This window comes from Salmo salar, chromosome ssa01 (genome assembly GCF_905237065.1).
Source record: "Salmo salar chromosome ssa01, Ssal_v3.1, whole genome shotgun sequence".
Taxonomy (NCBI): Eukaryota; Metazoa; Chordata; class Actinopteri; order Salmoniformes; family Salmonidae; genus Salmo; species Salmo salar.
The window spans coordinates 3075331-3147419 of record NC_059442.1 but is presented as its reverse complement, the minus strand read 5'-3'; the positions used below and the strand labels follow the sequence as shown (position 1 = coordinate 3147419).

The 72089-nt window shown below is 44.3% G+C and overlaps 2 protein-coding genes across 7 annotated transcripts in view; one reads left to right on the top strand and one right to left on the bottom strand.

Moving 5' to 3' along the window:
• LOC106569409 (vam6/Vps39-like protein) overlaps positions 1-4711 on the bottom strand; it is a 78965-nt gene extending 74254 nt beyond the window's left edge. Inside the window, exons 1-8 of one of the 3 annotated variants that reach the window (XM_045705726.1) lie at positions 4050-4711; positions 3517-3582; positions 3282-3346; positions 2874-2916; positions 2600-2694; positions 2323-2421; positions 597-689; positions 79-262 (exon numbers count right to left, since the gene is read on the bottom strand). In XM_045705726.1, the coding sequence (XP_045561682.1) occupies positions 79-262; positions 597-689; positions 2323-2421; positions 2600-2694; positions 2874-2916; positions 3282-3346; positions 3517-3582; positions 4050-4122 (718 nt within the window). In that variant the 5' untranslated portion in view covers positions 4123-4711. The other 2 variants (XM_045705752.1, XM_045705772.1) reach the window with 2 other exon arrangements.
• Positions 4712-17511: 12800 nt separating this feature from the next.
• LOC106568467 (calpain 3a, (p94)) lies at positions 17512-57050 on the top strand. 4 transcript variants are annotated; one of them, XM_045705588.1, is made up of 21 exons: positions 17512-17917; positions 19643-19712; positions 23570-23688; positions 24060-24193; positions 25772-25940; positions 30748-30831; positions 35334-35428; positions 36104-36181; positions 37217-37377; positions 38662-38831; positions 39113-39124; positions 39328-39536; positions 43190-43226; positions 43710-43841; positions 44872-44929; positions 45549-45622; positions 52187-52255; positions 52390-52468; positions 53264-53380; positions 53781-53839; positions 56962-57050. In XM_045705588.1, the coding sequence occupies exons 1-21, from the start codon at positions 17666-17668 to the stop codon at positions 56986-56988; spliced, it is 2205 nt and encodes a 734-aa protein (XP_045561544.1). In that variant the 5' UTR covers positions 17512-17665; the 3' UTR covers positions 56989-57050. The 4 variants fall into 4 exon arrangements, with proteins under 4 accessions (XP_045561544.1, XP_045561575.1, XP_013994673.1 ...); XM_045705619.1 differs by having other exon boundaries at positions 17513-17917; positions 45549-45613; XM_014139198.2 differs by having other exon boundaries at positions 17514-17917; positions 43710-43787.
• The last annotated feature ends 15039 nt before the right edge of the window (positions 57051-72089 follow it).

Below are 72089 nucleotides of genomic sequence, written 5' to 3'. Positions count from 1 at the left end.
ATACCAGAAAGGCAGGATATTAAATCTACATACTGCTGAGCCAGGGGGAAAGAAATTATAACAAGAAAATATTAGTACCCATATCAATGGGGATGTCAGTCCAGTTGAGGGCACACTTCTGAGTGCAGACCCCCTCCTCGTTGAGCACCACCGTGAGGTCATCCTGGCCCACCGCCACCTTCCCATCACCCAGGGGGACCACCAGGGGCTCTAGCTGCTTCCCCGTGGGGAAGAGCTCCTTGATGGATCCACGACCGTCCATCTGGAGGATAAAGAGACAGATGTCAGGGGAGAGGTCTGAGGAGACGGAGGAGAATAACACAACCCCGATCTCTTTCTCTCCGTTCCTGATTCGGAGCTGAAACAAATGACCAGGTGAAAAGCTGAACAGCCTAATTATAAGCTTCCACCATATTATTGTTAACTTGTCAAGTCTTCTCCAATCAGTGCAGATGAAGAGGGTAATTGAGAAAGAGGTCAAAGCCCCTATTCATAATAATAGCTCATATACATAATACATCCTATTAGAAGATGTCTTTCGACGGGTTCACATGAAATCCAAAACACAGCGTTTCCTGTTTTTGTGCCCCACTGACCCGGATGAGGTAGTAGTCTCTCTTGAAGCCAACACAGATGGAGTTCTGACACCAGGCCATGGACTTAGGGATGTCTGGAGCAGAAAAGTCCCCCTGACAGACAAAAAATAATAATAAAAAAAAACACTTATCAGGTTAATACTTATTGGTTAACAAAATCCTTCTAAATGTGACGTCTGCATTTTTTCCTCAATCGTTCCCATGTTCTCTGGTAAGAGTCTGTCCACGCCCAATCTGCCAGGGCACCGAGGCCATCTGCCAGGGCACCGAGGCCATTAACCAAAATAGCCAAATTAAATAGATTTGAAAAACACTAGCTATTCTGTTAAGAAACCCATAAGTGTATGTAAATGCCCATAAATAAAGATCCTGTCTAGCTCAGCAAGGTTGGATGGGGAGCGTCGCTGCAAGGTTGGATGGGGAGCGTCGCTGCAAGGTTGGATGGGGAGCGTCGCTGCAAGGTTGGATGGGGAGCGTCGCTGCAAGGTTGGATGGGGAGCGTCGCTGCAAGGTTGGATGGGGAGTGTCGCTGCAAGGTTGGATGGGGAGCGTCGATGCACAGCTATTTTGATGAAAACCTGCTCCAGAGCGCTCAGGACCTCAGACTGGGGGGCGAAGGTTCACCTTCCAACAGGACAACGACCCTAAGCACACAGCCAAGACAACGCAGGAGTGGCTTCAGGACAAGTCTCTGAATGTCCTTGAGTGGCCCAGCCAGAGCCCGGACTTGAACCCGATCGAACATTTCTGGAGAGACTTGAAAATAGCTGTGCAGCGACGCTCCCCATCCAACCTGACAGAGCTTGAGAGGATCTGCAGAGAAGAATGGGAGAAACTCCCCAAATACAGGTGTGCCAAGCTTGTAGCGTCATACCCAAGAAGACTAGAGGCTGTAATCGCTGCCAACGGTGCTTCAACAAAGTACTGATGATAAATGGTCTGAATACTTAAGTAAATGTGATATTTCAGTTTTTAAATTTGTAAACATTTCTAAAAACCTCTTTTTGCTTTGTCATTATGGGGTATTGTGTGTAGATTGATTAAAGGAAAAAAACAATTCAATCCATTTTAGAATAAGACTGTAGCGTAACAAAATGTGGAAATAGTCAAGGGGTCTGAATACTTTTCCGAATGCACTGTATATATAGTCGGAATTCGATAAAAAGGGTGGGTGCCATTGCATCCCAGATGTGTCGGTCTCCACTGGTAACTTACTTCAGAGCTGAGATGCCTGAGAAGGACTCGATCACGTGACGGCCATTGGCTAATAAGAATTGATATATCTGAGACAGCCATGTGAGTGAGTGGCGGCTTCGGAACAGGGCGATTGGCAGCCAGGAGAAGGGAATTATAATATTCAGCCAGACCACAAGGCAGGGATTTTTAGGGGGCGTTGCAGCCACACAAAGGGTGCATCAACGGCCATGGCTGTCGATGCCGCCGGGAAAATCTGAGGCCTGCCATCTTGTCTCCCTCTCTCACCTGTAAAGTCCCTGTCTCACCTGCAGCTCATAGAACTCCCCGTCTCACCTGCAGCTCATAGAACTCCCCGTCTCACCTGCAGCTCATAGAACTCCCCGTCTCACCTGCAGCTCATAGAACTCCCCGTCTCACCTGCAGCTCATAGAACTCCCCGTCTCACCTGCAGCTCATAGAACTCCCCGTCTCACCTGCAGCTCATAGAACTCCCCGTCTCACCTGCAGCTCATAGAACTCCCCGTCTCACCTGCAGCTCATAGAACTCCCTGTCCTTCCAGTAATACAGCTGAAGCTTCTTCTTCACTGCAACACACATCCTCAGCTGGGCCTCTCCTGTCGGGGACAGCTGCAGGAAGAAGCAGAAGAAGACTACATGTCCATTGTCACAGGGGGAATTTTTTTTATTTTGTGATACAATTTCACAGATCTTTACAGGAAATATCTTTACAAGAGCTACAGATAAATACAATGAACTGGTTCACATCGAGACATTTACAAACTATGTCACCAGAGCTGCATTTTACCTGCAAGTCACAGGCGAAGAGCGTTGCCCCTTTGGCCTTGGAGACCACAGTAATCTGCTGGAAGGTCAACAGATCATGAACATGGATGTTGTTCTCTGTAGAGGGAGAGAGGAACACACATGCAGACACACACGTACGCATGCACACAAGACACACACAAAAAAACAGACAATATTAAAAACAACCTTTGACTTATGGATTACTGAGATTAACCAACATCATGTTCATGTGAACAATATGGCCGTTTGTTTTGCTGAGGGAAAAAATGTTTTACCTAGTAGACTAATGAGGATCTTGTACTGTGACACAATGAAGAGCTGTGAGAAACAGAAGAAAAAAGACCACAGGTGAAAGTGAGATGGGGACAATGGTAACCTGAGTGAGTGTCAAGTCTGTTATGTCACCAACTCCTTGTCAGTCAGGGAGAGCAACGGAGTTGGCCATAGCACATCGCAGATCTGGAACAACAGTGTCTACTAGATTTGTTTCAATCTGTGGTACTTGTTTTTTTAAATTGTAATTCCTGTCACATCAACAGAATGTGAAGTGTGAGTACATTACGAGAGACAGTCACTGAAACGGGTCCTATTGGGACAGTGCCTTAGCCTGGAGAGGGGGGGAGAGAGAGAGAGAGAGAGAGAGAGAGAGAGAGAGACACACCCCTCCATCTTCATCTGCCTACCTGCTGGATCTTCTTGGAGAAGTTCTTGTTGGATTTCTCCAGAGTCACCTCAAACCTGTTGGTACCTATGAGAAAGATAGAGAGAGAGTGGATATGTTTCCTTGTTTAAGACACCCTGCTACAGGACGAGGTAATAACACAATGACAACGGAAACTATTGCTCACCGAAGCCAACTATACACACACACAAAAACACAGGACAGAGGCTGAAAGCAGAGGTCTCTCTCTCATTCACCTGCATCTTTTTTGATTCTGTAGAGCAGCAGATGGCCTGGTTTGGTCCCAACTAGAAGCCAGTCCTCTGTGACGTGATAGGAAATAGAAATAGGAAATAGAAATAGGTCCTCAGCATGGCCATGTCCCAAATGGCACCTATTTCCTTATGTGGTGTACTACTTTTAATAAGAACCCATATGGCTCCTGTTAAATACATAGGAATTAGGGTGTCATTTGGGACACAAACTATGAGGACATCAACTGGGAGCCATTATAATACAATGGTATTCATTCAATATAACTTGGTCTCTAATAAATCTCTCTGTCACCGACAGGGTTGCCCAACACTTTGTTTACAATTGTCTGTCACCTCAAAACTCATCAAACTATAAATTGGTTAGCTGGCCAAAGTTATCAGCTGGCTAACGTTAAATGGTAAACAAACCAGCCAAGCTAGCTAGAGTGTTCATGTCAACAAACAATAATGTGCTGTTAGCTAGATAGATAGCTAGCTAGATAGATAGCTAAAGTTAGCTAACAATATCAATTTACCCCAGGCCGCAAGACAGTCAATCTGAAGAGGCAGTTTCTCCAGGATTGGTACCGGTTCGTAAGCGTCATGCATTGTGGTGTTTTCCTGGTAACGGTTGGTAGAAACAGTCGTTTCGCTTTAGCTAGCTATGCTAATGTATACTAGCCAACAAGTATGACAACAAAACACTTTAACGCTGGGTAACGTTTTAAAAGGCACGGCTAAAATGTCATATCCCCCTCCCTCTCCCGACCAAACCCGTTTATTTAATCCGTATTGGTGACTTGAAGATAATTCCTGTCATTCGTTGAAGCCATTACAACCAAGCAAGTTACGTCCAATTCCTCTATCCAGCTAACTAGCGTTAACACACATGCTAACGAGCTAGCTAGCAAGCTAACTACATTATATAGCCATCATCCCATTGCTAGTCTTGACCGACAACACTTGATAAACTAGATTTTTGGGGGGGGCAAGAAAATCAGAAATGACTAGATAAATAATTTTCGTGCAAGTTGCTCTGTTTGCTAAATAAAAAAATAAAAATAATAATAATAATAAATAATAATAATAAATCTATCTATCTATCGATCTATCTGGCTGACTGGCTATCTGGCTGGCTATCTAGCTGGCTGGCTGGCTGACAGACTGGCTGGCTGACTGACTGGTTCCTCTCACGGTTGAACGTCGTCAGCCCCGGTCTGCTACAGACACATGACTGAAGTCAGTCCACTCACGAGGGAAGAATTAAAAACAAGACGCACATTCCCGATCCGCAAAGCACCGGGTGGAGGAGAGAATACCGTGCATTGATTGTAATGAAGCTTGGGTGAACAACAAGCAGGTCAATTTCATCTCAAATGAATACTATTTACTATGTTGTATTCATTTGTATAATTATGACAACGTGGGATTAATATAAATACACTTTAATAGCAGAATAAACAGCAAAAAAAGACATACAATAACCTGACAAATAAGAAACTACAATACGGACTCACCTTAATGTTGTCTTTATTTCCTGCTACAAAATCAAATCAAAACCTTGGCTGCAATGCATGACAATCTAACAATACAAAACCATGACAAAAATAAATGACTAGTCCTAGACTGGCCACATGTTGCAGTTGAATAAATGACTTGTCCAAAACCTAAAATTACCTTAGGTGGTGGCAGAATACTGTGGCAGAATGGAGTGGCAGAATACTGTGGCAGAATGGAGTGGCAGAATACTGTGGCGGAATAGAGAGGCAGAATACTGTGGCAGAATAGAGAGGCAGAATAGATTGGAAATAGTGGCAGAATAAATTGAACATATTGGCAGAATAGATTGGTAGAACAGAGAGGCAGAATAGATTGGCAGAATAGAGTGGCAGAATATAAAGGCAGAATAGAGAGGCAGAATAGAGAGGCAGAATAGAGTGGCAGAATAGAGATGCAGAATAGATTGGCAGAATAGAGTTGAAACAGTGGCAGAATAGAGTGGCAGAATAGATTGGCAGAATAGAGTTGAAACAGTGGCAGAATAGAGTGGAAACAGTGGCAGAATAGATTGGCAGAATACTGTACATACAGAATAGAATAAAAAATATAATTATAATGCATTCATAGCAAATATCAGACATACTGTACCTAGTGTGTGGTAATACTATTATAGCTAGGTGGCAGTGGCAGACAGGGCAGACCGACTCACTCCCTCTCTGGGCCAAGTGATTTAGGCCGTTTGAGTCCCAAATTGCACCCTACTCCCTATGTAGTGCACTACTTTTGACCAGGACCTATATGAAATAGGTTGCCATTTGGGACTTAGACCCTAGATTTATTAAACTGCAAATCTTCAACATTGTCAGAATTATAATATACGTAAAGTACTGTCAGTCCACTCATGGTCTATAGTAGTCCACTACCCTGGTCTATAGTAGTCCACTACCCTGGTCTATAGTAGTCCACTACCCTGGTCTACAGTAGTCCACTACCCTGGTCTATAGTAGTCCACTACCCTGGTCTATAGTAGTCCACTACCCTGGTCTATAGTAGTCCACTACCCTGGTCTATAGTAGTCCACTACCCTGGTCTATAGTAGTCCACTACCCTGGTCTATAGTAGTCCACTACCCTGGTCAACAGTAGTCCACTACCCTGGTCTATAGTAGTCCACTACCCTGGTCAACAGTAGTCCACTACCCTGGTCTATAGTAGTCCACTACCCTGGTCTATAGTAGTCCACTACCCTGGTCAACAGTAGTCCACTACCCTGGTCAACAGTAGTCCACTACCCTGGTCTATAGTAGTCCACTACCCTGGTCAACAGTAGTCCACTACCCTGGTCTATAATAGTCCACTACCCTGGTCAACAGTAGTCCACTACCCTGGTCTATAGTAGTCCACTACCCTGGTCAACAGTAGTCCACTACCCTGGTCAACAGTAGTCCACTACCCTGGTCAACAGTAGTCCACTACCCTGGTTTATAGTAGTCCACTACCCTGGTCTATAGTAGTCCACTACCCTGGTCTATAGTAGTCCACTACCCTGGTCTATAGTAGTCCACTACCCTGGTCAACAGTAGTCCACTACCCTGGTCTATAGTAGTCCACTACCCTGGTCTATAGTAGTCCACTACCCTGGTCTATAGTAGTCCACTACCCTGGTCAACAGTAGTCCACTACCCTGGTCTATAGTAGTCCACTACCCTGGTCAACAGTAGTCCACTACCCTGGTCTATAGTCGTCCACTACCCTATAGACCCTGGTCAACAGTAGTCCACTACCCTGGTCTATAGTAGTCCACTACCCTGGTCTATAGTAGTCCACTACCCTGGTCTATAGTAGTCCACTACCCTATAGACCCTGGTCAACAGTAGTCCACTACCCTGGTCTATAGTAGTCCACTACCCTGGTCTATAGTAGTCCACTACCCTATAGACCCTGGTCAACAGTAGTCCACTACCCTGGTCTATAGTAGTCCACTACCCTGGTCTATAGTAGTCCACTACCCTATAGACCCTGGTCAACAGTAGTCCACTACCCTATAGACCCTGGTCAACAGTAATCCACTACCCTATAGACCCTGGTCAACAGTAGTCCACTACCCTGGTCAACAGTAGTCCACTACCCTGGTCAACAGTAGTCCACTACCCTATAGACCCTGGTCAACAGTAGTCCACTACCCTATAGACCCTGGTCAACAGTAGTCCACTACCCTATAGACCCTGGTCAACAGTAGTCCACTACCCTGGTCAACAGTAGTCCACTACCCTGGTCTACAGTAGTCCACTACCCTATAGACCCTGGTCTACAGTAGTCCACTACCCTATAGACCCTGGTCAACAGTAGTCCACTACCCTGGTCAACAGTAGTCCACTACCCTGGTCAACAGTAGTCCACTACCCTGGTCAACAGTAATCCACTACCCTATAGACCCTGGTCAACAGTAGTCCACTACCCTGGTCAACAGTAGTCCACTACCCTGGTCTACAGTAGTCCACTACCCTATAGACCCTGGTCTACAGTAGTCCACTACCCTGGTCTACAGTAGTCCACTACCCTATAGACCCTGGTCTACAGTAGTCCACTACCCTATAGACCCTGGTCTACAGTAGTCCACTACCCTGGTCAACAGTAGTCCACTACCCTGGTCTACAGTAGTCCACTACCCTATAGACCCTGGTCAACAGTAGTCCACTACCCTATAGACCCTGGTCTACAGTAGTCCACTACCCTATAGACCCTGGTCTACAGTAGTCCACTACCCTATAGACCCTGGTCTACAATAGTCCACTACCCTATAGACCCTGGTCTACAGTAGTCCACTACCCTATAGACCCTGGTCTACAGTAGTCCACTACCCTGTACTGTAGCAGTGCTTCACTTGGATTTCTTTCTTTCCTACTCACACGTCAGCAGTAGTTGTGGGAATGTTCTCCTCGACCCAATTCAGGTCTTCACCCTGAGAACAAGTGGAAGACATTTATGTGTTTACATGTAAACAGCATCTTGTAAATTACGGACTCCTCTTTGAATCTGCGTTTTTCTTCAAAGCTCAGTTGTCCTGAGTCTGCACAACACTGCGAGGACCTTGGATCAAGGGAGACACTCAAGTACTTTAATACTATATCTCTTGACACATTGACGGAAATAGTCATGGCCTCTAAATCTTCAAGCTGCAAACTGGACCCTATTCCAACTAAACTAGTGAAAGAGCTGCTTCCTCTCTTGAAAAAGCCAAACCTTGACCCAGAAAATATTAAAAACTATCAGCAGTACTGCACCTGTCAACGACAAAAGTTGTTCTGCTTCCACGAGCACATCCAATACTAGCATCAGTAATTCTACATGTGTTGTTAGCCCAGCTAGCATGGACACTGACAGTTGTGAATCTGATGCAGCCGAAGAGCTACTGCCCCCCTTTACCCGGGAAAGCACCGAACAACGGACCGGGACGTTGGACCATCGAAGAGGTGCAATATGATGAGAACTACTTTGATTTGGTGTTCACTTATATTGGGAGTAGTGCCTTTCCTCAGACACAGTGTGTTATATGTGCTAAAGTACTATCTCACAACTCGATGAAACCTTCAATCTTCCACAGACATTTAGAAACAAAACATGGCAATTTGAAAAATAAGCCACTGGAGTTTGAACGAGAATTAAGACGACTTTCGAGTAGTAAGACATGTATAAAAGCAACAGATACCATTAATAAGAAGGGCTAGAAGCATCTTATATGATGAGCTACCGAGTGGCTGGGACAGGCAAAACCCCATACTATTGTGGAGGACTTAATTCTTCCTGCTGCTGTGGATATGGCTGGGACAAAGCTGGGGGAAAAGGCCCAAAACAGACAATGCCTTCATCAAACAACACTGTTTCACGACGCATCAGTGACATGGCAGGAGATGTTTTGAAACAATTACTGCTTCGCATACAAGCCAGTGAATTCTATGCGTTACAGCTGGATGAGTCAGAAGTGGCGGGCGTGGCACAGCTCCTGGTATATGTCTGTTATGTTTATGGGGGGTCAATTAAGGAAGACATCCTCTTCTGAAAACCACTGGAAACCAGGACAAGAGGAGAGGATATTTTTAAAGTATTGGACAGCTTTGTGACATTGAATGGACTTTGGTGGTCAAGATGAGTTGGTATCTGTACTGATGGCGCAAAAGCCACGACAGGGAGCCATAGTGGAGTTGTAACGCGCGAGCAAGCAGTTGCTCCCGACACCACTTGGGTCCACTGCAGCATCCACCGAGAGGCTCTTGCTGCCAAGGGAATGCCTAACAGCTTGAAAGACGTTTTGAACACTACAGTAAAAATGGTTAACTTTGTTAAAGCAAGGCCCCTATACTCTCGTGTATTTTCTGCATTATGCAATGATATGGGCAGCGACCATGTAACGCTTTTACAACATACAGAAGTGCTTTGGTTGTCAAGGGGCAAAGTATTGACACGTTTTTTAAAACTGAGAGACGAGATAAAATTTTTCTTTACTGACCATAATTTTCACTTGTTTGACCGCTTGCATGATGACGAGTTTCTCACACTACTGGCCTATCTGGGTGATGTTTTTTCTTGCCTGAAGGATCTGAATATAGGATTACAGGGACTCTCCACAACCATATTCAATGTGCGGGACAAAATTGAGGCTATGATTAAGAAGTTGGAGCTCTTCTCTGTCTGCATTAACAAGGACAACACACAGGTCTTTCCATCATTGTATGAGTTTTTGTGCAACGAACAAATGTCAAGTGTGATATAGCGAAGCACCTGAGGGAGTTGGGTGCGCAATTATGCAGGTACTTTACCAAAACGAGTAACACAAACAACTGGATTCATTATCGCTTTCATGCCCTGCCTCCAGTCCACTTACCAATATCTGAACAAGAGAGCCTCATCAAAATTGCAACAAGCAGTTCTATGAAAATGTAATTTAATCAGAAGCCACTGCCAGATTTCTGTATTGGGAGGAGCTCAGAGTATCCTGCCTTGTCGCGCTGTTAAGACACTGATGCCCTTTGCAACCATGTACCTATGTGAGAGTGGATTCTCGGCCCTCACTAGCATGAAAACTAAATACAGGCACAGACGGTGTGTGGAAAATGATTTAAGACTGAGACTCTCTCCAATACAACCCAACATTGCAGTTATGTGCATCCTTTCAAGCACACCCTTCTCATTAACCTGTGGTGAGTTATTCACCATTTCTGATGAACAAATAAGGTTTTACATGTAATATGGTTAAATAAAGAGCAAAATTATTGATTATTATATTATTATTTGTGCCCTGGTCCTATATGTGCTCTTTGTCACTTCCCATGAGCCGGGTTGTGACAAAACTCACACTCATTCTTATGTTTAATAAATGTATCGTATAGTGTGTGTGTGTGGCAGGCTTACAATGATGGCAAAAAACAACATTTGAGAGTGCACTGACCCTGGTGCTAGAGGGGGTACAGCTGGAGGTTGAATGTTTGAAGGGGTAAAGGACAGATATCAGTTTGTCTTTGCGGATGGTTTGTTCTCTAAAAAATCAATGGTAAGTTATCGGTGTTCCTCAAGGTTCAGTTTTAAAACCACTGTTGTTTTCACTAAATTAGGAACACCTGTTCTTTCCATGACATATACAGACCAGGTGAATCCAGGTGCAAGCTATTATCCCTTATTGATGTCACTGTCACAGGCGTCAGAATGAGTAGACCAAGGTGCAGCGTGGAATATGTTCATCTTGTAATTTAATGAGAAAGTGAACACTTTACAAATAAACAAAAATGACAGCAGACAGTTCCGTCAGGTACTCACAACTAAACGGAAAACAACTACCCACAAACAACAAAGGAAAAACAGGCTGCCTAAGTATGGCTTCCAATCAGAGACAACGATAGACACCTGCATCTGATTGGAAACCATACCCGGCCAAATCATAGAAAACAAAAACATAGAATGCCCACCCACCTATCACACCCAGGCCTAGCTAAACAGAGAAAACTCAGCTCTCCTAGGTCAGAGCGTGACAGCACCCCCCCCCCCCCAAAGGTGCGGACTCCCGGCCGCAAACCTGAACCTATTGGGGAGGGTCCGGGTGGGCATCTATAATCGGCGGCGGCTCTGGTTCGGGGCATAGCCCCCACATCACCCGCTGATCCCCCCACTTCTTGTCGCCGGAGGAACCAGACCGTGGATCAGCGCCGGAGGCTCTGAACTGCCAACTGCCCCTGAAGACTCGGGGCTGCAGACCGTCGCTGAAGACTCGAGGCTGCAGACCGTCGCTGAAGACTCGGGGCTGCAGACCGTCGCTGGAGGCTCCGGGCTGAGGAGCGTCGCTGGAGGCTCCGGGCTGAGGAGCGTCGCTGGAGACTCGGGGCTGCAGACCGTTGCTGAAGACTCGAGGCTGCAGACCGTCACTGAAGACTCGGGGCTGCAGACCGTCGCTGAAGACTCGGGGCTGCAGACCGTCGCTGAAGACTCGAGGCTGCAGACCGTCGCTGAAGACTCGGGGCTGCGGACCGTCGCTGGAGGCTCCGGGCTGAGGAGCGTCGCTGGAGGCTCCGGGCTGAGGAGCGTCGCTGGAGACTCGGGGCTGCAGACCGTCGCTGAAGACTCGAGGCTGCAGACCGTCGCTGAAGACTCGGGGCTGCAGACCGTCGCTGGAGGCTCTGGGCTGAGGAGCATCACTGGAGGCTCCGGGCTGAGGAGCGTCGCTGGAAGCTCCGGGCTGAGGAGCGTCGCTGGAGGCTCCGGGCCATGGATCATCCCTACAGGCTCCGGGCCATGGATCATCACTGGAGGCTTCGTGCCATGGATTATCACTACAGGCTCCGGGCCATGGATCATCACTGGAGGCTTCGTGCCATGGATTATCACTGGAGGCTTCGGACCATTGATTATCACTAGAGGCTTCCTACGGGGAGCTGGAACCGGTCTCACCAGACTGGGGAGACGCACTGAGGACCGTGTGCTCAAAGCAGGCACCGGCCGTACTGGGCTATGGTGGCACACTGGAGGGAGAGTGCGTGGAGCAGGCACAGGGTACTCTGGGCCTTGGAGGCGCACTGGAGGTCTGGCGCTGAGGGCTGGCACAACCCGTCCTGGCTCGTCGTTGGTTATAGCCCGGCAAGGGCGGAGCGCTGGTACAGGATGAACTGGGCTGTGCTGGTGAATGAGGGGTACCGTGCGTAGAGCAGGTGCAGGATAACCTTGGCCGAAGAGACGCACTGGAAACCAGATACGTTGAGCCGGTGCACTTCTCCCTGGCTACCGGCCAACTCTAGCACGGCAACGGTGAGGAGCTTGCACCGAGCGCACCGGGCTGTGAGTACGCACTGGCGATACAGTGCGTATCACCGCATAACACGGTGCTTGCTCGGTCACTCGCTCCCCACGGTAAACACAGGGAGTTGGCTGAGGTCTTAACCTCGCCTTCGCCAATCTACCCGTGTGCCCCCCCCCCAAAATGTGTATTTTGCCGCTGCCTCTCGGCCTCCTGTTGCTTGCCTAGCCGTTCCTCCCAGTATCGCCGCTCCGCCTTCGCTGCCTCTATCTCCCATTGCGGACGGCGATACTCCCCAGGCCTTGTCCAGGGTCCTGCCCCATCTAGGATCTCCATCCAGGTCCACTCCTCCGAGCCATACTGCTTGGTCCCGCTCCTCCTCCTGGAGAGTGCACGCTGCTTGGTCTTCTTGTGGTGGGTAGTTCTGTCACAGGCGTCATAATGAGTAGACCAAGGTGCAGCGTGGAATATGTTCATCTTGTAATTTAATGAGAAAATATATATAGCAGTGAGGGAGATGGTGGTTGTCTGTCAGCTAGCAGTGAGGGAGATGGTGGTTGTCTGTCAGCTAGCAGTGAGGGAGATGGTGGTTGTCTGTCAGCTAGCAGTGAGGGAGATGGTGGTTGTCTGTCAGCTAGCAGTGAGGGAGATGGTGGTTGTCTGTCAGCTAGCAGTGAGGGAGATGGTGGTTGTCTGTCAGCTAGCAGTGAGGGGAGATGGTGGCTGTCTGTCAGCTAGCAGTGAGGGAGATGGTGGTTGTCTGTCAGCTAGCAGTGAGGGAGATGGTGGTTGTCTGTCAGCTAGCAGTGAGGGAGATGGTGGTTGTCTGTCAGCTAGCAGTGAGGGAGATGGTGGTTGACTGTCAGCTAGCAGTGAGGGAGATGGTGGTTGTCTGTCAGCTAGCAGTGAGTGAGATGGTGGTTGTCTGTCAGCTAGCAGTGAGGGAGATGGTGGTTGTCTGTCAGCTAGCAGTGAGGGAGATGGTGGTTGACTGTCAGCTAGCAGTGAGGGGAGATGGTGGTTGTCTGTCAGCTAGCAGTGAGGGAGATGGTGGTTGTCTGTCAGCTAGCAGTGAGGGAGATGGTGGTTGTCTGTCAGCTAGCAGTGAGGGAGATGGTGGTTGTCTGTCAGCTAGCAGTGAGGGAGATGGTGGTTGTCTGTCAGCTAGCAGTGAGGGAGATGGTGGTTGTCTGTCAGCTAGCAGTGAGGGAGATGGTGGTTGTCTGTCAGCTAGCAGTGAGGGAGATGGTGGTTGTCTGTCAGCTAGCAGTGAGGGAGATGGTGGTTGACTGTCAGCTAGCAGTGAGGGAGATGGTGGTTGTCTGTCAGCTAGCAGTGAGGGAGATGGTGGTTGTCTGTCAGCTAGCAGTGAGGGAGATGGTGGTTGTCTGTCAGCTAGCAGTGAGGGAGATGGTGGTTGTCTGTCAGCTAGCAGTGTGGGAGATGGTGTCATGGTGGTTGTCTGTCAGCTAGCAGTGAGGGAGATAGATGGTGGTTGACTGTCAGCTAGCAGTGAGGGAGATGGTGGTTGTCTGTCAGCTAGCAGTGTGGGAGATGGTGGTTGTCTGTCAGCTAGCAGTAAGGGAGATGGTGGTTGTCTGTCAGCTAGCAGTGAGGGAGATAGATGGTGGTTGACTGTCAGCTAGCAGTGAGGGAGATGGTGGCTGTCTGTCAGCTAGCAGTGTGGGAGATGGTGGCTGTCTGTCAGCTAGCAGTGAGGGAGATGGTGGCTGTCTGTCAGCTAGCAGTGTGGGAGATGGTGTCATGGCGGTTGACACTGCTAGCTGACAGACAGCGAGGAAAGGCTGCGCACGTCAAGGATTTGAATGGATGGGGGGAAAAAAGGCCTGAATGGTTGACTTGGGAAGGTTTTGATGCAGTTTTAGCACATTTTGAGATTTTGAGCACAAAAACCACCAGCATCACCAAAATGACCAGCATCACCAGCATCACCAGAATGACCAGCATCATCAGCATCACCAGAATGACCAGCATCACCAGCATCACCAGAATGACCAGCATCACCAGAATGACCAGCATCACCAGCATCACCAGAATGACCAGCATCACCAGAATGACCAGCATCACCAGCATGTCAAGCATCACCATAATGACCAGCATCACCAGCATCACATGACCAGCATCACCAGAATGACCAGCATCACCAGAATGACCAGCATCACCAGAATGTCCAGCATCATCAGCATCACCAGAATGACCAGCATCACCAGCATCACCAGAATGACCAGCATCACCAGCATCACCAGAATGACCAGCATCACCAGAATGACCAGCATCACCAGAATGTCCAGCATCACCAGAATGCCAAGCATCACCATAATGACCAGCATCACCAGCATCACATGACCAGCATCACCAGAATGATTGAGAAAAAACGTTAGCTAACAAAACATTCTGACCTTTTTTTGGGGGGGGGGGTTATAGCACTGCCTAGCCTGACTGCACGTCACTGCATAACACAACACAACAAATCATAGCGCTTAAATACATCTTCACTTAAACAGCCCAACGTTTACAAAAAAAGTTTCCATTCAACACGTCAACCTCTCTCCTTGTCTTGACAGGGTCTGAGGACGTCAACGTGACGATCCTGTTCGACGAGGCTCTGCCCACGGTGACATCACAAGGCCTGAACATTGCAGTGGGGAAAAGACTGGCACATCATTAAATTACTGTTGAGTTTCCCCTCTCTAGGAATCACAACAGACACGTACTGCAGATGTACTCACTGTACTGGAATTGGTTTTGGATGAAAGCCAGTCGTAGCTGGTATACAGGTATGCTATATTAAACGGTCTTATTCCTTTATCTCCTCTACAGTAACAACAGCCTAGAGGATGACCTCTGACCCATACATAGGGGTTGCAGCATTCTGGTATTTTCCAGAAGTTCTGTTTGGAGGATTCCCAGATTTTCTGCTAATTTCCTCATAATTCCAGGAATCTTTACAACCAGGATTTCTCAAAAAACAGGGGAAGTTTTCCAAAATTGTAAAACCCTATGTAGGGGTCAGGGGTCATAGTCCTCTAGGTTGTGGTTGCTCTAGAGGATTGATGACAGGTTGGTTATAATCTACCTCAATGGCACTTTGCATTGTTCGGGTCATAAAAGGAACTTCAACATGGCAGATTTTTGCTGATAACTGTCCACTGTTGTTTTACACTTTGGGATTGTAGTATGTTCAGTTTGAGATATGAAATCATATGTAGACAGATGAATCGAGGGCAATGTAATATTCAATGTGAAAATACAGGGCATTTTTATTATATCAGATACAGTTGCCATAGATAATGAGTGCCGTTGTCCTTCATTCTTAAAACATACATTTATTTTAGTCTAGTTCTACAGATTGTTGTCATACGTTTCGTCTTCAGATGAGGAGTAAGAAATATCGGACCAATACGCAGCGTGGTAAGTGTCCATACTTATATTTTATTTTAACCGTGAACACTAAACAAGACAAGAAAACGAACAACAGTCCTGTAAGGTACTACGACTATACACGGAGACAACCACCCACAAACACAAGAGAAAATAACCCCACTTAAATATGGCCTCCAATTAGAAGCAACGACAACCAGCTGCTTCTAATTGGAGGTCGTCCCCAAAACTAACATAGAAATAGACAAACTAGAAAACCCACATAGAAATAGAAAACATAGAACATAAACCAAAAACCCCGAAACACACAAAACAAACACACCCCCCTGCCACATCCTGACCAAACTACATTAACAAATAACCCCTTATACTGGTCAGAACGTGACAATTGTTTTTATCCTAAATTAAATGAAGGCTTCAGAATGAGTTGTTTTAGTTGTGCAGCTGTTAGCCGTAATGCGATGTAATGTCTGTTGTTGGGATCTCTACTGGGTGGACGCCACACGAGATGACTGAGACCAGTAACTGAAAGACTCGACCCCTCTGTCATCAGGATCGAGGTGGTTATAGGTCAAAACAAACACTTTGTCCTGTATTGTCTGGCATTATTGTGTTGCTGTGAACTATTCTACTCTACGGTGACAATAGTAAATGCGAGAGTAATGAAACTGAAGCGGATAGATGACAGAAAATACATTGTGGTTTTAACATGACAACTAAAGGTTACAACAACACTTTTAATAAGAGTGCTGACTTTTCCCCTTAAAGGTTAAAGGTCAGGGGTCATTGTGGGAACACGAGACGGGCTTCATCAGGTGTTTTCGTCATTGTGCCCTTTAACCATGGGTCGGGGGGGTCGGGGGGGGTGACACCTTGTTATTAAATGTCATAGCAACATCATAGCAATGTCATAGCAACGTCATAGCAACGGCATCCACAATTGAATGAATACTATCATAGACAGACAAGGATATCCAGCGTGGCTGACGATGAGAGACAGAATAGAACAACTGTTGTGTTCTGTTTTGACTGTGTACTGTAATCATCAGAGGATATCGTCCCCCTTGTTTTAAAAACAAAAACCAAAAAAAACCCGCACCTGATCAAACACTGAGGCGAAGTTGCTCTCACAGCGTTAGTTTACCTCAGAGAGAGAGAGAGAGAGAGAGAGAGACAGACGGACGGACGGACGGACGGACAGACGGACACAGAGAGAGAGAGAGAGAGAGAGACAGACGGACGGACGGACGGACAGACGGACACAGAGAGAGAGAGAGAGAGAGAGTGAGAGAGACAGAGACGGACAGACAGACACAGAGAGAGAGAGAGAGAGAGAGAGAGAGAGAGAGAGAGAGAGAGAGAGACAGAGACAGAGACAGAGACAGAGACAGATAGACAGAGACAGAGAGACAGGCCTGCTGCTGCAGTGGAGATGTGCTGAGACCGCTGTATACTGAGCACCATGGAGAGAATGGAACAGGGTTAAATGGACTGAATACCTTCTGCTGAGGCAGGATATCTACTGACCACTCTTTACATGGGCTGTGGAGAGGCCCGGCACACCACCCACCACCCCCCTTTTGTGTGGCCACACAATAATGGAATGGCATGAGAATGACCACTACCAGAGAACATTTGGGTATTGTTCAGGGAACCAATGGGAGTGCAACAAAGACACAACCTTTGTGTGTGTGTGTGTGTGTGTGTGTGTGTGTGTGTGTGTGTGTGTGTGTGTGTGTGTGTGTGTGTGTGTGTGTGTGTTGTGTACGTGCTAATGTAAAGGAACGTGAATGCATGTGGAGTCTTTTTCGCCCCGGCATGGCCTTTAGGGTCTACTCTATGACCAAGAGGGAAGGGTACGTCATACAACGACACAACCAATCAGAGATAACCCTGTTGGATTTATGCCAAGGTTTTTTAGGCTTGTAAGACTTTAGTGGAAGTGGCAAAAGCCAGTAGTAAAAAATCCAGAATGCCCTATACACCGTCTGGCTTCTTCTGTGACCGGCTGATCCGGGAGAGAGAGAGAAGAGATGGAGAAGGGAGCCTCAGCAAGCCCCTGCGTTTCAGCGGACAGGACTTTGCAGCGCTGAAACAGGAGTGCCTCACCAAGAAGTGCCTGTTTGAGGATGACACCTTTCCAGCCTCCGTGGAGTCTCTGGGATACAAGGAGCTGGGACACAAGTCCAACAAGGTCAAGAACATCGTCTGGAAGAGACCCAAGGTAGGAGGGGAGGGTGGACATACAAGAGAGGAGGATGATTCGATAAAGAGGGGGGGAAGGAATGGACACACATGGGGGAGGTGGGATAATATCTACAATACCGAGTCAACAACAACGACGTTTCAGGATGTTTTGAGAAGAAAAAAAAGGGATTCATGATGGCAAAACATTTTGTGGATATTTTTTTTTTCTTCTTCTGGATCTACATGTTCTGAACAGAGACGTCCAAGGACCTCTTGTCACCATTCGTTATGGGGATGGAATCGTGGTTGTTATGGCTGTTTGAAACATGAGACTGTCAGAACGGTTAGAAATGGTTATGAATCATACGGTTAAAGAAAGGGGGTCTATTTGTTTGTAGGGAGATACCAGGGGCCCCCCACGATATTACCACCATAGTTAGATTCCAATACAATATGTAATGCGATTCTCACAATTCTACTGTGTGTATATATATATATACATATATACACACTGCAATTTTATTTGCGATTTGATGTTCCAAAACAAATTGTTCACTATATGTCTGCTGCAGAGAGACGAGGAGAGAGCAGGAGAAAAGTCGTTTTGATCAGTCAGGGAAATAAAAGTGCTGAAAACATGTTGACTGGCTATTTAAAAAGAAGCTATAGGATGAAAAATAGCAGAGTTTTGGCACAGGAACTAGCGCATGCTAACGCTACCTACAGTAGCAAAATAATAATATTATACACAGAGTGTACAAAACATTAAGAACACCTGCTCTTTCCATGATGTAGACTGACCAGGTGAATCCAGGTGAAAGCTATAATACCTTATTGATGTCACTTAGATGTAGATGATGTAGATGTAGATGAAAGGGGAGGGGAGGAGACAAGTTAAATAATAATTTTTAAGCCTTGAGACAATTGAGACATGGATTGTGTATGGGTGCCATTCAGAGGGTGAATGAGCAAGACAAAAAAATGTAAGTGCCTTTGAACGGGGGTATGGTAGTAGGTGCCAGGCACAATGGTTGTGTCAATAACTGCAACGCTGCTGGGTTTTTCAAGCTCAACAGTTTCCTGTGTGTATTAAGATTGGTCCACCACCCAAAGGACATCCAGCCAACTTGACACAACTGTGGGAAGCATTGGAGTCAACATGGACCAGCGTCCCTGTGGAACGCTTTCGACACCTTGTAGAGTCCATGCCCTGATGAATTGAGACTATTCTGAGGGCGAAAGGGCAAGCAACTAAATATTAGGAAGGTGTTCCTAATGTTTGGTACACTCAAAGTATGTATATATATATATATATATATAAGTGCCTTCGGAAAGTATTATTACGTTACTGACTTTTTCTAAATGGATTAATTGGAGGCTGCTGAGGGGAGGACGGCTCAACATAATGCCTGGAACGGAACAGATGGAACGGCATCAAACACATGGAAACCATATGTTTGATGTATATGATACAATTCCACCAATTCCGCTCCAGCCATTACCACGAGCCCGCCCTCCCAAATTAATGTGCCACCAACCTCCTGTGATATATTATTATTATTATTATTATTATTTCTTTCTTTACAAATCGATACTTGCAGTCAAATATCGATATAATATCATAGTAATATGTAACCGTATGGATTTGAATAGTTTAATATTTCCTTTACAGCGGTCAAGTAGTTTATTTCAAAGTTAAATCCCACTTACGTCCCCCCCAGGCAGCTGATCCACGTGTCTGTGTGTTTCTGTGTGTCACCAGGAGATCTGTGAGAACCCTCAGTTCATTGTGGGCGGCGCCAGCAGGACAGACATTTGCCAGGGAGATCTTGGTAAATAAGAATGTCACCCCCCCACACTACACCACACTACACCACACTACACCAGAGCGGTAAGTAGCCTAGCGGTTAAGAGCTTTGGACCAGTAATCGAAAGGTTGCTGGTTTGAATCCGCAAGCTAGCAAAGTGGGGAAAAAAATGTGCCGTTCTGCTCTTGAACGAAGCAGTTAACTCCCAACAACAACTGCTCCCCGGATCACCGATGATGTTGATGTCGATTAAGGAAATTCCCCCCCCCCCCCCTCCCCCCAACACCTCTCTGATTCAGAGGGCTCGGGTTAAACGTGGAAGACACATTTTGGTTGAATGCATTCGGTTGTGTAACTGACTAGGTATCCCCCACTTTCCCTTCCCACTACACACCGCACCTCACCACATGTATTGACTGATACTGAGGAGAGGTCAGGTGATGTATTGACTGATACTGAGGAGAGGTCAGGTGATGTATTGAATAATACTGAGGAGAGGTCAGGTGATGTATTGAATAATACTGAGGAGAGGTCAGGTGATGTATTGAATAATACTGAGGAGAGGTCAGGTGATGTATTGACTGATACTGAGGAGAGGTCAGGTGATGTATTGACTGATACTGAGGAGAGGTCAGGTGATGTATTGAATAATACTGAGGAGAGGTCAGGTGATGTATTGACTGATACTGAGGAGAGGTCAGGTGATGTATTGAATAATACTGAGGAGAGATCAGGTGATGTATTGACTGATACTGAGGAGAGATCAGGTGATGTATTGAATAATACTGAGGAGAGGTCAGGTGATGTATTGACTGATACTGAGGAGAGATCAGGTGATGTATTGAATAATACTGAGGAGAGGTCAGGTGATGTATTGAATAATACTGAGGAGAGATCAGGTGATGTATTGACTGATACTGAGGAGAGGTCAGGTGATGTATTGACTGATACTGAGGAGAGGTCAGGTGATGTATTGAATAATACTGAGGAGAGGTCAGGTGATGTATTGAATAATACTGAGGAGAGGTCAGGTGATGTATTGAATAATACTGAGGAGAGGTCAGGTGATGTATTGACTGATACTGAGGAGAGATCAGGTGATGTATTGACTGATACTGAGGAGAGGTCAGGTGATGTATTGAATAATACTGAGGAGAGGTCAGGTGATGTATTGACTGATGAGTTGGTAAGGGCAGGATGTTTTATGTACCATGATAACCCTGAGCGGAATACTACAAAGTAGGATCAATGAGTTAGTCATTTAAAAAAGCTGAGCTTAGATATGTGTTTTTGGTCGTTTAATCAATTAGACCAAGCCCATTTCAAGCTTATCTTTCTAAAAAAAAAGATGGCTAACATACTATTCATACTCTGTAGTATACCCCTCTGGTAACCTAGCTCTTCAGGGGAGAAAACATCCCAGTTCTCCTCTCTGGTAACCTGTCTCTTCAGGGGAGAAAACATCCCAGCTCTCCCCTGTGAGCCTCATGGCTGGCCTCTCCACCAGTGGCCTCATGGCTTGCCTCTCCACCTCTCCACCAGTGGCCTCTCTATATTGTACTGGCTCTATGGAAGGGATTCCAGCTAGCAGCACTTCTCATTGTTGAGCTGTCCATCCAGCCAGTGTCTAGGCTCTGTATAAAATGACCACGAGGGACAAAGGTCTATGCAGGCTGGGACAAAAAATATGAACTGCCATTGTTCAATGGTTAACTCACTGACTGGGCGTAGCCAACATGCAGGTTTAGAGCGACAACCAGAAAACACTGAGGCGAGAGACTGGGTACTGTTCCTCAACAACACAAAGATATTGAAGGAAATAATGCATTAGTATTTTTAGATAGAGAAGGTAGGGAGAGGCTACCGACTGAACTAGCTAGCTGGGAAGGGCTCATCAGGATGACCGACTGAACTAGCTAGCTGGGAAGGGCTCGTCAGGATGACTGACTGAACTAGCTAGCTGGGAAGGGCTCATCAGGATGACTGACTGAACTAGCTAGCTGGGAAGGGCTCATCAGGATGACCGACTGAACTAGCTAGCTGGGAAGGGCTCGTCAGGATGACTGACTGACTGAACTAGCTAGCTGGGAAGAGCTCGTCAGGATGACTGACTCAACTAGCTAGCTGGGAAGGGCTCGTCAGGACGACTGACTCAACTAGCTAGCTGGGAAGGGCTCGTCAGGACGACTGACTGAACTAGTTAGCTGGGAAGGGCTCGTCAGGATGACTGACTGAACTAGTTAGCTGGGAAGGGCTCGTCAGGATGACTGACTCAACTAGCTAGCTGGGAAGGGCTCGTCAGGATGACTGACTGACTGAACTAGCTAGCTGGGAAGAGCTCGTCAGGATGACTGACTCAACTAGCTAGCTGGGAAGGGCTCGTCAGGACGACTGACTGACTGAACTAGCTAGCTGGGAAGGGCTCATCAGGACGACTGACTGAACTAGCTAGCTGGGAAGAGCTCGTCAGGACGACTGACTGAACCCAATCCATTCATCACCACTCGACTCCTTTAGCTGCGTGAAATACCGTACTTCATCAATTTGTACTGCAGCTGTGTCAGTATAGCCTCTCCCTATCAAGTCCCACATGAAGACAACAAAGATGGCCACCACTCAATAGTTGAACGTCAAAGAAAACATAACAGTGGGGCTCTTGTCCATCAACTCCAACCAATCACGGCCAGGGGTTAGATAACAATGGTTTTACATGTTGTGCACGTTTGCCAGTAACAACAGTGAATGAAACCAACCTCCCATTGAGCCTGTTGAATGACTGTGTGTTCCTTGGTTTGTGTGTGTGTGTGTGTGTGTGTGTGTGTGTGTGTGTGTGTGTGTGTGTGTGTGTGTACAGTGATTGGACAGAACATTAGGAACACCTTCCTAATATTGAGTTGTTCCCCTTTCGCCCTCAGAATAGTCTCCATTCGTCAGGGCATGGACTCTACGAGGTGTCGAAAGCGTTCGACAGGATTGCTGGTCCATGTTGACTCCAATGCTTCCCACAGTTGTGTCAAGTCGGCTGGATGCCCTTTGGGTCGTGGACCATTTTTGATACATGCGGGAAACTGTTGAGTGTGAAAAACCCAGCAGCGTTGCAGTTCTTGACACCTACCAGTATGCCTGGCACCTACTACCATACCCCCGTTCAAAGGCAAAATCTTCTGTCTTGCTTTTTCACCCTCTAAATGACACCCATACACAATGCAAGTCTCAATTTTCCCAAGACTTAAAAATCCTTCTTTAACCCGTCTCCTCCCCTTCATCTACACTGACTGAAGTGGACAAGTGACATCAATAAGGAATCATAGCTTTCACCTGAATTTACCTGGACTGTCTATGTCATGGAAAGAGCAGGTGTTAATGTTTTGTACACTCAACATATGTGTTTGTCTGTCTGACTGTGTGTTTCCTAGGTGACTAACCTTGTGTTTCCTAGGTAACTAACCTTGTGTTTCCTAGGTAACTAACCTTGTGTTTCCTAGGTGACTAACCTTGTGTTTCCTAGGTAACTAACCTTGTGTTTCCTAGGTAACTAACCTTGTGTTTCCTAGGTAACTAACCTTGTGTTTCCTAGGTGTGTGTCTGTAGGTAACTAACTGTTTGTTTCCTAGGTGACTAACCTTGTGTTTCCTAGGTAACTAACCTTGTGTTTCCTAGGTAACTAACCTTGTGTTTCCTAGGTGACTAACCTTGTGTTTCCTAGGTAACTAACCTTGTGTTTCCTAGGTAACTAACCTTGTGTTTCCTAGGTAACTAACCTTGTGTTTCCTAGGTGTGTGTCTGTTGGTAACTAACTGTGTGTTTCCTAGGTGACTAACCTTGTGTTTCCTAGGTAACCAACCTTGTGTTTCCTAGGTAACTAACTGTGTGTTTCCTAGGTGACTGCTGGCTGCTGGCTGCTATAGCCTGTCTGACTCTGAATGAGAAGCTCCTCTACCGGGTCGTTCCTCAGGAACAGGGCTTCTCTGAGGGATATGGAGGAATCTTCCACTTCCAGGTCAGAACCCACCAATCAAAAGCACAGAACTAGAATGAGTTTACTAGGTAATGTCAGGGTTAGAGGCTCTAAGACTCTTTTAGAGATCTGTTCCTATCGTCAAGACAACGCTCAGTACTACACTATGTTACACTGTAATCACGGTAAGGGTCTGTTCCATTTCAATTCAGTCAGTTCAGGAAGTACACTTATTCAAAATTCACATTTGACTCATTTAATTTCCTTAAAAAGTGGGATAGGAATTTCAGTTTACTTCCTGAATTGTGTGAATTTCAATGGAATCAACCCCAACCCTGATTGCAGCAGATTATCTTCTCTTGTCAAATCCTTAACCATGTACTTACTGCATGGGACAACTCTTTCTCCTCCAGTTCTGGCGCTATGGCGACTGGGTTGATGTTGTTATTGACGACCGCATCCCCACCTTCAACAGCCAGCTGGTGTTCACCAAGTCTGCTGAGAGAAACGAATTCTGGAGTGCCCTGCTGGAGAAGGCCTACGCCAAGTATGTAGCACTGACCCTAAATCTACACCAAGTAGGTAACCTTAACCCCAGTCCTGCACCAAGTAGGTAACCCTAACCCTACACCAAGTAGGTAACCCTAACCCTACACCAAGTAGGTAACCCTAACCCTACACCAAGTAGGTAACCCCAACCCTACACCAAGTAGGTAACCCTAACCCTACACCAAGTAGGTAACCTTAACACTACACCAAGTAGGTAACCCCAACCCTACACCAAGTAGGTAACCCCAACCCTACACCAAGTAGGTAACCCCAACCCTACACCAAGTAGGGAACCTTAACACTACACCAAGTAGGTAACCCCAACCCTACACCAAGTAGGTAACCCCAACCCTACACCAAGTAGGTAACCCCAACACTACACCAAGTAGGTAACCCCAACCCTACACCAAGTAGGTAACCCCAACCCTACACCAAGTAGGTAACCCCAACCCTACACCAAGTAGGGAACCTTAACACTACACCAAGTAGGTAACCCCAACCCTACACCAAGTAGGTAACCCCAACCCTACACCAAGTAGGTAACCCCAACACTACACCAAGTAGGTAACCCCAACCCTACACCAAGTAGGTAACCCCAACCCTACACCAAGTAGGTAACCCTAACCCTACACCAAGTAGGTAACCCTAACCCTACACCAAGTAGGGACCCTAACCCTACACCAAGTAGGTAACCCCAACCCTACACCAAGTAGGGGCCCTAACCCTACACCAAGTAGGTAACCCCAACCCTACACCAAGTAGGGAACCCTAACCCTACACCAAGTAGGGAACCCTAACCCTACACCAAGTAGGTAACCCCAACCCTAGACCAAGTAGGGGCCCTAACCCTACACCAAGTAGGGAACCTTAACCCTACACCAAGAAGGTAACCTTAACCCCAACCCTACACCAAGTAGGTAACCTTAACCCTACACCAAGTAGGTAACCCCAGGCCTACACCAAGTAGGTAACCCCAACACTACACCAAGTAGGTAACCCGAACCCTACACCAAGTAGGTAACCCCAACCCTACACCAAGTAGGTAACCTTAACCCCAACCCTACACCAAGTAGGTAACCCCAACCCTACACCAAGTAGGTAACCCCAACACTACACCAAGTAGGGACCCTTAACCCCAACCCTACACCAAGTAGGTAACCCCAACCCTACACCAAGTAGGTAACCCCAACACTACACCAAGTAGGTAACCCCAACACTACACCAAGTAGGTAACCCCAACCCTACACCAAGTAGGGAACCTTAACCCCAACCCTACACCAAGTAGGTAACCCCAACCCTACACCAAGTAGGTAACCGAACCCTAGGTAGGTACCTTTACCCTAACACTATTCAAACCTAGATAGATAAGACTGTAGTCTATATCAGGGTTTCCCAACACCACGACCCTAATCCTCCCCAGGCTTCACGGTTTCTATGAGGCCCTGAAGGGCGGCAACACCCCGACCATAACCCTCACTCTCCCATCCCCCCTCCCCAGGCTTCACGGTTCCTATGAGGCCCTGAAGGGCGGCAACACCCCGACCATAACCCTCACTCTCCCATCCCCCCTCCCCAGGCTTCACGGTTCCTATGAGGCCCTGAAGGGCGGCAACACCACGGAGGCCATGGAAGACTTCACCGGTGGCGTGACAGAGTTCTATGAGATGAAGGAGGCGCCCAAGGAGCTGTACAAGATCATGAAGAAGGCCCTGGAGAGAGGCTCTATGATGGGCTGCTCTATCGACGTGAGTTTCTGACCTTAGGAGCGTGACCCCGACCTCCAACGGGTCTCACGAACCGTAGTTGAAGAGACTCACGTCAATAGAGCAGCCCATCAGGGAGCCCCTCTCTTAATTTATGATTCTGACCCATCACCTGACCTGTCACCAGACCTGTCAGCTGACCTGTCACCTGACCTGTCACCTGACCTGTCACCAGACCTGTCACCTGACCTGTCACCAGACCTGTCACCTGACCTGTCACCTGACCTGTCACCTGACCTAACACCTGACCTGTCACCTGACCTGTCACCTGACCTGTCAGCTGACCTAACCCCCGACCTGTCACCTGACCTGTCACCAGACCTGTCACCTGACCTGTCACCAGACCTAACACCTGTCACCTGACCTGTCACCAGACCTAACACCAGACCTAACACCTGTCACCAGACCTAACACCTGACCTGTCACCAGACCTAACCCCTGACCTGTCACCAGACCTAACACCTGACCTGTCACCAGACCTAACCCCTGACCTGTCACCAGACCTAACACCTGACCTGTCACCTGTCACCTGACCTGTCACCTGACCTGTCACCAGACCTGTCACCAGACCTGTCACCTGACCTGTCACCAGACCTGTCACCTGACCTGTCACCAGACCTGTCACCTGACCTAACACCTGACCTGTCACCAGACCTAACACCTGTCACCAGACCTGTCACCAGACCTAACACCTGACCTGTCACCAGACCTAACCCCTGACCTGTCACCAGACCTGTCACCTGACCTGTCACCAGACCTGTCACCAGACCTAACACCTGACCTGTCACCAGACCTAACACCTGTCACCAGACCTGTCACCAGACCTAACACCTGACCTGTCACCAGACCTAACACCTGACCTGTCACCAGACCTAACACCTGACCTGTCACCAGACCTGTCACCAGACCTAACACCTGACCTGTCACCAGACCTAACACCTGACCTGTCACCAGACCTAACACCTGTCACCAGACCTAACACCTGACCTGTCACCTGACCTGTCACCTGACCTAAGAGCCATTTCAGTCAATGCAGAAGGTATTACTATGTGACCTGTCTGTGGTGGCCGGGGTTTAGTGCTGCCGTCCCTGCACCCTGTGCACATATGTACCGTGTCGGTGTGGGTCCAAATCTGTCCCCCTGTAACTGACGCAATGGCCGTGTCCAAATCTGTCCCACTGTCTAACTGACACAATGGCCGTGTCAAAATCTGTCCCCCTGTCTAACTGACACAATGGCCGTGTCCAAATCTGTCCCCCTGCCTAACTGACACAATGGTCGTGTCCAAATCTGTCCCCCTGTCTAACTGACACAATGGCCGTGTCCAAATCTGTCCCCCTGTCTAACTGACACAATGGCCGTGTCCAAATCTGTCCCCCTGCCTAACTGACACAATGGCCGTGTCCAAATCTGTCCCCCTGTCTAACTGACACAATGGCCGTGTCCAAATCTGTCCCCCTGCCTAACTGACACAATGGCCGTGTCCAAATCTGTCCCCCTGTCTAACTGACGCAATGGCCGTGTCCAAATCTGTCCCCCTGCCTAACTGACACAATGGCCGTGTCCAAATCTGTCCCCCTGTCTAACTGACGCAAATGGCCGTGTCCAAATCTGTCCCCCTGTCTAACTGACACAATGGCCGTGTCCAAATCTTCGTATTTACTCTATAAATAGTAGTCGTTTTGGGAATACCGAAATAAGAACATTTCATAGTATGTGAAATGTCTAAATTGCAGTAAAGCTTTAAATGTCTTACTCATTTTGGCTTTTGATCTAGTAAAATAGCATCCTATTGAGGAAGAGAACCGTGTTTTGAGACCCACGTATGTTTGGCAACAGCTGATAATCAGCTGAAGGGACACGTTGTACCAAAAGGAACCAATGGCAGGAATCAAAGCAGTTATGCGTTAGATGAGGCCTTCTCAGTAGGAGGAACCTAGTGCGCTGATATTCGTTGCTCACTGCATTCGTTTTTTTACTCAGTAGTACTGCCATAGTACATTCTAAATAGTGTGTAGCATGAGTAGTACACTGTATGCAGATTTAGTAAGTGGTAGGCAAGACAGATTTTGGACACGCTTTCTCCTCTCTTTCCTTGTCAATAAAAACATGTACAAAATACAAGAATAGTGGGAACTGCCCCCCCCTCCGCCAAAATAAACAACTTCAGCTATTTAATAAGATTAACAAACTGTATCCAGTGCTGGAAGTCATCAGTGATCAAATATCCTCGATGGCCACCACTAAGTAAACAGAATGTTTACGGCCACCACTAAGAAAACTAAGCGTTTATGAAAATGTATCGTGGTGCATATCTTTTCCCATCAAGTCACGGACTAAACCCTGACCTGTATCTCCATTGATCAGGGACTAAACCCTGACCTGTATCTGTGTTTATCAGGGACTAAACCCTGACCTGTATCTGTGTTTATCAGGGACTAAACCCTGGACCTGTATCTGCATTTATCAGGGACTAAACCCTGACCTGTATCTGCATTTATCAGGGACTAAACCCTGACCTGTATCTGTGTTTATCAGGGACTAAACCCTGACCTGTATCTGTGTTTATCAGGGACTAAACCCTGACCTGTATCTGCATTTATCAGGGACTAAACCCTGAGCTGTATCTGTGTTTATCAGGGACTAAACCCTGACCTGTATCTGCGTTTATCAGGGACTAAACCCTGAGCTGTATCTCCATTTATCAGGGACTAAACCCTGAGCTGTATCTGTGTTTATCAGGGACTAAACCCTGACCTGTATCTGTGTTTATCAGGGACTAAACCCTGGACCTGTATCTGTGTTTATCAGGGACTAAACCCTGGACCTGTATCTAAACTGATCAGGGACTAAACCCTGACCTGTATTTAAATTGATCAGGGACTAAACCCTGGACCTGTATCTCCATTTATCAGGGACTAAACCCTGACCTGTATCTGTGTTTATCAGGGACTAAACCCTGACCTGTATCTGTGTTTATCAGGGACTAAACCCTGACCTGTATCTGCATTTATCAGGGACTAAACCCTGAGCTGTATCTGTGTTTATCAGGGACTAAACCCTGACCTGTATCTGCGTTTATCAGGGACTAAACCCTGAGCTGTATCTCCATTTATCAGGGACTAAACCCTGAGCTGTATCTGTGTTTATCAGGGACTAAACCCTGACCTGTATCTGTGTTTATCAGGGACTAAACCCTGGACCTGTATCTGTGTTTATCAGGGACTAAACCCTGACCTGTATTTAAATTGATCAGGGACTAAACCCTGGACCTGTATCTCCATTTATCAGGGACTAAACCCTGACCTGTGTCTCCATTTATCAGGGACTAAACCCTGAGCTGTATCTGTGTTTATCAGGGACTAAACCCTGGACCTGTATCTAAATTGATCAGGGACTAAACCCTGACCTGGATTTAATTGTAATTTTTTGTTAACGATCTTCACAAAATACTCTGTGATGTCAAAGTGAAAGAAAAATTCTAAAACACTAATAATTATATTTTAATTAGAAAAGTATTAAATCCCCTGAGTCAATACATGTTAGAATCACCTTTGGCAGCGATTACAGCTGTGAGTCTTTCTGGGTAAGCTTTGCAAACCTGGATTGTACAATATTTGCCCATTATTCTTTTCAAAATGCTTCAAACTCTGTCAAGATGGTTTTTGAACATTGCTAGACAGCAATTCTCAAGTCTTGCCAAAGATTTTCAAGCCAATTTAAGTAAAAAATGCCACTAGGCCACTCAGGAACATTCAATGTCATCTTGGTAAGCAAGTCCAATGTGTAATTGGCATTTTAGGTTATTGTCCTGCTGAAACGGGAATGAGTTTTCCTCTAGGATTTTGCCTGTGCTTAGCTCTATTCCATTTCTTTCTATCCTAAAAAACTCCCTAGTCCTTGCCGATGACAAGTATACACATAACATGATGCAGCCACCACAACGCTTGAAAATATGAGGAGTGTTACTCAGTGATGTGCTGTGTTGGATTTGTCCCTAACACAATGCTTTGTATTTAGGACAAAAAGTGTATTTCTTTGCCACATTTTTTTGCAGTATTACTTTGTTGCCTTATTACAAACAGGATGCAGGTTTGGAATATTTTTTATTCTGTACAGGCTTCCTTCTTTTCACTCTGTCATTTAGGTTAGTATTGTGGAGTAACTACAATGTTGTTGATCCATCCTGTTTGCTCATATCACAACCATTCTCTTGCAAAAACGCCAGTTTTTTTCTTTGTATTATCTTTAATCAGATCTAATGTGTTAAATTCTTGTACATTCATTTCACATTTCCACAAACTTCAAAGTGTTTCCTTTCAAATGGTATCAAGAATCAGCATATCCTTGCTTCAGGGCCTGAGCTACAGGCAGTTAGATTTGGGTCATTTTAGGTGAAAATGAAAGAAAAAAAAAATAAATGTAAAGGTGGATCTTTTAACCTACATTTTTTGTGAATAGGGTGGTGTACCTAATAAACTGGCCGGTAAGTGTATACTTCCACAATAGACACGTCATGTAATAATAGTAGATGACACTACTTTAAATAAACACTAGCTCTTATGTTTAATTGTAAATTAAGTCCTTCTGGGTAAAGACATAAGTGACTGAATTGTAAAACTCCTCCTGTTGGCCCCTCTGTTTTTAAAAAAAGTTCCAGTTTCGATTGTATGTCTTTATCCGTTTCAATACAGAAAATTACCTAAATGACCTCTCAACGGATGCAGTTGTACCTGGTATAGTGAAGACCAGCTATGTGATTCATGTGTTGTCTATTTTATTCCCCAGTCCCTGGTTCCTGCTCGCTTTGAGACCCGTACTGTGACTGGGCTTGTGAAGGGCCACGCTTACTCTGTGACTGCGGTTGAAGAGGTGAGATAGACCCATAGCAACGTAGAGATTCACTTTACGCCGATGGTCGTGGGTTGGGACTTCCGCTATGGGGTCGCCCTTTACGTAAAATGTATGCGCCCACGATAAAAGCATCTAGTAAATGGCATTTACGTATTATCTACATTATTTGATAGACCATGAGATACACTACATTATTAGATAGATAAACCATGAGATACACTACATTATTAGATAGACCATGAGATACACTACATTATTAGATAGACCATGAGATACACTACATTATTAGATAGACCATGAGATACACTACATTATCAGATAAACCATGAGATACACTACATTATCAGATAAACCATGAGATACACTACATTATTAGATAGACCATGAGATACACTACATTATTAGATAGACCATGAGATACACTACATTATTAGATAAACCATGAGATACACTACATTATTAGATAGACCATGAGATAGACTACATTATCGGATAGATAGACCATGAGATACACTACATTATCAGATAAACCATGAGATACACTACATTATCAGATAGATAGACCATGAGATACACTACATTATCAGATAAATCATGAGATACACTACATTATCAGATAGATAGGCCATGAGATACACTACATTATCAGATAGACCATGAGATACACTACATTATTAGATAGACCATGAGATACACTACATTATCAGATAAACCATGAGATACACTACATTATTAGATAGACCATGAGATACACTACATTATTAGATAGACCATGAGATACACTACATTATTAGATAGACCATGAGATAGACTACATTATCGGATAGATAGACCATGAGATACACTACATTATCAGATAAACCATGAGATACACTACATTATCAGATAGATAGACCATGAGATACACTACATTATCAGATAAATCATGATATACACTACATTATCAGATAGATAGGCCATGAGATACACTACATTATCAGATAGACCATGAGATACACTACATTATTAGATAGACCATGAGATACACTACATTATCAGATAAACCATGAGATACACTACATTATCAGATAAACCATGAGATACACTACATTATTAGATAGACCATGAGATACACTACATTATTAGATAGACCATGAGATACACTACATTATTAGATAGACCATGAGATACACTACATTATTAGATAGACCATGAGATAGACTACATTATCGGATAAACCATGAGATACACTACATTATCAGATAGATAGACCATGAGATACACTACATTATCGGATAGATAGACCATGAGATACACTACATTATCAGATAAACCATGAGATACACTACATTATCAGATAGATAGACCATGAGATACACTACATTATCAGATAGACCATGAGATACACTACATTATTAGATAGACCATGAGATACACTACATTATCAGATAGATAGATAGACTATGAGATACACTACATTATCAGATAGATAGACCATGAGATACACTACATTATTAGATAGATAGATAGACCATGAGATACACTACATTATCAGATAGATAGATAGACCATGAGATACACTACATTATCAGATAGATAGATAGACCATGAGCTACACGACATTGTCAGATAGATAGACCATGAGATACACTACATTATCAGACAGACCATGAGATACACTACATTATTAGATAGATAGATAGATAGACCATGAGATACACTACATTGTCAGATAGATAGATAGACCATGAGATACACTACATTATCAGATAGACCATGAGATACACTACATTATCAGATAGACCATGAGATACACTACATTATTAGATAGACAATGAGATACACTACATTATTAGATAGACCATGAGATACACTACATTATCAGATAGATAGACCATGAGATACTCTACATTATTAGATAGACCATGAGATACACTACCTTATTAGATAGATAGACCATGAGATACACTACATTATTAGATAGATAGACCATGAGATACACTACATTATCAGATAAACCATGAGATACACTACATTATTAGATAGACCATGAGATACACTACATTATCAGATAAACCATGAGATACACTACATTATCAGATAGACCATGAGATACACTACATTATTAGATAGACCATGAGATACACTACATTATCAGATAAACCATGAGATACACTACATTATCAGATAGATAGATAGATAGATAGATAGATAGATAGATAGATAGATAGATAGATAGATAGACCATGAGATACACTACATTATTATATAGACCATGAGATACACTACATTATCAGATAGATAGACCATGAGATACACTACATTATCAGATAGACCATGAGATACACTACATTATCAGATAGATAGGCCATGAGATACACTACATTATCAGATGGACCATGAGATACACTACATTATTAGATAGACCATGAGATACACTACATTATTAGATAGACCATGAGATACACTACATTATTAGATAGACCATGAGATACACTACATTATCAGATAGACCATGAGATACACTACATTATTAGATAGACAATGAGATACACTACATTATTAGATAGACCATGAGATACACTACATTATCAGATAGATAGACCATGAGATACTCTACATTATTAGATAGACCATGAGATACACTACATTATCAGATAAACCATGAGATACACTACATTATTAGATAGACCATGAGATACACTACATTATTAGATAGACCATGAGATACACTACATTATTAGATAGACCATGAGATACACTACATTATTAGATAGACCATGAGATAGACTACATTATCGGATAAACCATGAGATACACTACATTATCAGATAGATAGACCATGAGATACACTACATTATCGGATAGATAGACCATGAGATACACTACATTATCAGATAAACCATGAGATACACTACATTATCAGATAGATAGATAGATAGATAGATAGATAGACCATGAGATACACTACATTATTATATAGACCATGAGATACACTACATTATCAGATAGATAGACCATGAGATACACTACATTATCAGATAGACCATGAGATACACTACATTATCAGATAGATAGGCCATGAGATACACTACATTATCAGATGGACCATGAGATACACTACATTATTAGATAGACCATGAGATACACTACATTATTAGATAGACCATGAGATACACTACATTATTAGATAGACCATGAGATACACTACATTATCAGATAGACCATGAGATACACTACATTATTAGATAGATAGATAGATAGATAGACCATGAGATACACTACATTATCAGATAGATAGACCATGAGATACACTACATTATTAGATTGATAGATAGACCATGAGATACACTACATTATTAGATAGACCATGAGATACACTACATTATTAGATAGATAGATAGACCATGAGATACACTACATTATCAGATAGATAGACCATGAGATACACTACATTATTAGATTGATAGATAGACCATGAGATACACTACATTATCAGATAGATAGATAGACCATGAGATACACTACATTATCAGATAGATAGATAGACCATGAGCTACACGACATTGTCAGATAGATAGACCATGAGATACACTACATTATCAGATAGATAGATAGATAGATAGACCATGAGATACACTACATTATCAGATAGACCATGAGATACACTACATTATCAGATAGACCATGAGATACACTACATTATTAGATAGACAATGAGATACACTACATTATTAGATAGACCATGAGATACACTACATTATCAGATAGATAGACCATGAGACACACTACATTATTAGATAGACCATGAGATACACTACATTATTAGATAGATAGACCATGAGATACACTACATTATCAGATAAACCATGAGATACACTACATTATTAGATAGACCATGAGATACACTACATTATCAGATAAACCATGAGATACACTACATTATCAGATAAACCATGAGATAGACTACATTATCAGATAGATAGACCATGAGATACACTACATTATCAGATAAACCATGAGATACACTACATTATCAGATAGACCATGAGATACAGTACATTATTAGATAGACCATGAGATACACTACATTATCAGATAAACCATGAGATACACTACATTATCAGATAGATAGATAGATAGATAGATAGATAGATAGATAGATAGACCATGAGATACACTACATTATTATATAGACCATGAGATACACTACATTATTAGATTGATAGATAGACCATGAGATACACTACATTATCAGATAGATAGATAGACCATGAGATACACTACATTATCAGATAGATAGATAGACCATGAGCTACATGACATTCTCAGATAGATAGACCATGAGATACACTACATTATCAGATAGATAGATAGACCATGAGATACACTACATTATCAGATAGATAGACCATGAGTATAGAGTTGTATTTTTGATGTGACTGTAGGCCATTTTAATGTTTTTTTATTGCTGCCAAAGCTGACTGAAGAGGCCAGTGGTTGTGATTGTCACATGGACCGGTGCGTGTGTTTCTCCTCAGTGTAAGCAGTCCCAGCACAAGGAGCCTAAGGTGCGTCTGGTGCGCCTCAGGAACCCCTGGGGACAGGTGGAGTGGAACGGGCCCTGGAGTGACAAGTAAGATACGCCTGATTGATTGATTGATTGAACTGGCACCAGTGATAGACACAGGGTGGTTTCCGATGTCTATGCTAGCATACAATTCCTAATCCATTGCCTCGGTCTTCTAAAACTACGTTTACACAGGTATGCCAATTCTGATCTTTTTTTTCGACTAATTTGTCTTTTGACCAATCACATCAAATCTTTTCATATCAGATTTTTTTCAGAACTGGTCTAATTGGTCAAAAGTCAATTTATCATATTTATAACCTTTATGACATTTATCAAATTTATGATACTTAGCACGTCATGACATTTAGCACATTATGATATTTAGCACATTATGTCATTTAGCACATTATGACATTTAGCACATTATGATATTTAGCACATTATGACATTTAGCACATTATGACATTTAGCACATTATGTCATTTAGCACATTATGACATTTAGCACATTTAGCACATTATGATATTTAGCACATTATGACATTTAGCACATTATGACATTTAATGTAATTACATTACATTATATTACATTACACTATATTATATTACATTAAATTCTGTTACATTACATTACATTACATTATATTATATTACATTATATTATATCATATTCCCATGTCAGAGAAGGTTCATGTATCATATTGTTCAGTTAGGCAGTTGATGATGTTGTCCCCCACAGCTCTAAGGAGTGGGTATCTCTGTCTAAAGGAGAGAAGGACAAGCTCCATCATCAGAGTGCTGAGGACGGTGAGTTCTGGTGAGTATTGTTTCTCTCTTCAACGATGTCATTCTAGCTGTTCTTGACACTACCCATATTACGTGTCCTCACTGAAATAGTCTAGAAAAAAAGGTATATTGTGCCGCTGAACAACATTAAGGCGTACAGACTATTTCAGAGACTGTGAGTTTTCCTTTTCCAGTTTAAATACCTTTTAGAACCCTGCACCAAAATACCTTTGACCACAAACTATCAAGTGGAGCGTGTCAATTGTTGACTCTCCTTGTCTCCCTTCCCCCTTCCTCTCCCTCCCCTCTTCCTCTCCATCCCCCTTTCTCTCCCTCTCCTCTCATCTCCCCTTCTCCCTCCCCCTCTTCCTCTCCATCCCCCCTTTCTCTCCCTCTCCACTCATCTCCCCACTCCCTCCCCCTCTTCCTCTCATCCCCCCTTTCTCTCCCTCTCCACTCATCTCCCCACTCCCTTCCCCTCTCCCTTTCCTCTCATCTCCCCCACTCCCTCTCCTCCCTCTCGCTCTTCCTCTCCTCTGTCTCCCTCTCCCTCTATCTCCCTCTTCCACTCCCTCCCTCCCCCCTCCCCCTCTCCTCTGTCTCCCTATGTCTCCCTGTCCCTTGTCTCCCTCTGGCTCCCTCTTCCACTTCCTCCACCCTCCCCCGCACATCTGTCTCCTTCCCCTCTCCTCTCTCCTCTGTCTCCCTCTCCCTCTCCCTCTCCTCTGTCTCCCTCTCCTCTGTCTCCCTCTTCCACTCCCCCCTCCTCTCTCCTCTGTCTCCCTCTCCCTCCTCTCTCCTCTGTCTCCCTCTTCCACTCCCTACCCCCTCCCCCTCTCCTCTGTCTCCCTCTCCCTCTCCTCTGTCTCCCTCTCCCTCCTCTCTCCTCTGTCTCCCTCTTCCACTCCCTACCCCCTCCCCCTCTCCTCTGTCTCCCTCTCCCTCTCCTCTGTCTCCCTCTCCCTCCTCTCTCCTCTGTCTCCCTCTTCCACTCCCTCCCCCCTCCCCCTCCTCTGTCTCCATCCCCTCTCCTCTGTCTCTCTTTCCCTATCCTGTGTCACCCCAGGATGTCCTTTGAGGACTTCAAGAAGAACTACACTAAGATTGAGATCTGCAACCTGACCCCTGATGCCCTGGAGGACGATAAGATCCACAAGTGGACGGTGTCTGTGAACGAGGGTCGCTGGGTCAGAGGCTGCTCCGCCGGGGGCTGTAGAAACTACCCAGGTAGGAGATGATCCCTGATCTCTAACCCTCTGCAGTAGGGCTCCCGAGTGGCGCAGCGGTCTAACGCATCTCAGTGCAAGAGGCGTCACTGCAGTCCCTGGTTTGAATCCAGGCTGCATCACATCCGGCTGTGATTGGGAGTCTCCATAAGGGCGTTGCACAATTGGCCCAGCGTTATCCGGGTTTGGTCCGGGGTAGGCCGTCATTGTAAATAAGAATTTGTTGTTGTTAACTGACTTGCCTAGTTAAATAAAGGTTAAATAAAGGTTAAATAAAGGTTAAATAAGACAATTAATAAAAAGGTTGATAGAGCTTGTCTGATGCAATGGAATTAATTTTAGGCAACCAATCGCAGCGCTCCAATGGACTGTTGTCGAGTCTGACACCTCGAACAAGCTCACGTTAGAGTTTTCTTTAAAAAAATATAAAAAAAGTTTAAATGGCTAAATAATTGAACAGTGCAGCGGGGGGTACTTGCTACTGGAATTCCTGAAATTCAGAGCCAGTTGGAGTATTTCTTGAATCTGAAATTATACTTTTGTTATATTGTATCCTAGTTCAGCTGGTTAGCTAGCTCTCAGTCTCATTGACCACCAAACGTTGTTTACGCTAGCTAGCTAGCCACTTAATATAAATTGTTTAGCCATGTTATTAATAAAACTCCCGTCTGCTGTCGACATACAAGATACAATTTGAGAGCACTAGTTTTCTCGAAAAAAAGTGGTTGTAGTGTTGACTGCATGCTGACAGTGAATTCAGAGCCATTCAGTGGCTAAACACACTACAAACCTTAATTTTACCTGGTTCCCGTGAAGCCCGTGTAATGACAACATACTTGAGAGTTTCCTGATTAGCAAGATGTAGTCAGTATTTAATTTAATTTTGTATTAAACACAGTTTGAGATTATTGTGTGGGGATTTCACCAGTGGTTAGAAGGGGGAATTGGGTTTCCTGGGGCAATAGCGAAGGGTCAATAGCACTGCAAATCTCCCCCACCCGGCATTACGGCCAGGCTCAATCAAATGTTCCCAAAGTATTTGAAAGAGAACAAATATTATTTGAAGACAGGTCTAATTTACTCATGTATCGGATTGTCCTCATACGGGGCACCATCACGTAGAAAGACAATGTCCATTGAGTAATGCGATGTGTTTGATTCTAAACCCTGCCTCTTATGTTACGTAGTCTATCCACAAGGATTAGGTTCTGCAGATTTAGTTCCGCAAGTTCTGGACTACAGGCTACACATAGTAATGTGTATGTGTTTGGTTTTCTGAACCCAGATACTTTCTGGACCAACCCTCAGTACCGTCTGCGTCTCCTGGAGGAGGATGACGACCCGGAGGACAACGAGGTGGCGTGTTCCTTCGTGATCGCTCTGATGCAAAAGAACAGACGGAAAGAGAGGAAAATGGGAGCCAATCTCTTCACCATCGGATTTGCCATCTACGAGGTGTCCCCCTGTCAGACAAAAAAACCAGATCTTAAACAATTTGTATTATTCTTTAAAAGGGGCAATCTGCAGTTCAAACAACAACAAATCACAATTGATTTAGTTGAAAATTTCTAAAAATGGATGTGCCAGTTGCAGATTTCCCATTGGCCACATATGTTGGCGACACACATTGTATACATGCGACATTCAGTTGTAAACATAGCTGAGTTTTTAGCTGTGTTTTGCTGATCCTGTTTCTGGTGCAAACACAACTCACTCTTCTCTCTGTCTGTCTACAGGTGCCGAAGGAGGTAAAGACAGGAGATGTGGAATGTGTTTGTTTACACATTGTGGTTTAACTATTCTAATTCATTTTTACCGCCATATTTTTTAAACAATGAAAGTTTCTATGGTTAATAGTATGACAACAGTAACTAATTCAACACTTTGCTTTCACACTTTTCATTCCCAATCTTTCTTCTCTTCCCTCCTCTGTCTGTTTGTTTCTGACCAGATGCACGGAAACAAACAACACATGCAGAAGGACTTCTTCCTGTTCAACTCATCCAAGGCTCGCTGCAAGTCCTACATCAACCTGAGGGAGGTGACCCAGCGCTTCCGTCTGAGCCCCGGGGAGTACGTGATCATCCCGTCTACCTACGAGCCTCACCAGGAGGGAGAGTTCATCCTCAGAGTCTTCTCCGAAAAGAGGAACACCTCAGAGTGAGTGAGAGAGCTGGGTGGTGGTGGAGCGCAGAGGGAATATGGGAATATGTCTAGTCCCCCTGGGAAAAGCAATGTAAGGCCATAGTAGAGCGGTTTAGGATTATATTAACAGTATGGCTGCGGGTTGAAACGACCGCAGATAAACGGCCTGTGTACTGCTATTTCCTTTTTAAAGCAATTTCTCAGAAGTTTTTTTTCTGGGATCACGTTGTGTCGTTGTAAAAACAGCGGATCCCGTTGTTTTTAAAGAGTATATCACCTTTCAAAAGTCAATCGCAGTGCACAGGCCGCTTCTCTGCATTTGTTTGAATCCCGGCCCATGTCTCACACTTCCTTGGACACTGGTTAACTATATATAGATTTGCAAATAATAATATATTCCATTTTAGTAACTTAATTACAATCTTAGTAATAGTATGGGATAGGAAATTAGTCTTTGTTATTTCCAGCTTCTCAGGTGTTTTACGTTATCTGGCCCAATGTCTATGATGGGTTAAGCAATGTGGGTGGGTTTGGGTTGTTGTTAGGTTGTGTTGTTGTCAGCTTAGAGTGCCCCTTTTGGGGAGGGGTGCTGGTTGGGGTTATGGGGGGGGTGTTGGGGTCAGACCACCCACGACAAACTATTTTAACGGCAATTTGATTTGTAGAGCTGGAAGGAATCGGCCCCAGTTCGAAGCTGTTATGGAATCTTTTTTAGGACAAGCGACTTCAGATTCCGGCATGTTCCGGTAAACATTTTATTTCAGTATTAAAATAAACATCCTGCTCTGCCTCCAAACATCCCGAAACAACCTTCACCCTAGAATACAAGAGCTCCTAGCTCTGGTGGAAGAGGAGGATCTGAATGTCTGCAACAACTGGAAGAATCTGAAAGAAGCTGGAAGAAGCTGAAAGAAGCTGGAAGAAGCTGAAAGAAGCTAGAAGAAGCTGGATGAATCTGGAAAAACCTGAATTAGAAGCTTCAATCTGAAGAAGCTGAAATATCTGGAAGAAGCTGAAAGATCTAGAAGAAGCCGGAAGAAGCTGAAAGAAGCTGGAAGAAGTTGAAATCTGAATAGCTGTAAAGAGATATGACAAACTAGATTATGGACAGGTTTCCCGGACAAAGATTAAGTCTATTCCTGAAAAGCAACAATCAATAGAGAATCCCCTTCGATTTAAAAAAAAAATCCAGCATTAGGCTTCATCTGTGTCCAGAAAACCAGCCCTATGAGTTTTAAGATAACAAAGTCAGTCTTTTATTTAATCTCAGTGGGAGTCACTGTTTTCATCCATTTTTAAGGAAACATCAGGTAGTACAGTAGGTTATATAATCAAATTGTATAGGAATTGTCTGCCATATCTAGCCTGTGGTGAGAAGTCTGTTGGGCCTAATGCTCCTCCAGAGTAGATATGACCTGAACATGTACTAACCTATTTGCAATATATTCAATTTAAGCCTACTAGAAAGTGTGTGCCCTCAGGCCTGGAGGGAAGCAAAATTCATTCCACTTCCTAAGAATAATAAAGCCCCCTTTACTGGCTCAAATAACCAACCAAATAGCTGACCAATCAAACTGTTACCAACCCTTAGTAAACTTCTGGAAAAAATTGTGTTTGACCAGATACAATGCTATTATACAGTAAACAAATTGCCGACAGATTTTAAGCACGCTTATAGGGAAGGACATTCAACAAGCACACCACTTACACAAATGACTGATGATTGGCTGAGAGAAATTGTTAATTTCATAAAATGATTGTGGGGGCTGTTTTGTTAGACTTCAGTGCGGCTTTTGACATTATCGATCATAGCCTGCTGCTGGAAAAACGTATGTGTTATGGCTTTACACCCCCTGCTATATTGTGGATAAAGAGTTACCTGTCTAACAGAACACAGAGGGTGTTCTTTAATGGAAGCCTCTCCAACATAATCCAGGTAGAATCAGGAATTCCCCAGGGTAGCTCTTTAGGCCCCTTACTTTTTAAAATCTTTACTAATGACCTACCACTGGCTCTGAGTAAAGCCAGAGTGTCTATGTATGCAGATGACTCAACATTATACACATCAGCTACTACAGCGACTGAAATGACTGCAACACTCAACAAAGAGCTGCAGTTAGTTTCAGAATGGGTGGCAAGGAATAAGTTAGTCCTAAATATTTCAAAAACTAAAAGCATTGTATTTGGGACAAATCATTCACTAAACCCTAAACCTCAACTATATCTTGTAATAAATAATGTGGAAATTGAGCAAGTTGAGGAGACTAAACTGCTTGGAGTAACCCTAGATTATAAACTGTCATGGTCAAAACATATTTAAATAACAGTAGCTAAGATGGGAAGCAGTCTGTCCATAATAAACGGCTGCTCTACCTTCTTAAGACCACTATCAACAAGGCAGGTCCTACAGGCCCTAGTTTCTACCTTCTTAACAACACTATCAACAAGGCAGGTCCTACAGGCCCTAGTTTCTACCTTCTTAACAACACTATCAACTAGGCAGGTCCTACAGGTCCTAGTTTAGTCACGCCTAGACTACTGTTCAGTCGTGTGGTCAGGTGCCACAAAGAGGGACTTAGGACAATTGCAATTGGCTCAGAACAGGGCAGCATGGCTGGCCCTTGGATGTACACAGAGAGCTAACATTAATAATATGCATGTCAATCTCTCCTGGCTGAAAGTGGAGGATAGATTGACTTCATCACTACTTGTATTTGTTAAATGTATTTGTTAGAGGTATTTGCACCGAGCTGTCTGTTTAAACGACTAGCGCACCCATGCATACCCCACAAGACATGCCACCAGAGGTCTCTTCACAGTCCCCAAGTCCAGAACAGACTATGGGAGGTGCACAGTACTACATAGAGCCATGACTACATGGAACTCTATTCCACATCAGATAACTGATGCCAGCAGTAAAATTAGATTGAAAAAACAGATTCAAAAAACACCTTATGGAACAGCGGGGACTGTGAAGCAACACAAACATAGGCACAGACTCACACAAGATAACTATAAGCACTATAAGCACATGTACACATGGACTTTGTATTGTAGATATATGGTAGTGAAGTAGGGGCCTGAGGGCACACACTTAGTGTGTTGTGAATTCTGTAATGAATGTAAATTGTATAAACTGCCTTAATTTTTGCCGGACCCCAGGAAGACTAGCTGATGCCTTGGCATAATAAGTACAAATACAAATGTACTGAAACTAAGAGGCCAGAGAGACTGAGGAATGGCACCTCAATTAGACATTTGGCAAAAAGAAAACAAGTTGTCAAACATCTCTCAAAAAATATATGTAACAGCTGGTAAACTAACATATTTCCTTACAGCTCGTTGTGAGGTGGTAGGTGTGTTGTGCAATATTACTGTCATTCAGTTCAATGCTATTGGATAATAGACCATAAGGCTTTAGACCATAAGGCTTTAGACCATAAGGCTTTAGACCACAATATAATTCCATATGATTGATGTTGCAACATTACAATTCCTAACAGTATTCAGAGATGTACTGTATAGACATTTAGGAATAGCTGGAGATGGGACAATAACGTGTAATTAGGATGTTGTAGAGTTTGGTTCTCTGTAAGAACATGTGGTCCAGATGATGTCAACTCTGCTGGTGTCACCATGGTGACTGCTGTTTGTTGGTTTCTAATCAGGGAGATAGAGAACAGGATCGAGGCTGACCATCCAGTGGTGAGTTAGTTCTCTGTCTGTCGTTCTCTCAGCGTCATGTATCTATCTATCTGTCTCACAGTCCACAGCCCAACTTCCTGTCTCTGTCTGTCATTCTGTCAGCGTCATGTATGTATCTGTCTCACAGTCCACAGCCCAACTTCCTGTCTCTGTCAGTCAGTCTTCTCCAGTCTAAATTTTTTTCACCATGGCTTGGATTATGTAATAAATAAACAACAGAATTTTGTATACTTTTTTGTTTCGATTTTTACGACGCCTTTCGAAAGGGAAATTGGCCCGATATTATCTCAATGAGAAATGACATGAAAACGACAGTATTCGTTCTTTTCGGTTTTCATTTTTCAGAAGTGTATCTGCTTCAGACACTTTGCCTCTCTCTCTCTCTCTCTCTCTCTCTCTCTCTCTCTCTCTCTCTCTCTCTCTCTCTCCCTCCCTCCCTCCCTCCCTCTCTCTCTCTCCTCTGTGTCATCTTCTCCTTCTCAGCCGGCCCCAGCCAATGCAGGGGAGGAGAGTGAGGAAGACCAGCAGTTCCGGAGCATCTTTCAGCAGATAGCCGGGGATGTGAGTACGGGGAGTACAGGGAGGCCAGTGAGGCCAGTGAGCGCTTGGGGGAGTGTGAGTATAGTGCTGGGGGTGGGTGGTCAAAACCAATGTGCTCCCAATATAGGGCCGAGATTCAATCCGATCTGCATTAGATCCGCGTTGTAGCGCGCTCGACATGTCTAAGGTCATTTCCGATTGAGCTGACATATGCAGCATTTACCGTGAACGCAATCTCCGCGAACACGGGAAACATTGCCTTTAAAAGCGGTCTGATTGAATCCCGGCCTATATTTCCTATGTCATGCCTACTGTATTTCTGGCATATTACCGTTGTTACCAGACCTGGGTTCAAATACTGTATCTACGCTTCATTTAGCTTGCCTGATGCAATGAAACCAATGAAATTGTCCCAAAAGTGGAAACTGCCACTCCAGGTAGGCTCAATCAACCGATTTTAAAGTAAGTATTATACAAAGGAAAACAAATACTATTTGAACTCAGGTCTGGTTATAAAAATGATTTTGATTAGGTTATTTTATCATGTAAGGATGCTTTCAGACATCAGTAGATTAACTACGGAAGCCCTGAATTATCTTGTTTGAACGACTTAGTGAAAACACCCCCAAAATCATTAGAATATATTTAAAAAGGCACACCTGTTAACTGAAATACATTCCAGGTGACTACTTCATGAAGCTGGTTGAGAGAATGCCAAGAGTGTGCAAAGCTGTCTTCAAGGCAAAGGGCAAAGAATCTCAAATATAAAATATATTTTGATTTGTTTAACACTTTTTTGGTTACTACATGATTCCATATGTGTTATTTCATAGTTTTGATGTCTTCACTATTATTCTACAATGTAGAAAGTAGTAAAAATAAGGAAAAACCCTTGAATGAGTAGGCGTGTTCAAACTTTTGACTGGTTCTGTATATATGTTCAAACGAGATACTGAGTTGTTCAAATTAGATTTGTTTTTCCCCCTTGGGCTTCAGGGCTTCCGTAGATTAACACAAAAAATGAATTCCAGTTTAACATTAAAATGTAAAATTCCCGTCAGATGATCTCCATGTGTCCTTCCTCCCACTGTCTCCTCTCTCACAGGAAATGGAAATAACCGCCAACGAGCTGAAGAATGTCCTCAACAGTATCGTCTCCAAACGTAAGACTAAAACTACAGTTTATTACAGTCTCCTTCTGTATATTCTCTCTCTCTCTCTCTCTCTCTCTCTCTCTCTCTCTCTCTCTCTCTCTCTCTCTCTCTCTCTCTTGTCTCTCTCTCTCTCTCTCTCTCTCTCTCTCACAGATACATATAGAAGTCCTCTATGTCCTGAATCTCTCTCTCTCTCTCTCTCTCTCTCTCTCTCTCTCTCTCTCTCACACACACAGATACATATAGAAGTCTTCCATGTCCTGAATCTCTCTCTCTCTCTCTCTCTCTCTCTGTCTCTGTCTCTGTCTCTCTCTCTCTCTCTCTCTCTCTCTCTCACAGATACATATAGAAGTCTTCCATGTCCTGAATATCTCTCTCTCTCTCTCTCTCTCTCTCTCTCTCTCTCTCTCTCTCTCTCTCTCTCTCTCTCTCACACAGATACATATAGAAGTCTTCTTCTATGTTGGTATTCTCCCATTAATCACCTACAGCATTGTTTCCCAGCCCTCAACTGGGTCCACCTGCGACCACTGATAGTCCACAGTTTTGTTCTAGCCCTGCACACCAGATTAAAATAAGTAATGGTTTGTTGGTCATTTTGTTAATCCTCTCTTTCTCTCTCCAACAGATAAGGACCTAAACACGGAGGGTTTTAGCCTGGAGAGCTGCAGGAGTATGATCTCTCTCATGGACGTATCCTCTGTATCTGTGTTGTCTGTAGATAGAACACAACCTGCAGAGACCCTCCCAGGTCAGGTTGTGTTGTCTGTAGATAGAGACCCTCCCAGGTTGTGTTGTCTGTAGATAGAGATCCTCCCAGGTTGTGTTGTCTGTAGATAGAGACCCTCCCAGGTTGTGTTGTCTGTAGATAGACACCCTCCCAGGTTGTGTTGTCTGTAGATAGAGACACTCCCAGGTTGTGTTGTCTGTAGATAGAGACCCTCCCAGGTCAGGTTGTGTTGTCTGTAGATAGAGATCCTCCCAGGTTGTGTTGTCTGTAGATAGAGACACTCCCAGGTTGTGTTGTCTGTAGATAGAGACCCTCCCAGGTTGTGTTGTCTGTAGATAGAGACCCTCCCAGGTTGTGTTGTCTGTAGATAGAGATCCTCCCAGGTTGTGTTGTCTGTAGATAGAGACCCTCCCAGGTTGTGTTGTCTGTAGATAGACACCCTCCCAGGTTGTGTTGTCTGTAGATAGAGACACTCCCAGGTTGTGTTGTCTGTAGATAGAGACCCTCCCAGGTCAGGTTGTGTTGTCTGTAGACAGAGACCCTCCCAGGTCAGGTTGTGTTGTCTGTAGATAGAGACTCTCCCAGGTTGTGTTGTCTGTAGATAGAGACCCTCCCAGGTTGTGTTGTCTGTAGATAGTGACCCTCCCAGGTTGTGTTGTCTGTAGATAGAGACCCTCCCAGGTTGTGTTGTCTGTAGATAGAGACACTCCCAGGTTGTGTTGTCTGTAGATAGAGACCCTCCCAGGTTGTGTTGTCTGTAGATAGAGACCCTCCCAGGTTGTGTTGTCTGTAGATAGAGATCCTCCCAGGTTGTGTTGTCTGTAGATAGTGACCCTCCCAGGTTGTGTTGTCTGTAGATAGAGACCCTCCCAGGTTGTGTTGTCTGTAGATAGAGACCCTCCCAGGTTGTGTTGTCTGTAGATAGACACCCTCCCAGGTCAGGTTGTGTTGTCTGTAGATAGAGACCCTCCCAGGTCAGGTTGTGTTGTCTGTAGATAGAGACTCTCCCAGGTTGTGTTGTCTGTAGATAGAGACCCTCCCAGGTTGTGTTGTCTGTAGATAGAGACCCTCCCAGATTGTGTTGTCTGTAGATAGACACCCTCCCAGGTCAGGTTGTGTTGTCTGTAGATAGAGATCCTCCCAGGTTGTGTTGTCTGTAGATAGTGACCCTCCCAGGTTGTGTTGTCTGTAGATAGAGACCCTCCCAGGTTGTGTTGTCTGTAGATAGAGACCCTCCCAGGTTGTGTTGTCTGTAGATAGAGACCCTCCCAGGTTGTGTTGTCTGTAGATAGAGACACTCCCAGGTTGTGTTGTCTGTAGATAGAGACCCTCCCAGATTGTGTTGTCTGTAGATAGAGACCCTCCCAGGTCAGGTTGTGTTGTCTGTAGATAGAGACCCTCCCAGGTTGTGTTGTCTGTAGATAGAGATCCTCCCAGGTCAGGTTGTGTTGTCTGTAGATAGAGACCCTCCCAGGTTGTGTTGTCTGTAGATAGAGACCCTCCCAGGTTGTGTTGTCTGTAGATAGAGACCCTCCCAGGTTGTGTTGTCTGTAGATAGAGACCCTCCCAGGTCAGGTTGTGTTGTCTGTAGATAGACACCCTCCCAGGTCAGGTTGTGTTGTCTGTAGACAGAGCCCCTCCCAGGCTCGTCAGGACACCAATATCTTTCACAATTTTGTTGTAGCCCTGAACTAGCTCACCTAATTCCAGTGGTGTAAAGTACTTAAGTAAAAATACTTTAAAGTACTACTTAAGTCGTTTTTGGGGATTTCTGAACTTTACTATTTATATTTTTGACAACTTTTACGTTTACTTCACTACATTCCTAAAGAAAATGATGTACTTTTTACTCCTTGCATTTTCCCTGACACCCAAAAGTACTCATTATATTTTGAATGCTTAGCAGGACAGGAAATGGTCCAATTCACACACATTGTACTTTTTGATACTTAAAGATATTTTAGCAATTACATTTACTTTTTGATACTTAAGTATATTTTAAACCAAATACTTTTACTCAAATAGTATTTTACTAGGTGACTTCCACTTTTACTTGAGTCATTTTCTATTAATAACAAATCTTTACTTTCACTCAAGTATGACAGTTGGGTACTTTTTTCCACCACTGCCTAATTTACTTAGTCAAGGTATGATGATTAGCTGGCAATATATAATAAGCCATTTAGCAGACTCCTTGATCCAAAGGGTGTTACAGAAAATAACTAATGTATTAACCAGGGTTCGTGAGCTAAGGGAGTGTAGAAACAGGTTAATCTGAGCTAAGGGAGTGTAGAAACAGGTTAATCTGAGCTAAGGGAGTGTAGAAACAGGTTAATCTGAGCTAAGGGAGTATAGAAACAGGTTAATCTGAGCTAAGGGAGTGTAGAAACAGGTTAATCTGAGCTAAGGGAGTGTAGAAACAGGTTAATCTGAGCTAAGGGAGTATAGAAACAGGTTAATCTGAGCTAAGGGAGTGTAGAAACAGGTTAATCTGAGCTAAGGGAGTGTAGAAACAGGTTAATCTGAGCTAAGGGAGTATAGAAACAGGTTAATCTGAGCTAAGGGAGTGTAGAAACAGGTTAATCTGAGCTAAGGGAGTATAGAAACAGGTTAATATGAGTTAAGGGAGTATAGAAACAGCTTAATATGAGTTAAGGGAGTGTAGAAACAGGTTAATCTGAGCTAAGGGAGTGTAGAAACAGGTTAATCTGAGCTAAGGGAGTGTAGAAACAGGTTAATCTGAGCTAAGGGAGTGTAGAAACAGGTTAATCTGAGCTAAGGGAGTATAGAAACAGGTTAATCTGAGTTTAGGGAGTGTAGAAACAGGTTAATCTGAGCTAAGGGAGTGTAGAAACAGGTTAATCTGAGCTAAGGGAGTATAGAAACAGGTTAATCTGAGTTTAGGGAGTGTAGAAACAGGTTAATCTGAGCTAAGGGAGTGTAGAAACAGGTTAATCTGAGCTAAGGGAGTATAGAAACAGGTTAATCTGAGTTTAGGGAGTGTAGAAACAGGTTAATCTGAGCTAAGGGAGTGTAGAAACAGGTTAATCTGAGCTAAGGGAGTGTAGAAACAGGTTAATCTGAGCTAAGGGAGTGTCGTAACGTTGTATTGATTTAATGTGACGACTGCTGCTCGTCGAATGATTAACGATTTATAACTACGTGTTTAAATGAATCAGGTAATTATTAACTCATTAACCGGGGGGCACCATGGAAAAATTGGTTTTATTGAGTTTATTTCCCAAATTAACTCAAAGAATATCAGAATATCGATTTTACAACAGTCGCTAATCAATCAATATCCTCTACAGTCTCATTTGGAATGTCGCATAATCCGGGAATCTGCACAAACCCGAGTCCCACCAATGAGTCCGTACCACACCAATTGAGTTGATTATTTATTTGCTAACAAGCTAAAATGATAATATAAGATACACAAATACAGAGTCTAGGTGTCACGGTTGTCGTAAGGAGAAGTGGACCAAAGTGCAGTGTGTGTGTCGTTCCACATTTGATTTATACTGTGAAACTATGCGATACATAAACTAAAGAACGAAAAAACAACAAACCGTGACGCAGAGTTGAAACATACACTGACTCAAAAACAATCTCCCACAAACACAGGTGGGAAAAACCCCTACTTAAGTATGATCTCCAATTAGAGACAACGAGGACCAGCTGCCTCTAATTGGAGATCATCCCAAACAAAACCCCAACATAGAAATACAAAACTAGAACATGACAACATAGAAAAACTAAACTAGAAAACCCCCGTCACGCCCTGACCTACTCTACTATAGAAAAATAACAGCTTTCTATGGTCAGGACATGACACTAGGCTATTGATTAGAATTTAATACAACGAAACAGGTCCCTAGTGGGCCAACACAATATGACAGGTGTTACAGAAAATGGGGATTTAAAAGAGAGAGAGAGAAAGAGGGAAAAGCACACCTGGGTACATTTGTAAACTAGGCCTAACCTTGCCCCGGACTGCCGTCTCTTATGGGTCAGAATATAATGATGTAATTACGTGTCGAAGGTCTCCGACGGGGTGTCTCTTCGTGGACGAGTTTCTGCTTCTCTGATGGCGCTCTTCTCTGGTTACAGGGTGTAACTCTCTGGTTGTCCTCATGATGTCAGCGTCCTTTTGGCTTAGTGGTCTGTTTCCTCGCCCTTGTTCCGTAAGGGGTCTTTTGAGAACAGCCAGCGCTGTAGCTCAGGGCTCACAGCGTTACGTTAAACGGACGTTAAACGGGTGTCCTGACTCCCTGTCGTCACTAAAGATCACATTGCACTTATCGTAAGAGTAGGGGTGTTAACCCCGGTGTCCTGGATAAATTCCCTATCTGGCCCTCAGACCATCACGGCCACCTAATCATCCCCAGCTTCCAATTGGTTCATTCATCCCCCCCTCCTCTCCCCTGTAACTATTCCCCAGGTCGTTGCTGTAAATGAAAACGTGTTCTCAGTCAACTTACTGGTAAAATAACGGTAAAATAAAACATTTAAAAAACAACAACGTAGGAATGAAAGCAGTGTAGACACACAATTCGATGGAGAGTGGTGACCGTGTGGTCCTGCTTGAATTCCCCCTTTTAGACGCAGCTACTCATCCGTAGCATAGATAGATAAAATGTCCCTTTGTCTTCGTGTTGCGTTTTGAGGTTGCTGACCACTCAGACCTTGGCTGCAGCTCAGGGTCACTTAGTCTGATATGTTAATTCTTAACTCATATGTTTTATACCCTCGGGTCAGAAATGGGCGTTTCCGCCTTCAGGGCAATTCTCTGGGCGTAACAAGTTACGAGGCTAGTTACGAGGCTGGAGGTCTGGATGTAACTAGTTACGAGGCTGGAGGTCTGGGTTTAACTAGTTATGAGGCTGGAGGTCTGGGTTTAACTAGTTACGAGGCAGGAGGTCTGGGTTTAACTAGTTAAGAGGCTGGAGGTCTGGGTTTAACTAGTTATGAGGCTGGAGGTCTGGATTTAACTAGTTAAGAGGCTGGGAGGTCTGGGTTTAACTAGTTAAGAGGCTGGAGGTCTGGGTTTAACTAGTTATGAGGCTGGAGGTCTGGATTTAACTAGTTAAGAGGCTGGGAGGTCTGGGTTTAACTAGTTAAGAGGCTGGAGGTCTGGGTTTAACTAGTTATGAGGCTGGAGGTCTGGATTTAACTAGTTAAGAGGCTGGAGGTCTGGATTTAACTAGTTAAGAGGCTGGAGGTCTGGATTTAACTAGTTAAGAGGCTGGAGGTCTGGATTTAACTAGTTACGAGGCTGGAGGTCTGGGTTTAACTAGTTAGGAGGCTGGAGGTCTGGGTTTAACTAGTTAGGAGGCTGGAGGTCTGGGTTTAACTAGTTACGAGGCCGGAGGTCTGGATTTAACTAGTTAAGAGGCTGGAGGTCTGGATTTAACTAGTTAAGAGGCTGGAGGTCTGGATTTAACTAGTTATGAGGCCGGGAGGTCTGGATTTAACTAGTTAAGAGGCCGGAGGTCTGGATTTAACTAGTTACGAGGCTGGGAGGTCTGGATTTAACTAGTTAAGAGGCTGGAGGTCTGGATTTAACTAGTTAAGAGGCTGGAGGTCTGGATTTAACTAGTTACGAGGCTGGAGGTCTGGGTTTAACTAGTTAAGAGGCTAGTTAAGAGGCTGGAGGTCTGGATTTAACTAGTTATGAGGCTGGAGGTCTGGATTTAACTAGTTACGAGGCAGGAGGTCTGGATTTAACTAGTTATGAGGCTGGAGGTCTGGATTTAACTAGTTAAGAGGCTGGAGGTCTGGATTTAACTAGTTAAGAGGCTGGAGGTCTGGATTTAACCAGTTATGAGGCTGGAGGTCTGGGTTTAACTAGTTACTGGAGGTCTGGATTTAACTAGTTAAGAGGCTGGAGGTCTGGGTTTAACTAGTTATGAGGGAGGTCTGGATTTAACTAGTTATGAGGCTGGAGGTCTGGATTTTACTCAGATCCAATTTAGACAAATAACTTCACATTTCATCTTTACCAAAACATTCTCTTTGATCTGGACATTTTCTACACAACGTACAATGTATAAACATCAAGCACATATTAGGAAAACTCTTTAAAGTTACAATGTTTTCGTTATAACGTTGTCCTTTAACTTTTAATAACATAACAAAAAACGACATTAATTTTCATATTTCATCTATCGTCAGTACCACCATTGCGGCTGACAAAACCCCTTGTCCCAAAGTCCATTTATTGCATTTTAATGTTCTGAGGCCGATTCTCCATAATGAGAGGACAAAGGAATTTTGTCTGCTGCCTTAGTTTTACAATGGGCGTGAGGTGTCATAAACCTCACATATACCTCTCCATCTCTTCCCCTCTGCTGGGTGTGAGAGATCTCTCTGTAGGATTGCGGTCCACGGTAACCTGACCCGAACAGGCCAGTCATGGCAGGAGTGTAGAAACAGCTTTTTTTTTTTTTTCTAAGCTAAGTGACTGTTTGTTGAAATGGTTGATTTTGAGTTCCCATGTGTCGCCCGTCATTGTTGTCTTAACTGCAGCTGTCTAGATGGACGGGACTGGCAGACTCAACCTGCAGGAGTTCAGACATCTCTGGAACAAGATCAAGCAGTGGCAGGTGACAATGCTGTTCTTCTACCTCTTAAGAATGTTAGGTTTTCCCCTTTATCTCTCACTCCTTTTATTTAAACTCCCAAATGTCACCGTAGACATAGTCAGATGTATAGATTTACATCCGCTCTGTTTCTTTAGGGAATCTTCCAACAGTATAACTCGGATCAGGCTGGTAGCATCAACAGCTACGAGATGAGAAATGCTGTCAACGATGCAGGTAAGAGCATCTTTAGTTGTGTTTACCAGGTTTATTAAATAGAATAAAATTGTCAGGTGGATTGGATCCCCGTCTCAGCAACTACAAGGAGATGGAAAGATGTGTTGTTTTGTTTTAAAATGTGCTGTGGCCATGGTAACTGAACACTCCACAGCCTAATGTGTCTCTCCAATATCGCCCATCTCTAACGGTCTTTTGACTGTTCAGTTATGTCTCTCCAATATCTCCTATCTCTAATGGTCTTTTGACTGTTCAGTTATGTGTCTTATGTCCGATATCGCCCATCTCTAACGGTCTTTTGACTGTTCAGTTATGTCTCTCCAATATCTCCTATCTCTAACGGTCTTTTGACTGTTCAGTTATGTCTCTTCAATATCTCCCATCTGTAAAGGTATTCTGACTGTTCAGTTATGTGTCTTATGTCTAATATCGCCCATCTCTAACGGTCTTTTGACTGTTCAGTTATGTCTCTCCAATATCTCCCATCTGTAAAGGTATTCTGACTGTTCAGTTATGTGTCTTATGTCTAATATCGCCCATCTCTAACGGTCTTTTGACTGTTCAGTTATGTCTCTCCAATATCTCCCATCTGTAAAGGTATTCTGACTGTTCAGTTATGTGTCTTATGTCTAATATCGCCCATCTCTAACGGTCTTTTGACTGTTCAGTTATGTCTCTCCAATATCTCCCATCTGTAAAGGTATTCTGACTGTTCAGTTATGTGTCTTATGTCTAATATCGCCCATCTCTAACGGTCTTGTCACTGTTCAGTTATGTGTCTTATGTCCCGTTCAGGCTTCCGTCTCAACAATCAGCTCTATGACATCATCACCATGCGTTACGCCAACGAGGGCATGAACATCGACTTTGACAGCTTCATCAGCTGTCTGGTCCGGCTCGAAGCCATGTTCAGTAAGTCAAACACAAACACCTCACCTCATCGCTGTATTACACTGGTCCCAGATCTGTTTGTGCTGTCTAGTCCACTCCTGGCCATTGGCATGCAGGTCTGGTTACTGTACACGGTGATGTAAAAAAGGGCTTTATATTTGAGTTGGTTTGATTTATTTGACATTTAAAAACACAACTCATCCACACATGTATTTAAAACACATTTAAAAACACAACTCAGCCACACATGTATTTAAAACACAACTCAACCAGACATGTACACAACACATTCAAAGTAAATGTGGATAACACAACCAAAAGTAAAAAAAATTTAAAAAAAATATGTATTTCCATTTTGGTTCTCTTAATTATCTAAATCTTTGATTTATTAATTGATTCATTACATGGGGTTTGTTTACAGGGGCATTCCAGGCCTTCGACCAGGATGGAGACGGTACGATCAGACTCAGTGTCTTGGAGGTAAGGATATGAACATAATGAGTAATAACATGTTATTACTACCGGCCTTTGGGCCTGTGTCAACTAAAGATGTTGTTATTGCCCATTGCTTTCAATGGTGCGCTCACGTTCAGCTCGCAGCCTATCCGTAACGGAGCGTTTCGCTGGTGGGTGGGGAGGGGGGAGTACAGGAGTACCCTGTCGACACAGCCCCTTTACTGCATAGGTATAAAAGGACAACAACCGTGTGACCAACCTAACTGACACTACCTATCTATGTTGTGTTACCAAATTCAGCGGTTCTCAAACTTTTTTGGGGGTTCGGGGACCCCTTTCGTGATAGCAAATTCATAACCAGAACACAACTCAAGGGAGATTTAAAAAAAAAAAGCTGTTTTAACTATGATTTCGGCAGTGCATGACCGGACGAACCAAGTCTCGGGCGCTGGGAAGGAACATTTTAAAGGCCCGCCTCTTGGCAATCTGAGAGAAGTTTTCTACACATTTTGTCATGAGGCCGAGATAAAACTTTACGGTTTCAAAGCTTAAATTACATTTATGTTTGAGTAAATACATGTTGGGGAAATACAATAAGTATTGAGTTAAACAATGTATAATTGGTGGAGTACTGTGGATACCAATATCCCTGTGAGTCTCCCAGGCCCATGTTGCCCAGGGTTAAGAATTGACATTGTTGATTACAAAAATATTACATTGAACACTGAACAAAAATATAAATGCAAAATGAAAAGTGTTGGTCCCATGTTTCATGAGCGGAAGTAAAAGATCCCAGAAATTATGAACAAAGCTTATTTATCTCAAATTTTGTGCAAACATTTGTTTACATCCCTGTTAGTGAGCATTTCTCCTTTGCCAAGATAATCCATCCACCTGACAGGTGTGGCATATCAAGAAGCTGATTAAACAGCATGAACATTACACAGGTGCACCTTGTGCTGTGAAAGGCCACTCAAAAATGTGCAGTTTTGTCACACAACGCAATGCCAGAGATGTCTCTGTTGCCAGAGAATGGAATGTTCATTTCTCTACCATAAGCCGCCTCCAACGTTGTTTTAGAGAATTTGGCAGCCCAAACATCCTCACAACAGCAGACCACGTGTAACCACGTCAGCCCAGGACCTCGACATCTGGCTTCTTCACCTGCGGGATCTGAGACCAGCCACCCGGACAGCTGATGAAACTGCGGATTTACACAACTAAAGAATTTCTACACAAACTGTAAGAAACCGTCTCAGGAAAGCTCATCTGCGTGCTTGTTGTCCTCACCAGGGTCTCGACCTGACTGCAGTTTGGAGTCGTAACCGACTTAAATGGGCAAGTGCTCACCTTCGATGGCCACTGGCATGCTCGAGAAGTGTGCTTTTATGGTATTGCCAGGCATAAGCTACGAAAAACGAGCACAATTGCGTTTCATCAATGGCAATTTGAACGCACAGAGATCCCGTGATGAGATCCTGAGGCCCGTTGTCGTGCCGTTCATCCGCCGCCATCACCTCATGTTTCAGCATGATAATGCACAGCCCCCATGTCAACAAGGATCTGCACACAATTCCTGGAAGCTGAACATGTCCCAGTTCTTCCATGGCCTGCATACTCTCCAGACATGTCAAATTGCCATTGATAAAATGCAATTGTGTTTGTTGACCGTAGCTTATTGCCTGCCCCATACCATAACCCCACCATCACCATGGGGACACTCTGTTCACAACGGTGACATCAGCAAACCACTCGCCCACACAACGCCATACATACTGTTGGCCTTCTGCCCGGTACAGTTTGAAACCGGGATTCATCCGTGAAGAGCACACTTCTCCAGCGTGCCAGTGGCCATCGAAGGTGGAACATTTACCATATTGATGTTGGTTACGATGCCGAACTGCAGTCAGGTCAAGAACAGTTTGTGCAGAAATTCATCGGTTATAGGAAACCCACAGTTTCATCAGCTGTCCGGATGGCTGGTCTCAAATGATGAAGAAGATGGATGTGGAGGTCCTGGGCTGGCGTGGTTACACATGGTCTGCTGTTGTGAGGCCGGTTGGTCTGCCAAATTCTAATAAAACGACGTTGGAGGCGGCTTATGGTAGAAATTAACATTAAATTATCTGGCAACAGCTCTGGTGGACATTCCTGCAGTCAGCATGCCAATTGCACGCTATCCTCAAAACTTGTTGCATCGTGTTGTGACAAAACTGCACATTTTAGAGTGGCCTTTTATTGTCCCCCAGCACAAGGTGCACCTGTGTAATGATCATGCTGTTTAATCAGCTTCTTGATATGCCACACCTGTCAGGTGGATGGATTATCTTGGCAAAGGAGAAATGCTCACTAACAGGGATGTAAACACATTTGTGCACAAAATTGTAGAGAAATAAGCTTTTTTGTGAGTATGGAACATTTCTGCAATCTTTCATTTCAGCTCATGTTCCGTTGTATATTTTTGTTCAGTGCATATAGAGAGAGATCTGATTTGTTCAGTGCATATAGAGAGATCTGATTTGTTCAGTGTATATAGAGAGAACTGATAATACTCCTCTGTCTCTCCTCTATGTCCTAACTGATAATACTCCTCTGTCTCTCCTCTATGTCCTAACTGATAAAACTCCTCTATGTCTCTCCTCTATGTCCTAACTGATAATACTCCTCTATGTCTCTCCTCTATGTCTCTCCTCTATGTCTCTCCTCTATGTCCTAACTGATAATACTCCTCTATGTCTCTCCTCTATGTCCTAACTGATAATACTCCTCTATGTCTCTCCTCTATGTCTCTCCTCTATGTCCTAACTGATAATACTCCTCTATGTCTCTCCTCTATGTCTCTCCTCTATGTCTCTCCTCTATGTCCTAACTGATAATACCCCTCTATGTCTCTCCTCTATGTCCTAACTGATAATACTCCTCTATGTCTCTCCTCTATGTCCTAACTGATAATACTCCTCTATGTCTCTCCTCTATGTCTCTCCTCTATGTCCTAACTGATAATACTCCTCTATGTCTCTCCTCTATGTCTCTCCTCTATGTCTCTCCTCTATGTCCTAACTGATAATACCCCTCTATGTCTCTCCTCTATGTCCTAACTGATAATACTCCTCTATGTCTCTCCTCTGTCTCTCCTCTATGTCCAGTGGCTCCAGTTGACCATGTACGCCTAGATTTCCAGAAAGGTCTTCTCAGCCGGTCGGCCTCTCAGGTGACACCCACCCAACGTGAAGAACAGAGGCGAACTACCAGCATTTACCTCAGTCGTGACCGTGCCAGACCGAAGAGCTAACCCTGCCAGTACCACATCCACCACCTTCTTCCTGTTCACCTCACGTCAACCCTCAGTCCTCACAATAGACTGCTACTTACCAGTCCATACTACTCCATCACATCCTTCTCCATCTCTCTCTCTCTCTGATCTACTCCTTCCCCATCTCTCTCTCCCTCTAACCTACTCCTTCTCCATCTCTCTCTCCCTCTAACTTTCTCCTACCCTCTCTCTCTCCCTCTAACCTTCTCCCCCTCTCTCTCCCTCTAACCTTCTCCCCCTCTTTCTCCCTCTAACCTTCTCCTTCCCTCTCTCTCTCCCTCTAACCTTCTCCCCCTCTTTCTCCCTCTAACCTTCTCCTTCCCTCTCTCTCCCTCTAACCTTCTCCTTCCCTCTCTCTCTCCCTCTAACCTTCTCCTTCCCTCTCTCTCTCCCTCTAAACTTCTCCTTCGCTCTCTCCCTCTAAACTTCTCCTTCGCTCTCTCCCTCTAACCTTCTCCTTCCCTCTCTCTCCCTCTAACCTTCTCCTTCCCTCTCTCTCCCTCTAACCTTCTCCTTCCCTCTCTCTCTCCCTCTAACCTTCTCCTTCCCTCTCTCTCCCTCTAACCTTCTCCTTCCCTCTCTCTCCCTCTAACCTTCTCCTTCCCTCTCTCTCCCCCTCTAACCTTCCCTCTCTCTCTCCCTCTAACCTTCTCCCCCTCTCTCTCCCTCTAACCTTCTCCTTCCCTCTCTCTCCCTCTAACCTTCTCCTTCCCTCTCTCTCCCTCTAACCTTCTCCTTCCCTCTCTCTCCCCCTCTAACCTTCTCCTTCCCTCTCTCTCTAGGTCTCAGGTTTCTGTCATTTCCTCTCCTAACCATGTCCATTCCCCAGTATTGCTGAAACATCAGTCTCTTCTGAATCGGCAGTCTTTTTTTACATTTATTTACAGACCCCCCCCTCCCCCCTTACCACATGTACAATTCTTTCACTCAGGCAACACACACAACCTCTCTTTTTCTGTCATGATACCTCACAAAGCCACTCTTTCACAATCCATCAAATATCCATATTTTTAAATATTCACTGTTTCATTTCTCTGGGCAAATCTGGACCTGGCGTTCTAAGCCTTTCGCCTGCTGTGTAATCCAACCCTCCCCTATACTACCTGATGTAATATGTTTCCCACCCGATATCAACCCTACCCCAATGTGAAGCTCTGCCAAGCCTCTTTCTCCACATCGCTCCAATGAAAGACCACAGTTCTCTAATGGACAACGGATGAAATGGAGACGTGTCGGAAAAGGACCAGCGCTTCTTTCCTTCAGTTTCAGGCTTCCTGATCCAGAACCAGCCAGTCGGTCCGTGGGAACCGGAATAATCCCCCTATCAGGTTCTGAAACACTGATAAACAGATTCTACAGAAAAGTGTCTGTGGAATCTGTCGGTCCTACCACTGGACCAATGAGACTGACACAGAACAGACAGAACTGGCCAAGAACACTCCTCCTCCTTACCCTCCGCTGTACGACCAGGACCAGTTAGAAGCCTCCCTAGCTCCTCCTCCTCTGCTGTACGACCAGGACCAGGCAGAAGCCTCCCTAGCTCCTCCTCTTCCTCCTTACCCTCCGCTGTACGACCAGGACCAGGCAGAAGCCTCCCTAGCTCCTCCTCCTCTGCTGTACGACCAGGACCAGGCAGAAGCCTCCCTAGCTCCTCCTCTTCCTCCTTACCCTCCGCTGTACGACCAGGACCAGTTAGAAGCCTCCCTAGCACCTCCTCCTCCGCTGTACGACCAGGACCAGTTAGAAGCCTCCCTAGCACCTCCTCCTCCGCTGTACGACCAGGACCAGTTAGAAGCCTCCCTAGCACCTCCTCCTCCGCTGTACGACCAGGACCAGTTAGAAGCCTCCCTAGCACCTCCTCCTCCGCTGTACGACCAGGACCAGGTAGAAGCCTCCTTAGCACCTCCTCCTCCACTGTACGACCAGGACCAGGTAGAAGCCTCCCTAGCACCTCCTCCTCCGCTGTACGACCAGGACCAGGTAGAAGCCTCCTTAGCACCTCCTCCTCCACTGTACGACCAGGACCAGGTAGAAGCCTCCCTAGCACCTCCTCCTCCGCTGTACGACCAGGACCAGGCAGAAGCCTCCCTAGCTCCTCCGCTGTACGACCAGGAACAGGCAGAAGCCTCCATAGCTCCTCCTCCTCCGCTGTACGACCAGGACCAGTTAGAAGCCTCCCTAGCACCTCCTCTTCCTCCTCCTCATCCGCTGTACGACCAGGACCTGGCAGAAGCCTCCCTAGCTCCTCCTCTTCCTCCTTACCCTCCGCTGTACAACCAGGACCAGGCAGAAGCCTCCCTAGCTCCTCCGCTGTACGACCAGGACCAGGCAGAAGCCTCCCTAGCTCCTCCGCTGTACGACCAGGACCAGGCAGAAGCCTCCCTAGCTCCTCCGCTGTACGACCAGGACCAGGCAGAAGCCTCCCTAGCTCCTCCTCCTCCGCTGTACGACCAGGACCAGGCAGAAGCCTCCCTAGCTCCTCCTCTTCCTCCTTACCCTCCGCTGTACGACCAGGACCAGGCAGAAGCCTCCCTAGCTCCTCCTCTTCCTCCTTACCCTCCGCTGTACGACCAGGACCAGGCAGAAGCCTCCCTAGCACCTCCTCTTCCTCCTTACCCTCCGCTGTACGACCAGGACCAGGCAGAAGCCTCCCTAGCTCCTCCGCTGTACGACCAGGACCAGGCAGAAGCCTCCCTAGCTCCTCCGCTGTACGACCAGGACCAGGCAGAAGCCTCCCTAGCTCCTCCGCTGTACGACCAGGACCAGGCAGAAGCCTCCCTAGCCTGCTGAAGAGCTCCCTACAGGGTGGGTTCAACGTATGAAGACGTGAATATGACTATGGGTTGGACTGTTTTTCTTGTGGTTTCATACTAAAGCTTCGGTCAAATGAGTGTAATGCATTTTTAAACATTTTAACCCAATAAATAATTGTGTAGTTATTGGTTGGTCTGCTTGTACTTGTTGTTTTCAAGTGAATTCGAGGTTATTTCTCAAAAACAGTCAAATCTGTTGAAATTAGCTAAACCGCTGTTTGGTCAGAATCCTTTTAATTCAAGACATTCTTATCAAGCACATACACAACTACAAATGAAAAGACAAAAATAAAACAAGAGGCTTGTATTATGTTGCAAATACATATTTTTTATTTCAAGGTTTGTTTCATTTGATAACATTTTCTTATAAAACATCTGTAGCACAACCGTCGGCAACAACTGAACAAATTTATCATAGAAACTCGGGAATGTCAGATTAAAGGACCAGAGTGTGTTTTGCCTCTGAGAAAAGGGTTTTACACGTCTGTAGGTATCTCTTCCTAAAGAAGAAGATCTCTGTAGAGATTACAGGTTGAACAGAGAGACCTCAACAGCCCCCCGTGTAAAACCCGGAGCTGCCCACTACACGGATCAGGAGTCACAACCACCAGATCATTGGTTGAACATTCTTTCACATTGATTCAAATTATAATTACATGTGTGTTTTCATAGAATAACAGAAAAAGTTTTTATTTATTTTTATAAACGTCATGATGCATCAGTTTGGTTTGTGTGTGTTGAGTGTTTTCAGAGGCATTGGAATTGGATCCTGATTCTAGAGCATCACTGCTCTATTTAAACACTTACTGTGGGATAGCATCACCGCTCTATATAAACAATCACTTACTGTGGGATAGCATCACCGCTCTATATAAACAATCACTTACTGTGGGATAGCATCACCGCTCTATATAAACAATCACTTACTGTGGGATAGCATCACCGCTCTATATAAACAATCACTTACTGTGGGATAGCATCACTGCTCTATATAAACAATCACTTACTGTGGGATAGCATCACCGCTCTATATAAACAATCACTTACTGTGGGATAGCATCACCGCTCTATATAAACAATCACTTACTGTGGGATAGCATCACCGCTCTATATAAACAATCACTTACTGTGGGATAGCATCACTGCTCTATATAAACAATCACTTACTGTGGGATAGCATCACTGCTCTATATAAACAATCACTTACTGTGGGATAGCATCACCGCTCTATATAAACAATCACTTACTGTGGGATAGCATCACCGCTCTATATAAACAATCACTTACTGTGGGATAGCATCACCGCTCTATATAAACAATCACTTACTGTGGGATAGCATCACTGCTCTATTTAAACAATCACTTACTGTGGGATAGCATCACCGCTCTATATAAACAATCACTTACTGTGGGATAGCATCACCGCTCTATATAAACAATCACTTACTGTGGGATAGCATCACTGCTCTATTTAAACAATCACTTACTGTGGGATAGCATCACCGCTCTATATAAACAATCACTTACTGTGGGATAGCATCACTGCTCTATTTAAACAATCACTTACTGTGGGATAGCATCACTGCTCTATATAAACAATCACTTACTGTGGGATAGCATCACCGCTCTATATAAACAATCACTTACTGTGGGATAGCATCACCGCTCTATATAAACAATCACTTACTGTGGGATAGCATCACTGCTCTATTTAAACAATCACTTACTGTGGGATAGCATCACCGCTCTATATAAACAATCACTTACTGTGGGATAGCATCACTGCTCTATTTAAACAATCACTTACTGTGGGATAGCATCACCGCTCTATATAAACAATCACTTACTGTGGGATAGCATCACTGCTCTATTTAAACAATCACTTACTGTGGGATAGCATCACTGCTCTATATAAACAAACACTTACTGTGGGATAGCATCACTGCTCTATTTAAACAATCACTTACTGTGGGATAGCATCACCGCTCTATATAAACAATCACTTACTGTGGGATAGCATCACCGCTCTATATAAACAATCACTTACTGTGGGATAGCATCACTGCTCTATTTAAACAATCACTTACTGTGGGATAGCATCACCGCTCTATATAAACAATCACTTACTGTGGGATAGCATCACTGCTCTATTTAAACAATCACTTAACATTCTCAACACTGTTTCAACGATGCGCTAATCATTCAGACTGGTTTAACCAGGCTATTTTATAGAGTGGGTCCCAGGAGAGGCGCTCCAATATGGGAGTTAAAGAGGTGGTGGAGGAAGGGAGGGTAGGGAAGGTCTGGGGTTCAGGGGTATAGGTCGTTCCACTTGAGACTTCTCCTCAGCATGTGGCAGTACGTGCTTGGGCACCCCCTGTAGGCTGGGAGACAGAAAGACACACACAACAAGTTCCAGTTGTTCATTGTAGCACAGAAATAATTAACATTGAGGTACACAACACAGACACTAGGTCTGTCAATATACAGTGAATTTCAAAAGTATTCCGACCCCTTTGTCTTTTTCCGCATTTTGTTACGTTACAGCCTTATTCTAAAATGGATTCAATTGTTTTTTCCCCTCATCAATCTACACACAATACCTCATATTGACAAAGCAAAAATATGTTTGAATATTTGCCAATTTATAAAAAATTTAAAATAAACATATTTACCTAAGTATTCAGACCCTTTACTCAGTACTTTGTTGAAGCACCTTTGGCAGCGATTACAGCCTTGAGTCTTCTTGGGTATGATGCTACAAGTTTGGCACACCTGTATTTGGGGAGTTTCTCCCATTCTTCTCTGCAGATCCTCTCAAGGTCTGTCAGGTTGGATGGGGAGTGTTGATGTAAAGCTATTTTTAGGTCTCTCCAGAGATGTTCGATCGGGTTCAAATTCGAACTTTGGCTGGGCCACTCAAGGACATTCAGGGACTTGCCCCGAAGCCACTCCTGCGTTGTCTTGGCTGTGCACTTAGGGTCGTTGTCCTGTTGGAAGGGGAACCTTTACCCCAATCTGAGGTCCTGAGCACTCTGGAGCAGGTTTCATCAAGGATCTCTCTGTACTTTGCTCCGTTCATCTTTCCCTCGATCCTGACCGGTCTCCCAGTTCCTGCCACTGAAAAAACATCCCCACAGCATAATGCTGCCACCACTATGCTTCACCGTAGGGGTGGTGCCAGGTTTCCTCAAGACGTGACGCTTGGCATTCAGGCCAAAGCATTCAATCTTGGTTTCATCAGACCAGAGAATCTTGTTTCTCATGGTCTGAGTCCTTTAGGTGGCTTTTGGCAAACTCCAAGCGGGCTGTCATGTGCCTTTTACTGGAGAGGGGCTTCCGTCTGGCCAATTTACCAAAAAGGCCTGATTGGTGGAGTGCTGCAGAGATGGTTGTCCTTCTGGAAGGTTCTCCCATCTCCACAGAGGAACTCCGGAGCTCTGTCAGAGTGACCATTGGGTTCTTGGTCACCTCCCTGACCAAGGCCCTTCTCCCCTGATTGCTCAGTTCGGCTGGGCGGCCAGCTCTAGGAAGAGTCTTGGTGGTTCCAAACTTCTTCCATTTAAGAATGATGGAGGCCACTGTGTTCTTGGGGACCTTCAATTAAGATCAGAGAACAGCCATGCCATTGGGGGAAGAGAAGAGACAGAGGGAGGGAGTTAAGATCAGAGAACAGCCATGCCATTGGGGGAAGAGAAGAGACAGAGGGAGGGAGTTAAGATCAGAGAACAGCCATGCCATGAGGGGAGATAAGAGACAGAGGGAGGGAGTTATGATTAGGGAACAGCCATGCCATGGGGGGAGAGAAGAGACAGTGGGAGACATAAGATACAGAACACACACAAACTGAACACACACACACAAACTGAACACACACACACAAACTGAACACACACACAAACTGAACACACACACACAAACTGAACACACACACAAACTGAACACACACACAAACTGAACACACACACACACAAACTGAACACACACACAAACTGAACACACACACAAACTGAACACACACACACAAACTGAACACACACACAAACTGAACACACACACAAACACACACAAACTGAACACACACACAAACTGAACACAAACTGAACACACACAAACTGAACACACACTCCCTTCAGAAAGTGACAGAGAATAGATAGTAAATCTACTGACCTAAGTTTTCATACATCTCAAGAGTTACAGCATGGTGAGGGTCAATTCAATTACTTGAATTGCTCAAATGGTGTTTCTACTGCCTTCAGAATATAGAAATGGACTGTGACTGTGCAGATAGTCTCTAGATAGCTAGGAATTGTATAAAGTCCTTTGACTACAACTAGCTTGCTAGCAAGATGTTGAAGAAAGAATTGAATTCACCCTCACCACGCTGTAACTGACGTTACTCCATACTCCCGATGCCACCTGGCATGATGGTAAAGGACCAAAGCCCACACCCTCCCATGCAATTTGGCCACATGGTGGCGCTATAACGTGGAATTGAAGATGCAAACTTTGAAAGGTGACTGTGTGGCCTAGAAGAGTCATGAAATGTGGTACACATGTCCCTCTACTCACAATAAACACATTTGCCTAAAGAACCCATAAATTCCGCCATGATGGATTTTTCCCGACGTTTAGAATTTTGTGAAAAACAGTTGAAACTCCTCCTGGTACTGAAGGACTAATCTCCACGAAACTTGATATATGAAATCTATGGACCAAGGTCTGTAAACACACTATAACCCTGTCTAGTATGTCAAACAACATGGCCGACCAATAAACATTCACATGTGCATGGTCTGTCACATAAATGGATATATATATATATACAACTGACCAATAAACATTCACATGTGCATGGTCTGTCACATAAATGCATATATATATATATATATATATATATATATATATATATATATATATATATATAATATAATTACACAACTGACCAATAAACATTCACATGTGCATGGTCTGTCACATAAATGGATATATATATATATATATATATATATACAACTGACCAATAAACATTCACATGTGCATGGTCTGTCACATAAATGGATATATATATATATATATATATATATACAACTGACCAATAAACATTCACATGTGCATGGTCTGTCACATAAATGCATATATATATATATACAACTGACCAATAAACATTCACATGTGCATGGTCTGTCACATAAATGCATATATATATATATATACACAACTGACCAATAAACATTCACATGTGCATGGTCTGTCACATAAATGGATATATATATATCATGTGTAGTGATGGTGACGGAGGGGAAGGCTGCCGTCTCATCGGCTCTTAACCATCCGTGCTATTTAGTTTGTTAGTTTTTTCTCGCATTGTTCATAACTTGTTTTGTACATAATGTTTCTGCTACCGTCTCGAGACCGAAAAGAGCTTCTGGACTGCGATTACTCACTTCAGATTAGACAAAGAGTTTTTCTTCAGTGAGTCGGACTAGAGGGAGATATACGACGGACACCCGACCAAGCCCAGATCTCTGTCATTCGCTGGAGAAGGAAACTGAGATTTTACGGGAAAAAGGGCAGGGTGCCTTGTGAGAATCAGGCGATGAGTGGCTAATCTGCCTTTGCCTTCCGTCATGTTAGCTAACGTTCAATCGCTGGAAAATAAATGGGATGGACTGAAAGCACGTAAATCCTACCAACGTGCGAATGATGATCTGTTTGTCTGAATTGCATTGTGAAAAAGCCTGATACTAAGATTGTATTTTATAACTTAGCTGGTCATGTTGGCAATAGAACAATCTTTCAAGTCATGCCCACTTGAACCAGACTGCAAATTTTATAATGGGCATGCAGGGTTGTGTTCCAAACGAAACAACTATAGGTGTTCTTGCTGTAGTTCCTCAACGGTACAGCAAGGTAGAGCTCAACAAAGTACCTTATAGTTGAAGACTCTTCTTTGAGTCATAAAAGTGCATTGAAATGAATTAGGAACTGTGAACATTTTGGAGAGGTGGGTGTCCACTTGGAGACACCAGTTATTCCTCTCCTGCCTCGACTGGAGCCAAGCCGAACACTGCTAGGTGAACTGAACTAGTGTGCTAGCATACTCCTTTTAAAGACCTTCTCTTCAAAAACAAGAAAAAAGTGGCAATATACACTTCCTCAAAATAGTCAGAGTTAATCTAAGATAACTCAAGAAACCTGGCCCTTCTCAAGGCGTCTCAAGGAGTCTTTCTGGAGCACCCAGAGGAGGTGGAGGTTTGTCTGTCTCTCCTCAGACTGGAGGACCCAGAGGAGGTAGAGGTTTGTCTGTCTCTCCTCAGACTGGAGGACCCAGAGGTACCATACTGTACATTATTCTACTGTACAGCAGGGGTCCCCAACAGGTTGTGAGCTTCCTGTAGCTCGCCATAAAATTCTGAAAGTATATGCAATTGTTCATGTGTTCCATGAAACCTTTCCTAAAGAATTCTCACAAGTATCAGACACTGCAAGCTCCCAGCTACTATTTAATCAAGTCAACATTGACATTATCCCACTCCTGATTTGTCACTATTGGCTTAAAAGGCGAAACCTAACACAATTAATCTGCCAATTAATTTACAGCAATATTGCCCCTGTCTGTCTGTGTGGTGAACACGTTTGTCTATCACTCCGTGTGATGCCACAGAGCAGGTAGCAGGTAGCTTAGTGGTTAGAGCGTTGTAACTGAAAGGTTGCTGGATAGAATCCCCGAGCTGACAAGGTACAACTCTGTCGTTCTGCCCCTGAACAAGGCAGTTAACCCACTGTTCCCCGGGCCCTGACCAAGGCAGTTAACCCACTGTTCCCCGGGCGTTAAAGACGTGGATGTTGATTAAGGCAGCCCCCCTCACCTCTCTGATTCAGAGGGGTTGGGCTCCCTCCGGTTCCGGGTCGCAGGCAGTCTCCCTCGGTTCCGGGTCGCAGGCAGTCTCCCTCGGTTCCGGACTAGACACTGTTGCCGGATACTCTTGACTGCACACTGGCACCGGATACTCTGGACTGCACACTGGCGCCGGATACTCTGGACTGCACACTGGCGCCGGATACTCTGGACTGCACACTGGCGCCGGATACTCTGGACTGCACACTGGCGCCGGATACTCTGGACTGCACACTGGCGCCGGATACTCTGGACTGCACACTGGCGCCGGATACTCTGGACTGCACACTGGCGCCGGATACTCTGGACTGCACACTGGCGCCGGATACTCTGGACTGCACACTGGCACCGGGCTCTTGAGGCTGGGCCGACGCACTGGAGGCCTGGTGCGTGGGGCTGGTAGAGGTGGTACCAGGCTGAAGACACGCACCCTAGGGCTAGTGCGAGGAGCGGGAACAGGCTGAATAGGACTAGGCCGACTCATGGGAAGCTTGGTCCGGGTTGCTGGTACTGGTCGTGCCATACTGGAGGTACTCACTTCCGGGATAGCACGAGGGGCGGGAACCGGAAAGACTGGGCCATGGAGGCGCACAGGTGGCCTTGACCGCACCGCCTGCACAACCCGTCCTGGCTGGATGGAACTAGCAGCCCTGTACGAGCGGGGTGCTGGTACAGGGTGAACTGGGCTGTGCAGGGGCCTGATGGTTACCGTGCGTAGAGCGGGAGTAGGGTAGCCTGGTCCTAGGAGGCGTACTGGCGACCAGATGCGCTGCGCAGGCATCCTCCTACCAGGCTGGATGCCCACTCTAGCACGGCATCTGCGAGGGGCTGGAATAGCGCGCACCGGCCTGTGCATGCGTATGGGTGAGATAGTGCGCACCTCAGCGAAACATGGCACCCTCCACCTCATACGCTCCTCCACATAATCACGGGTAGCTGGCTTATGGCTCTTCCTTGGCCTAGCCAAACTACCCGTGTGCCCCCCCCAAAAAAAAAATATTGGGGGTGCCTCTCCGGCTTCCTCGCCAGTCGTGTACCCGGTAGTGTTCCCGGTCCTCACCAGCCTTCCTCCACAGGCCCCCTCCGGCCAGAATCTGTTCCCATGTCCACTTCTCGCGATTGTCCATATCAAACGCCATTTTCTCAGCATAGTCCATGTACTCAGCGTTCCTCTCCTTTTTCCGCTGCTTGGTCTTGTTGTGGTGGGTGGTTCTGTCACAATAGTTGTAGTGTTGAATGGACCAAACTGCAGACAGAATGTGGATACTCATCTTTTTAATATATACGAGCAAAGCATCCACAGGAAAAACAATAATTACTAACGACAGGCTACGTACAAACAAAAAGACTAGCAGTGTTAGCACAACCACCCACAAACCCAAGTGACAAACATACTCCTAAATATATGACTCCCAATCAGGAACAACGATCCCCAGCTGTTCCTGATCAGGAGTCACAAGACTAACACAGAAACAGACATACTAGACAACACAAACAGACTTCTTCTGCCACGTCCTGACCAAAATACTACACCACTACTCCCTCTGCTGGTCAGGACGTGACAGTCCCCAGATAAACATAATATTATTGAACCAGGACACTGTCCCAAGATATAACAGAAGATAACTGAACCAGGACACTTTGTCCCCAGATAAACAGAATATTATTGAACCAGGACACTTTGTCACAAGATATAACGGAAGATAATTGAACCAGGAAACTGTCCCAAGATATAACAGAAGATAACTGAACCAGGACACTTTGTCACAATATATAACAGAAGATAAATGAACCAGGACAATTTGTCCCCAGATATAACAGAAGATAATTGAACCAGGACACTGTCCCTAGATATAACAGAATATAATTGAACCAGGACACTGTCCCAAGATATAACAGAAGATATTTGAACCAGGACACTTTGTCCCCAGATATAACAGATTCTAAGGCTGGTTTCAATCTGAACTCATCTTTGACCAAATGTGTAGCAGCAGTTTGTAACTGTATAATAGAATAGCTGTGTACATAATCCTAAAACTATGGACTACATTTAAACACTTGAATATTGTCTTATTTTAGGGTGTAGACTGGTGTGGTCAGATAGCCTAGTGGTTAGAGTGTTCGTTAAGCCGTCAAGGTAAAAATCTGTCGGTGCCCTTAATTTAAGCAATGCACTTACATCTAATTTGCTCCATGGCTGACCCTGTAAAACAACACATTTCACGGCATCTATCCGCTGTCTGTGACTATAAAATGTTTTAAAAGCAAGCTAACATAGAAAATGACAGCATTGATTTTTTTTAAATTACAACAGTTAATTTAACAATGCTGGTTATAAATCTTGTTGACATCCATCCAAGGACAGCTTGACTTTGCATTATACTCTCACTGCAGAAAAATATTCTCATGAAATCACATGACTTCTAGTTAGAGAAAAGGATTCCTGTAAACACGGCCTGCTGCAAGCAGGAAACAAGTTATGGACAAACCAGAAATGTAACATATATGTTTGACAGTAACCCTGGATGTTGAATGTGTGAACTATCTTGTCATCGTTTTGGGTAACCACAATGGAACATTCTAGTCTTTAAGGACATGAACTGGCAGAACAGGTTTCAGCAAACTATGGAGTCATTGTTTTCAGGAAGGTGTACCCATGGCCAGTGGTATAAAGTACTTCAGTAAAAATACTATAATGTACTACATAAGTTGTTTTTTGGGGTGTCTGTACTTTACTTTTGAATTTATATTTTTGATAATTTTACATCACTACATTCCCAAAGAAAATAATGTACTTTTTAATCTAATCATTTTACCTGACACCCAAAAGTACTCGTTACATTTTGAAAGCTTAGCAGGACAGGAAAATGGTCTAATTCACTTATCAAGACAACACATGGTCATCTCTACTGCCTCTGATCTGGAGGAGTCAGGAAACACAAATGCATCTTTTGTAAATTACGTCTTCGTTTTGGTATGTGCCCCTGGCTATCCATACATTTTAAAAACAAGAAAATGGTGACGCCTGCTTTGCTTAATAGAAGGAATTTGAAACTATTTATACTTTTAATTTTACTTTTCACACTTAAGTATATTTAGAACCAAATATTTTTAGACTTTTACTCAGGTATGACAATTAGGTACTTTTTCCACAACTGTCTATGATGATAGGAGAGACAGGAGGCAGACTAAGAGGAAGGACAGCCACCTGAACTACTGCCCTACAAAGACAAGGAGCAGTCTACACAAACAGCCACCTGAACTACTGCCCTACAAAGACAAGGAGCAGTCTACACAAACAGCCACCTGAACTACTGCCCTACAAAGACAAGGAGCAGTCTACACAAACAGCCACCTGAACTACTGCCCTACAAAGACAAGGAGCAGTCTACACAAACAGCCACCTGAACTACTACCCTACAAAGACAAGGAGCAGTCTACACAAACAGCCACCTGAACTACTGCCCTACAAAGACAAGGAGCAGTCTACACAAACAGCCACCTGAACTACTGCCCTACAAAGACAAGGAGCAGTCTACACAAACAGCCACCTGAACTACTGTCCTACAAATACAAGGAGCAGTCTACACAAACAGCCACCTGAACTACTGCCCTACAAATACAAGGAGCAGTCTACACAAACAGCCACCTGAACTACTGCCCTACAAAGACAAGGAGCAGTCTACACAAACAGTGACGGACGTAGAAGTCCGTCACTGGCCGCGGGCAGCATTTGGTACTTTAACGCACGCACACATTCATCACTCCTCCCTGCTCCGTTATCAGATAAGTTAACAATGTGGGTCGACACACAAGTTAACGTCTCTATCTTAGTACATACATTTCACACTTACTTCAGTAACCAGTTAGGGTATAAAGAAATAAAGACAGGTGTTCATATTTAATATAAGCAATATTTAGTATACTTATCGATGTTATGGATGAGCGCGGTTGTTTGTTCTGTTCCTCTCTCTCTCCATCTCTGTAGCTTCCAGGTATGCTGGATAAGGACCCGAGCTAAGGGAATTGGGCTTACTTTGTAGTGCCTGTCCGGAATGGCTCATTAATGTAAACGGGCATATTGGAAGACACTGTCAGTAGTGATGTAATTTTGTAAATGTTATATTGTGATGTTGTTTCATAAACGTGTTGCAATGTATATATTTTGGTATGTTTAGATAAATGGAAACTGTATGTTAAATAGGTAATTGCTTAATTAATTAGTGTTAATTGTTCTGAGGGGAGGGGCTACCCCTACAAAAGGAGCCTCTCTTTCAGTTCATGGAGAGGCATTTTGGATTGAGCTGTGGGTGGGGCAGCTTTGTTTTTAAGCTGTCCCATAAGGTATACGTTTGATGGCAGTACTGTTGTTTTGTTCCGGAATCACTATGTAAATAAACACCTTTGCACAGAAGAACTTTTGCGGCTCCGCCATCTTTTTATTTTTTATAGAGGTTAGGTTTTCCAGTTTAGCCTTCTGGCCTACTCTACGTGACACAGTGAATCTGAGGAAAATGGTTTCAAGTTTAGTCCATGCATATCAACCATGACCACTGATCTGACCTATGGCCCCTAAAACGCAAATGAAAAGTGCAATATCTAGAAATCTGAATGTGATTATTCAGCTTTCTTGTTGTTTTTCTGTTTGATGGAACTAGTTGAGAGTTCTGTGTTATTTGTTATTTTATGTACCTTTATTTAACCAGGTAGGCCAGTTGAGAACAAGTTCTCATTTACAACTGCAACCTGGCCAAGATAGAGCAAAGCAGTGTGACACAAACAACACAGAGTTACACATGGGATAAATGTCACGTCCTGACCAGTAAAAGGGGTTATTTGTTATTGTAATTTGGTCAGGGCGTGGCAGGGGGTGTTTGTTTTGTGTGTTTCGGGGTTTTGATGTATGTTCTATATTTTTATTTCTATGTTTATTCTAGGTTTCTCTTTCTATGTTGTGTTTTTTTCAATGACCTCCAATTAGAGGCAGCTGGTGGTTGTTGTCTCTAATTGGAGGCCATATTTACTGTGTTTGTTTTCACTTGTGTTTGTGGGTGGTTGTTTCCGGTTTAGTCTGTGCACCTTACTGGACTGTTATCATCGTTATTTTGTTTGAGTGTGTTTTACCTTCAATAAATACAAAGATGAGCAATATACCTGCTGCATATTGGTCCGATGATTTTTCCTCTTCAGACGACGAAGTTTATGAAAATAAACAAACGTACAGTCAATAACACAATAGAAAAGTCT

Coding starts and splice junctions, on each gene's coding strand:
- LOC106568467 (XM_045705588.1), top strand. CDS start 17,666: ATGCCCTATACACCGTCTGGCTTCTTCTGTGACCGGCTGATCCGGGAG. Junction 43,227..43,709: donor TCGAGGCTGACCATCCAGTG/GTGAGTTAGTTC, acceptor TCTCCTTCTCAG/CCGGCCCCAGCCAATGCAGG. Junction 52,469..53,263: donor AAATGCTGTCAACGATGCAG/GTAAGAGCATCT, acceptor TGTCCCGTTCAG/GCTTCCGTCTCAACAATCAG.